Consider the following 58,830-nt stretch of genomic DNA (forward strand, 5'->3'; position numbering starts at 1 on the left):
TCCTAGGACAGGACTAGCATGTCAAATCAACAAATTTCATTGGGTGTACTCTGAGAAAAAGTTAGCTGGGCAGTTTTGTATACATACTTTATTTTTCCTGCTTATAATGAACTGAAACGGGGCTGCATTTCCGCATGGGGAAGCTTTCAAGGGCTGGCACACCAGGCATGAGGCAGAGCAACTGCACAGAGGAGGGAGGGTGGGTCAAGAAAAATTAATGCCCCTGCCGCAACCTGACCCCCACCCAATTGACTAATTCATTCAGATTGCGTGGATACAACACGGACTAACGGATTCAAGTAACAAGAAAAGGGATTCTGACTGGACATCAGAAAGAACTTTCTGACAGTAAGAGCTGTTTGACAGTGGAACAGACTCCCACAAGATGTGGTGGACTCTCCTTCCTTGGACATTTTAAAGCAGAGGTTGGGTGGTCATCTGTCATGTATGATCTAGTTGAGATTCCTGCATTGCAGGGGGTTGGACTAGAATGATTCTGTGGATGTACACCTGTTCACCCACCCAGAGACTCATCTTGTCTAGCACCTTGTTCCATCTGGGTGGCCACTGGGAGAAGCCCCGCAAGCAGGACCTCACCCCAACCAGCAAATCTTCCCACCTGTGGTTCTCAGCCACTGGTATTCAGAAGCATTTACTGCCTCTGGCAGTGGAGGTGGAACGCAGCCACCAGCCATTGATATCCTCCATGAATTCATTCAATCTTCTAGAAAACCCACAAGAAGGGGTTGGAGACAACAGTCTGCTGTAAGCTTTTAGGGAAGATGATTTTATCCATTCTCCCCAACCCCAAAGAGAATATATATTCAGTGCAGTTCGGAATAATTGAATAAAAAGTTGGGTGTGGGGAACCTTTGGTTCTTCCAGGTTGCTGAGTTACAACTCCCATCAGCCCTGGCCAGCAAGGATGATGGGATTTTCAGTTCTGTGACACCCAGAGGGGTATATATTATACTTGAAAGTGACTGGTGGGCCACTGAGCTTGCTCAGTCCTCGCCGAGCCATTTCTGTACGCTTTTGAGTCTTCCACCCCCAATTTTTTTTTTTTACTTTTGCAAACTAATGTCTCCTTGTTTCCCAGCCAGCCCTGTTTTGACTATATCCAGTCCAGCTGAGTTTGCTATTAGATGGGAGTGATGATGAAAATAACCCTGAACATGGGAGGATTCCATTTAGCCATTACAAATACTATGGTGTGATAAAATGTTCCCTCCAGATGTTCTAGGATTCCAGATCCCATCTCAGCCAGCAAGGCCAATGGTCAGGGATGATGGGAACTGTATTCCAGCAACACCCACTGGTTCCCCATCTCTGCTCAAGATGTTGGGACTACAATGGCCAGACCAGAGATGACCTGGAGTTCCTAGTCTAGGCCAGCAATATCTGGAGGGCCACAGGGTCTCCATATCAGCTTAAAGCTAATTTTATTAACCATCAGGTCTAGAGACTTGATTTTTGTTTTTTTTTTAAAAGCAAACCCAATACACTTACTGTGTGAAATCATACTAGGCACCAATTTCTATGTTTGTGAAGCCTCTTCTGAGATTACAAAATACAATTCTTCCAAACATCCCATCCAATGATTTTTGCTTCATTGGGGTGGGGGTAATAGATGAACGACCCAAGGTATGTTATGTAAATTAAATAGTGATTTTAATTTAGTTTTGTCGTTTTTAATTTCTGAACCTCGTCTCTTTTAAGTTAAAAAAAGGTAATAATTAACTATTAACATTTAAACAACACCTTTCAGAAAGCATGAATCCCCTAAGGAAGAAAATAAAGAAAAAGAGAGCAGAAAATAAACTTTTTAAAAGAGAGCGCGTTATCAAGCAAAATGATCCATGATTTTTCCAACTCTCCAGTCCTGTCCGACTGTTTGAAACGGCTCTTAGCGAAGAAACTGGCCTGTGGAAGTTTTAACAGTTTTTTGTTTGTCTGTCTGAGTGCATTTTTAATTCAAGTCTTGGTCGGCTACTTAACTCGGTCTTCTAACAGATACACTATTAACTCGTAGGTAGACAGGACAATAGCCGTGTTTGGGATCTGCCGCATGAGCTGGGCAAAGAGTCCTCTGTAGAAGGCCAAGTAGCCCTCTTCCCGAAACACCAGCCGCGCCGTCTGGACAAACGTCTTGTACTTGGTGCCTTCCTCCCGTAGTCTTGTCCGTATAACCTCTAGGGTAGGAAAGAGAGACAAATTAAAGGTGTTGGAATAATAGAATTGTAGAGTTGGAAGGGACCTCTAGGGTCATCTAGCCCAAACCCCTGCAATGCCCATTTTAATTTTTCCTCAGTGAGTTAGCTGCCAGCATAGTGTGGCGGCAAACTCTTTTGCTTGCAAGAAATTTAGAATATGAACTTTCTGTATTTGCATAGGTTTTCTGTATTTTGCAGAATTTTGGTTTGCAAGAGGGGGACAAGGACACCCCTGCCGAACAACCAGGTATCACCCATCCTCTTTTCAAGCATACCTTCCAGCAGGGGTTGGGAACCATTTTAGCACCATTTTAGCTAGATCCTTATCAAAACTGGCAATTCCACAATGACATCAGGTGCAAGGTGCTTTCAAGTCCTGAACACGGGTCTTCAAAGCACCTTTCATGGCAATGCTAAAACCAAGTTGGCCCCCATTGCTTTTAGGAGGGGGTTCCACGCAAACCACTTCCCAAATCAGGAAGGTGTTTGCAAGAAATTCAGCTGAACCAAAAAGGATTTAACGCCCCACATCAGTGAATATGTGTGTATGCGTGCGCGTGCCGGGGTGTGTGTGTTAAATCCCACTAAGTTCTGCGATTTAAATCCTGCTTAAATCCTAGGGTGAAATCCTGCTCAGTTTGGATGCCAGCCCACCCACTCTCTGCTGAGAACAGATGTTCACAGCAAATGCAGGATTCAACCCTGCCATTCCACCCACCAGATGCCACAAGCAACATCAGCTGGCAGGCAGATGGGCATGGTTTGGGGGAAATGGCCATGCAGTCAGATTTGGACCCCCTGGCAGGCACCAGGCCTGGACCAGATTCCTCATCCCTGTTGTGAAACCAACCATAAGGGCTAGCAACTTGATTATGAATGAATGAATGAATGAGAATAAATAAATAGCTAAGGGAATCTTAGGAAGATGAACTGAAGGAGGTCAGTGCCTGGATGGAAGCCAGTCGATCAAAGGGTACAGCTCACGTACCATGTGGGTAAGCAATGCACGACGCACAGCCTTTAGAAATGGCAGCGGCGACCATCAATCCGAAGAAACTTGTGGAGTTCCGCTCTGTCCCGCCAGCGGGAGAAGGGGCCAACTGGACCTTGCTCACGTGCTTCTTCAGGCTCTCATAAATAGCAAAGCAGATGACAGTCTCAGAGATCCCAGCGTAGGAGGCAGTCAGGCCCCGATAGAAGCCGCGGACTCCTTCTGTCTGGTAGACATAGCGAGCGCATTGCAGCGTGTTCATCTGCTTCGAACCCCTGACTCTGGATTGCAAAAAAGGTGGGTGGGGATGGAGAGAGACAGCAATCAGTACCTTACTTGAATCAACATACGTGACTGGTGGTCTATAGCTGCTCTAGTCCTACTCCAGGAGTAGACCTACCAAAGCCAGTCAAGAATTTACTCTTGTAGAACTAGCATTAGCTGCAACCCAGAATTTCTCCCACCACCCTCCATCCTGAAAAATGAATAACCATCCATTTATTCCAATTTGTTAAGGCACGGTATGTATGTATGTATGTATGTATAGATAGGATTTGCACCCTACTCTTTGGTCAAAACGGTTCCCAGGGTGGCTGATGCACTGTCGAAACAAGACAGTCCCCTTACTTGCAGGGTTAAAATTTAAAAAACCCAACAAACACACACAGCACACAAGGGAGAGTGGACAGGAAGGGAAGAGGAAAACCAAAATCAAAACTCAAGACACCAGTTTCTAAACAGTTGTTCCCATAAAGACCAGCTGACACTGTTCAAAGGCAAGGAGGTGATGAAAGAAGCCTTCTCCTGCCTATCTCTCCTGCTGAGGCAGCTTGGTGGAGTGGCTGCCCCTAGGTGACACAGCTGAAGAAGACAGCGGCCCAGAATGAGATGCAGCCCCCAAGCGGAAAAGCCCCCCCCCAGCTATGCCTGTCTTTCAGAGCATCCTTTGCAAATACACCTTCCTTTCCCTTAGGTCTTGTTTCACCAGCTCAGCCCCTGGGATTACCTCCTTTCCAGTTGCATCCTGGTTTTCACCATCCATATGGGGTTCATCAGCGAGTTTGTGATAAAGGCTGCAAAACAGATGAGGGAGAAGGAAATTGGTTAACTTGTCAAAGCACTGAGAAAAAGGAAAGGACATCCGGGAAAAGGCAGCCTGGTGACAGGGCACATTTGGGCGCTTGCAGAAGGTCCTGGGCACATTGTCAGTTAAAGCAGATTGTTTAGCAATGAGTGGAAAGGGGCCACAGGGGCCACATCCTAGCTCTATGTACTTTGGACTACAACTCCCATTAGGTCAATGGTCCAGGATGATGGGAGTTGTAGTCCTGAAACATCCAGCGGGCCACAGCTTCCCCATCCCTCCTAGGCTCCTAGGACCACTATCCAGGAAGCACAAGCATCTGCTCTGGCTTTTTATTTAGACTATTTAGAACAGGGAAGGGGAACCTGTGGCCCACCAGACGTTGCCGGACTCCCAACTCCCATCAGCTCCAGTCAGTGTAGCTTGGTACTCAAGAGATGATGGGGGCTGTACTCCCATCACCTGGAGGGCACAGCATTGACCAACCTGGGACTACATGCACCGATGGTACCAACCTGGTTGTATATGACAACTTACAATGTTCCTAAGCAGATTTCTTCGCGCAAACAAAACTATTAAATATTAAATAAAAAGGGTTGTCATTGACTGCACTCATTGCCAATTAGTTTCTGGGCCCAATTCAAAGTGCTGGTTTTGACCGATAGAGCCTTCTTATTTTTATTATGCATTTTGTGTGTTTTATCTACAAATAAAGGAAGGTATACAAATCTTCACAACAACAACAACACTGTAGCCTGCAAGAAGTTTGTATATGGATAAGAAGCATCAAGTAAAAGAGATAGTTGTTTTGGTTTTTAAGATGTGTGCATCCCCCTTTCAGGAGGTACCACCTCACGTGTTTCATGTATGTATTAAATATGTATACTGCCCTTCATCCAAAGACCTCAGGGTGGTTCACAGCATAAAAATACAAGATAAAACACAAAATACATAGTAAGAATAAAACAAGCCAATAACTGCAAAGATTTAGAAAGGTTTTTATTCCGCTTAACCACAAAGCGCACGTAATAAAATTGTATACAATATACAGCTATAACTTGAGAAGAAGCATCTCTTGCACATCCAAGGAACATCACTTACAAGTAGCTCAGTGGCAGAGCCTCTGCTTTGCTTGCAAAAAGATCCCAGGTAGGGCTCAGAAAGACTCCCTGCCTGAAACCCTGGAGAGGTGCTGCAAGCCAGTGCGGACAGCACTGAGCTAGATGGAGCAACAGCCTGACAGCAGCTTCCATTTTTCAAAGACAAAGAACCTCCTGCAGTCCTTGTATGGAAAAAAGTTTATTTAATGTTGTTTCTTTCATCTCTGCTGGAGACAGTTTGACTGAAAAGCATTTTTGAAAACCAGTCTAAAAGTAGTTATCCAAATGTCTTTGTGCGTGTGTGCTCAGCACTAAACACAAATCTAAATCCACCCTTCCACTTTTTTAAAGAGCCCATTGGCATTTCCTGTAGGTTTCAGTTGTGTCCAGGACAGGTGGAACATCTCAAGCTGCCCTTACAAATTCAGAGAATGTCTATGCATGAAAGTGTGTGTACCACCTATGCAGGAGCTCTAGGTGGCAATGTTGAGTCATCTGTCCACTTCTGGATGTGATCAACAGAGGTGGCTTTGGGGCAGAGGAAAAGGGGTGGGCAATACTACCTTAGATCACCTGTCCATTGGCCCACCTGGTAAAACATTATCAACTCTGACTTTAGTGTTTTTCTACAGTCTCAGTCCTGACAGTAAGAGCTGTTTGACAGTGGAATTTGCTGCCAAGGAGTGTGGTGGAGTCTCCTGATTTGGAGGTCTTTACATCTGTCAGGAATGCTTTGATGGTGTTTCCTGCTTGGCAGGGGGTTGGACTGGATGGCCCTTGTGGTCTCTTCCAACTCTATGATTCTATGATTCTAAGTGATCTTTCCCATCACCTGTTACCTGATCTTTTTTTGGGGGGTGGGACAGATCCCAGGGATTGACAGGAAGGTGCCTTACACCAAATCAGGCCCTTAAGTCCACCTAGCTCAGTACTATTTACATGGGCTGGCAGTGGCTCTGTGGACTTGTACCCCAGCCTTCATCTGGAGATGCTGGGGGTTGGACCTGGGACCTTCTGCATGCGATGCAGGTGTTCCACCACGGAGCCAAAGGCCCTCCTGCTAAAAAATAAAGTAAGATTCTAGTCCTCATGGTTCTGCATAAAGGATTAATTAAAATGGGACTCAAGACCACTGGGCCCCTAAAGTTCAGTGTTGTCTATACTGACTGGCAGTGGCTCTTCAGGGTCGCAGGTTAAAAAGTCCTTTCTGACCTGGAGATGCCAGGGATTGAACCTGGGACCTTCTGCATGCAAAACAAGTGCTTTCCCTCTGAGCAGCAGCACTCAGCTGTTAACAGGAAGGCAGGCAATTATTTGCATCAGCCACTGCAAATTTGCATACACACGGTAGAACATTTAAAAACCAACTGAGCAGGTAAAATGGCCAGATCAAATTAATGGGAGATGCATATCCACGTTTCCCAGTAGCTTTCTGCAGAAAGGCACATGTCTCCAAAGTTATGTAAGCGGCCCATGTAACACTTAGTTTATTTCAAGCTCTGCTCTGGCTTGAGCTGGATAGCAGCTTGTGTAACTGGAGAGTGGCTCCAATACACACACAGATGCTCTGTGCCTGGAGATCGGCACTTCTGTTCCAATGCAAAATAAAAAGACAGACAGACAGAAAGAAAGGAAATGCACACAGGTGATCTGGTCTCAAAAGGGAGGCAGCTCCCTTATTTGAGAGACAGAAGGAAACTGTTGTTTTCGCAAAGAGGAAGTCAGTAACTGGGAATCACATGTGGGGAGAACCCTGCTGTTGCACTCAGTTCCTGCTTCCTGGCTTCCCAGACATCTAGTTGGGAACAGGATGCTGGAATCGATGGGCGACTGGACTGATCATGCAACGTTCAAATGCCTATATAGTTCAAACAAGACCTCACTTGTTACATATAACATTCAAACAAGACTTCACTTCTCTCAAGTCACTCTCACACCAGGCAAAATTAGGCAAAGCCAAACTTGGTGCAATATTTAACGTACACTGCTTAGAGCAGGGATCCTCAAACTAAGGCCCGGGGGCCGGATGCGGCCCAATCGCCTTCTAAATCCGGCCTGCGGAGAGTCCGGGAATCAGTGTGTTTTTACATGAGTAGAATGTGTCCTTTTATTTAAAATGCATCTCTGGGTTATTTGTGGGGCCTGCCTGGTGTTTTTACATGAGTAGAATGTGTCCTTTTATTTAAGATGCATCTTTGGGTTATTTGTGGGGCATAGGAATTCGTTCATTTCCCCCCAAAAAATATAGTCTGGCCCCCCACAAGGTCTGAGGGACAGTGGACCGGCCCCCTGCTGAAAAAGTTTGCTGACCCCTGGCTTAGAGGTTTATTTTTTAAGCAGTTTATTTAAAACCCTTAAATAAATAAACCTGGAAGTGATAACTGGAGAAATTAACCTCATTCGTTTAAGCACGCCTTTCCTGTTTTGAAAGGCTGATCCAGACACATGACTTGGTTACATCTGTTCATATATCTGTTTCAAAAGTGTTAACATTTTTTTTTTAAATACACTTTTATTTTTAGTTGCATTTTTTCATTACACAAGCGTCTACCTCCCTTGGCTCCTTTGGGAGGACGGGCGGGTTATAAATTTAAGAAATGAAATACACAGCCCCTCAACGCCAAGCATGATCTCATGGCTCCGTGGCAGAGCGTGAGACTCGTGTTGATCTCAGGGTCGTGGGTTCGAGCCCCATGTTAGGCAAAAGATTCCTGCATTGTAGTGGGATAGACTAAATGACCATTGTGGTCCCTTCCAACTCTACAATTGTATCTAGAATTTGGCCTTGTATTTATTCACTCCTGGTTTAAAGGTGTGCCTGTCTTCACTGCTGTATAGTGTCCAGCGAATGCTGAAGATGCACCTCTTTACACTGGCTTCTGATGCCTGAGACACGAGTTTTCAGAGCCCACCTAGTACCTGTGATTTGTTGTCTATTTTAACTGTTTTAAATTGTTAAATCAGTGTAACCTGCCCTGGGACCTGCTGGTGAAGAGTGAGTAATAAATTTAATGATAACGATGGACTTGCAGCCAGGCTGCTTGCCAGTCAAGTCTACCTGCCTCGGCTAGCATTCTGACGTCAGATGATTGCAAGGTGGATGGTCCCACCCACCTGTTAAAGTTAGCCTGTTGCAGGGAGGGGGAGGAGATAAAGATCCAGCCTGTTGGGCCAAAAAAGTTCTTCCCATCCACACCCTGAGACTGCCAGGCTGCCAACCCTTTAGCCTGGTTGGCCCCAATAGAGGCACAGTTGCTTTTGCGCAATGTATCGTGATAAAAAGCACTGGCTGGTAAACTACATCCCCTTCGATTAGGGTTACAAACCTGCAGAACCTGCAGAGCAGACATGGACGATGTTGCTGTTCGGCACAAAGATGTTATTGAACTGCTGCTTGGCCTTGGAGTAGCAGGCAAAATAGACGGCCCTGTGGGAGAGGTAAGAGGAGGGGTGGGGGAAAGGGCTCTGAGTTCTAATCATGAATTGAAGAGGCAAAGTCAGGTTGACTGAGAGTGGGTGTCCTTGTAAAGCGATGGCCTCTGACCTTTTTAAACCCCATTAAAAACAAAAACTTCGTTCAGCCTGTCTTAATAATAATAATAAGGCAAACAAAAATAGGCAGAATATTAGAATCATCATTTTTATTCAAACACTTTCCACTTGTCTGATCTTCTGAGCACAGACTTTGCTTTGTGGTTTGGGAGTACAACTCCCAACAGCCCCACAGGATGCATTTTCCACAACAGCTCAGAAAAATAAAAGGAGTCAGCTGTAGCTTCGAGAAACGCTGTACGTTGTGGGGGAAAGAGGTTTTGCACCCACAGCCAGAGATGTTCTGGACTTGCCAGATGCGGAAGATGGCTTGCACTGCTCTGATTACTTGCTGTGCCCTTCTTAGCCAAAAAAAGTGGCAATATATGCCCCCCACTTTTTTCTTATACAGCACACACATGAATAATCCAAACTAAGCTAATACTTTATGTATTTTATTCACATCTCATTTTTCCTCCAAGGAGCTCTAGGGCAGCGTACATAGTTCTTAGCCTCCAATCCCATTTTGTGCTCACAACAACCCTGCAAGGTAGGCAGGGGTGGCATATCCCATTTCACCACTTAGGGCGAAACAGGAAGTTCCGCCTTACCCTGCCGCCCGTTCCGCTGGTGGTGGAGAAGTGGCATCTGAATTGGTGCCGATTTCCAGCAAGATGTTGCAGAAATCTTGTGAGATCCCGCATGGTTCTCAAGATCTTGTGAGATTTCAGTGTTGGCACTGGAGGCAGCAGGGAGTCTGTGGGTACACCTTGGCCTTGAGGACTTCTGCCACCTGAGGCAATGGCGTCACCCCACCTCATGAGTGGGCTGGGCCTGCAGGTAGTTTAGGCCTAGATAAATAGTGACTGGATATCAATAGTGCCTTAGGGCCTGGCAAGCAAACAGAAGGAGGTCAGCGTTTTACAGCGGTACCCCGGGTTACGTACTTAATCCGTTCCAGGTTACAGTACGTAACCCGAACAATTTGTTCTGCGCATGCACAGACCGAAAAAACCCGCGAAAAACGCTCTGCGCATGTGCAAATTGCGCACGTGTCGGGTTGCGCTTCCGGGTTAGCGGAGTTCGTAACCCAAAAAGTACGAACCCAGAGCGTACGTAACCCGAGGTACAACTGTCTTTCTGTGGAGGGACAGCCACCTCTCCTATCCTTTCTCCCCAGTCCTGGCCCCAAAGAAGGATCCCAGAGCCAGAGCCATTAGCAAAGTGTTCCAGCTTTAGAACAAGGCTCCTATTCTCGTCAGAAAGGCTTTTTTTTAAAAAAAAACGAAACAAAACCTACAAATGTATCTTTCAGCTGGGATCTCAGTATTGTTGTCAAGGAGAAAGGCTCCTTTGGCCAGGGCTAAGCTGCCAGCCTTTGCAGAAGGGGAGAAATTCCCTTTCCTAATTAAATCATTACCCCAGACTGGAGAATAAAAGAGTGTGCAAGCTTGTCCAGCAAGATGGAAGACGGCAAGATGTTGCCAGAGTGGGGCATGTACAAGGAGGAGAAAAATGAGAAACTGGGAAGTCATTTTTAAGACAATGAGAACCCACTGCAAAATGCACACCTGTTGTGCAAAATCTTGCCTGCTTCAGGAGCTATGCAGGATTCTAAAGCAGTACCCCAGCCAACCCTGACTGCTGTTAATCCTGTTCAGGACTCCCTTCTGGCTGAGATGTTCACCACACATTCCATGTGCACTTTCAAGCCTATCTTGGCAACCTTGAGGACTAGAAACCTTGCTTTAACTTTTTTTTTTAAAAGGAAGAGAGCCGAGACTATGTAAATACTGAATTTCATATCTAGGATCAACACGATCTGGAGACATGTGTTAATCACTGGTCTGGGTCTGGTTTGTGCCTGGGAACCCCATGAATGGCGGGGTTCCATGATGGAATAAAGGCAGGATATACATCTAACAAAATAAATATAAAACCCTGGGAAAGGGCATGGACTCAGGTTTTTCCAAATTTATGCCTTCAATAAGCACAGAACCTCTCCAAGATTCCCTCTGTTTTGCACTTTAGAGGTTGTGCCCGACATTAACCCTACTCACAGTAGACCCCTTAAAATTTACAGACCTAACTTTGTCATTTTCCTTAATTTCAATGGGTCTTTTGGTTGGTTAATGTTGGTTATATCTTGAACCAACGGTTCTTGAATACGGTTTCCAACACACACACACACACACACACCCCGCAAAGACTGAGCAGAATACACATCTCTATCAAGCAAGTGAAATAATCCACTGCATATTTTTAAAGGCCCTGGTTTTGGCTCCCGGCAACCTTGGGCAGGTGCCCTCTGTGCCCTGCCAGGGTCTGCCAACACAAACACCTGTCCCAGAATCCTCAGCAGTAGATTTACCTGCTAGCAGGACTGTTGAGAAGTTGACTTCTCCCACAATGCTCCTGGGCCAATGATGCTCTGAAGGACTGTGGGAAATTGAAGCAGTTGCCTCTTGCTACTACCAGGTAAGTCTCTGGTGAGTTATATAACCAGAGTTCTAAGCCAAGTACTTTAAAGGCTTCTAAAAGATTAAAAAAGCAAGATGAGAACCAGTATGGTGCTGTGGCTTGAGTGCCAGACTAGGACCTGGGAGAGCAGGGTTCAAATCCCTACTTAGCCAGGAAGCTCCCTTGGGCCAGTCACTCACTCTCAGCCTAACCTACCTCACAGGGTTGTTGTTGTGAGGATAAAAAAGGAGAAGAATGTGTGACACTTTGAGCTCCTTGTAGGAAAGATGGCAGGATAGGAATGCAATAAATAGATTCGTACCTTGATGGCGCAACTCCAACCAGGTTGGGCCCCAGCCCACGGAATAGTGACCGTGGTCCCTCCTTTTCCAAAATGGATCTGCAGTTTGGGGGGGGGGGGTGAGAGAAGGGAGAGAAGATGAAGCAAAACATATCTGGACAGTCCGGGGTTAAGAACAGAGAGCAAGGACACAGTGAAAGGAGTGGGACCCCGTTTAGTACTGTGTAGAGCTGCTTAACATTTCTAGCTGGCCAAGCCCATTATACTCACTTCAGGACCCGGATGAGGCCCGGGGAGACGGACGTCTGACGGACCATTCCTTCGCCACTGATCGTGCCCAGCTGGACTTGCGGGTAGTAGACTGTGCGGAAGGCCAGTTTCGAAGACTGGAGCCTCGTCTTGATGACTTCCAGCGGACAGGTGAAGATGGCGCCCACTGTCCCACCACACCTGGAAAAAAACAACATAGAATACATCAGATGAAAGGGAAGAAACCACACAGACCTCAGTCCTGAGCATGTGATCCACCATACTGGCATGCTTACATGTGCCGCATTAACGGTCAGTCTTTCCGCGTGGCAGCAACTACTCTCTGGAACTACCCTGTTAGGTAGGCACTTTCACTGTACACTTTTTTGCACCTCCGAAGAACCGTTTTTGTTTAGCATTTTTCCATCTCTGCCGTATCAAGCAGTTGGTCCCTTACCTTTCTCACCCTGATCTGGCCACAGTGATCCATGCGACGGTCACCTCTACGCTTGATTATTGTAACTCCCTCTACGCGGGGCTGCCCTTGAAGCTGACCCAGTACTGGCCACGACTTGGTGGAACGTTCTGTCACAAGAGACCAGGGCCCTGCAGGATTTGACATCTTTCCGCAGGGCATGCAAGACGGAACTGTTCCACCTGGCCTTTGGTTTGGACTTCAGTCTGACCCTTATGTTTCCCTCCCCTTATGGTTTTGATTTATGGGCTACTACTAAAATGAGGCTGCATTTTAAATTTTATTTTAACCCGTATTTTAATTAACTGTTTTTTTTTTCTATTACGTTTTATTGTAATTTTATTGGTGTTAGCCGCCCTGAGCCTGGTTCTGGCCAGGGAGGGCGGGGTATAAATAAAAAGATTTATTATTATTATTACTCCAGACACCTAAAGTTTAATACACAGTTTTATTTTCTAAATGCGTATTACCAACTGTCAATTCTATTTTATATACTGCTTTTTTTGTAGGCCAGCTTATTTTTAACTTCTGACTCCCATTAAATAATTACAATGCCAATTTTCAAATTTTATGGAAACCAGTTAGAAGTTTTTACGATTAAGTGGTATACAGATTCAGTTAAATAAATAATAATGTGCCTCCAGAATCATTGGCAATGCAGAAGAGGTTCCACAACATATTTGAGGATGCGCTCTTGGTGAGGGGTGGGGAAGAAAGGTCCCCTGAACTTTTGAAAACCCAGATTTTAGAAAACCACACACATATAATAAGCCTTTGATACTTACACTATCAAACAAAAGCTGCTTATCCATGGCCTTGACACAGAAAAAAAGAAACTGTCCCTTCTAAACTAACTCTTTAAAAGATAGGAGCAAGAATTTATTTAGTTGCACTTTAAACAGCTGAATACAAATCACAGCCACTTGCCCTAGGAAGCTGCCTTGTATACCAACCCAGACCATTGGTCCATCCAGCTCAGTGCTGTCTATGCCACAAGTGGGGACCCTGTGGCCCTCCAGATGTTGATGGACTGCAGCTCCCATCATCCCTGATCATTGACTGTGTTGGCTGGGGCTGCTGGGAGCTGGAGTTCAACAGGTTCCCCATTCCCAAACTAGAGCATCACTTGTTTTTCTTGCCCCTGTGACTCTGTTCTAAGCTGACTGCCAGTCTGTAGGCCATGGCACCCAACCACCACTGGCAAAGCAGCTTCAGAAATCACTCCACAATCAAAGGGCCACTTCCCAGATAAACAAGACAGGAGCCATACAGGTCAGGTCACCACCTGTGCCCTGGACAAAGACAGGAGAGGGGCAGAACGTTTTGCCCTTTGTACTCCAAAAGGAACTTATTGCATATTCCCCGGAGCCAAGGCACAACTTAAGCCCCATTTTGCACAAATCAACAACCTGATCTGGTTACCTCCAAAAAGCATGGAGAGGGCAAGGCCTGCATCTAAAGCAGGTTTGGGAAATCCTTGGCCTTGCCTACAACTCCCACCATACATGGCCATTGGTCATGCTTGCTGGGGCTGATGGGAGTTGTAGTTCAGCAAAGGTAGGCTCCAGCGTCCATCAGTCACAGACAGCATGGCCAATGGTGAAGGATAATGGGACTCATAGTGAAACATCTGGAGAGCTGAAGGCTCCCAATTCCTGGCTGCTGTGTCACACCTGTAACCTGGGCACCAGGTCTGTGTGTGAGGGAGAGGGAGAGAGCAGAGTCCATAGTCCATGGAATGACAGACACCAGGGGCCTTTGAAAACCAGCTGTTATCTGAGCTTCTCTGTGCTCTGTGTACAGAACCAGAGGTTTGACATTGGCTTTCAAGCTTTGCAAATACAGCCACAGCCAACGCAATCAGGTTGCATTCCTCCCTCTCATGGTACACAAGCCCGGTGCTGTTCACAAGTCCGTGGAGCCTAAAAGAGGATCAGCACGGGGAGATGAGGAGAGAGAGAGAGAGAGACAGATCACTGCAACCAACCTGAATGTGTTCTGAGAGTCTCAAGATTTTAAAAACGGAGCACCTCTAAAACACAAACAAAGGTTTACAGCAAGCAACTGATGGGCACATATCTGGCTGAAGAAAGGAGGGACTAGGTGCAACAAACAAACACCCACAGAAAACATGCCCACCTAGGAATGAACGCTGGTTACTGAAATAACAACTATGCATGGCTTGCGTATTCTTAAGCATCTCTGCGCAACAAAGAAACTAGAACCTTGGCTAAGCTGCAGCAAAAAAATCCAATTCTTGGGCTGCCAAGGACAATTACAACCTTGTGTGCATGACAGGAGTGGCCTGATCCCCTGGCCACTCAATTTAATCCAGTGATCACTGCGTGCTGGCATCCAATGGATGTCAAGCCATGGTATGGGGTCCTGGGTGGGCACAGGAGCACCTTCAAAAAAGCAGGTAACATGAAGGCAGTGTATAAAATGGGCTCCTCCCTTCAATGGTATCGTCACTGTGCCCCAGTTATACAATTTTAGAAAGGGAACAAAGATGCTTTCGGTGGCTAAGCTTTTTCTCCGCTGGCTTTTTATAGAGCTTCTTAGCAGCCAAGCCTGCTGCCAAAGGAGGCCAAGAGGGGGTCATGTGAAAATTATACGGAAAAGCCAAGAGGGAGAGCAGGGGACTGAGAGCCAGATGAAACACCCCCCCCCCAAGTCACTGGCTGGCAGGTGAAGGTTTTGAGACCCCTCTTTGGTCTTGTTCCTGGCTGCTCCCCCCCCCCCCCCGGCCAATCATTTATTGTAGGTCTAGGAAACATTTGGTTCTCTATATGTTGCTGAATTTTAACTATGGAGAGGGGTGATAGGAGCTGTAGTTCAGCAACAGTTTAATAATTGGTGCACGTTTGATATCCCCACTATTCCCTCCCTGTCCTTTTTCCCTTGTGTGTCATGGTTGGTTTTTTTTGTTTTGTTTTGTTTTTTAAATAAATTGTAAGCCTGTGGACAGAGACTGTTTTGATGGTGTGTAAGCCCTCTAGGAGTCTTTTTGGCTGAAGAGCAGGGTGCAAAAGGTCTAGATCAGCCTTTCTCAACCTTGGGTCACCAGATGCTATTGGACGACAGCCAGAGGCGTACCAAGCCGCTTGGCTGCCAGGGGCGGCAAGCCAAGTGGCACCCCCCGGGGATGGGGCCTCGCTCCGTAGCGTATGCGTCATGACGCAGGTGCTGTGGAGCGCAGCCCTGGCAGACTGAGCATGTCCACAGCAGCCTGGGCAGACTGCGCATGTCCGCACATGTGCAGTCCACCCGGACTCCCAAGCCGCCACCCAGCACCCCTTCCGTGCGGCACGGAAGAGCTGCCAGGCGGTGGCTTGGGAGTCGCACTTGCGGTGTGTGTGTGTGGCCGGGCGGTGGCTTGGGAGTCAGTCTGCCCGGACTCCCAAGCCGCCGCCTGGCCACTCCCCCCCTTGCAAGGGTGACTCCCAAGCTACCAAACAAGCAGCCACCACATGGAAGGGACAGAAAAGGGGTGCTGGGCGGCAGCTTGGGAGTCCGGGTGGACTGCGCATGTCCGCAGCAGCCTGGCCGGACTGCGCATGTCCACACATGCACAGTCTGTGCAGGCTGCTGCAGACATGCACAGTCCGCCCAGACTCCCAAGCCGCCGCCCAGCACCCCTTCCGTGCGGCAGCTGCTCACGTGAAAGGGCAGCCAGGCGGCGGCTTGGGAGTCACACTCGTGGGGGGGGTGGCATAGAGTGTCACCCTCCCCAGGCTGGAACCCGGGGCGGAACGCCCCAAGCCCCCTTGTAGGAATGGATTCCATAGTTTTAAATGGATGCTTTGCATAATTGCTATAACTTTTGTCTGTCCTGTGCCTTCCCTTCCATTACAGTATTTATTAATGCAGTACAGTGGTACCTCGAGTTACAAACGCCTCAGGGTTACAAATGCTTCAGGTTACAAACTCCGCTAACCTGGAAGAGTTACCTCGAGTTGAGAACTTTGCCCCAGGATGAGAACGGAAATCATGTGCCGGCGGAGCAGCGACAGCAAGAGGCCCCATTAGCGAAAGCACGCCTCTAGTTAAGAACGGACCTCCAGAATGAATTAAGCCCACAAGACAGGGCATGAAAGCAACAGGTGTCTCCCAGTTATTTATCCTAAGCACCCTGAAAGATAGACTTCCTCTGTAAATGGAGGCTCCATGAAGCTAAGCTGTTCAAATAAGCTCCTGCTGCTAAGCTTCACACCCTCCGCAAACTAGCTGAACTGTATCTTAATAGTTGTTGTTTTTTAATCAGCATTCTGAAATTCCGCAATGTAGGATCTGTAATGGCTTGTTTTTTGTATATATGTATTATGTACTTATATACTTGAGTATAAGCCTAGTTTTTCGGCACATTTTTTGTGCTGAAAAAGCTGCCCTCGGCTTATACTTGAGTGAGGCGGGCGGTGGGGGCGGCGAGAAAGAAGCCCTTTCTCTCCGCTCGTGCCGCCGCCACCCGCTCACCCCAGTCCACCATTCCTTAAGCATACAAGAATGGTGGTTCTTTACTCTCCCCAGGCAGCTTGTTCCATTCCTGAACTGCTCACATAAATGCAAACCTTAGACCCCAGAAGGCAGAAAGCCTATCAGTTAAGGAAGTATTAAAACCCCACAGGTGCTCACTTTCCCTGGCTCCTGCTTAAACAGGACAGGATCCCTGCCTTCTCTGTATAACACAAGGGAACATTGCGCTGTGGGTTAAACCACAGAGCCCTAGGGCTTGCTGATCAGAAGAATGGTGGTTCAAATCCCCACGACGGGGTGAGCTCCACAGCGGCAAAGGAGGAAGAGGAAGGAGCAGCCCAAAGGGCTGCTTTCGGGCTGCTCGTTCCTCCTCCTCCTCCTCCTCCTCCTCCACCACCACCACAGCGGCAAAGGTGAACCGGCTTATACTCGAGTCAATAAGCTTTCCCAGGTTTTTGTAGGAAAATTAGGTTCCTCGGCTTGTATTCGGGTCGGCTTATACTCGAGTATATACGGCACATAGAAACATAAGACAGGACACAAGCATATCAGATAACACTTAAAACAAAACAAACTGAAAACACCCACTGATTATTGTACAATTCAAGTCATCTACTGTAAACACCCACACTAATATTTTCAGGTATTGCATTACTCGTTTTCCTTCCTCTTTCCGCAGGAACATTGTCAATCGAAAGCACGGCACTGAGATATGGTAAATCCCAGGGCAGATGAGTTTAGGCATATTAAACAAAAAGGAAGCGAGGGCTACCTTTGGCAAATGAAGCAACAGCAAATGACGAGTTCCATAACTGAACATGACCAGGGGAGGAGTACAATTGTGGCCTTATATTTGTATGCACCATACTAGGGGCTGTGCCCCAACTCGCTCCACTCGCCAACCCCACTGCCATTCCCCAACCTTCACTCCCTAGAATGTCCCCTTCCCACCACATGCAACCACTAAGCTTTCTTTTCTTGACCTCTTGGATTGTTCTTCATGCAAATCCCGGTTTGTGATACGGCTCTGCAAATCCTCCAGTGGGGGCTGCGTGACGACAGCCTTACATTTTTATGTATAGAGGAAGAAAGTCAAACCCTTCCCCAGCAAAAATCAGCAACGGCTCATTCACACACACTCACACAGAGACGATATCATGGTGCGTCTAAGTTGGCCTTCTGTGGGCTTCCTTCTAAAAGTAAGGCGCAAGGTTACCAGGCGTGTTGGCATGCTCCTCCAGCCGCCCCGTTTAGTGCGAAGAATGTTTTGATTGCACGCACACCCACACGCCCTCCGACGAGCCCCCCGTGAGTGATATCACATGTTTTGCAAAACATTCCGACTTCTCTCCAAGACTTGGCAGGCATCCTCAGAGCACCAGCTGTTTACCTCTTCTGCCAGGCTCGAACTCTTTTTAACCTTCTCCAGAGAGACTACTCCCCATGCCTACCTTATATATCGAAAGGGAGCACTGCAGATGGATGTCCCCATAGTTCAAAGGAAAAGCTGTACATTCAGAAGGTGCCAGGTTTGATCCCTGGCATCTACAAGTAGAGGTGATAAAAGTGGTATGATTTGGGAGAGACTGAGCCCCCAAGCATCTTTGAGGTCTGCTTGCATCCTGGACAAAATTGGTCGCAGAATCATAGAACTGTAGGCTTGGAAGGGGTTCTAAGGGTAATCCAATCCCCTGTACGTAAGTTCCAAGAAGCATGGGTATAGTTCAATAAACCATGCATACCTTTTCGTGCACTCAAATCTGTTTCCATACAGTGGGAGGTGGGGAGAAGGGTTGTGGCTCACTGTGGCTTTGGACAAGCTGCTGGCTTTCAGTCTGTAAAATGGGGCAAGTGGACCTCAGAAACCACACAAAAGCTTTTCAAGTGCTTTGCGAAAGAGAAGTATAAACTACAAGACCAATTCAAAGCAGTCCTTGACAACCTGGTGCCCTCCAGATGTTTTGAACGAAGCCTCCCGTAGCCACAGCTCAGTGACAGAATGTCAGCTCTGCACACCAAAGTTTCCAGCCTCAATCCCAAAATGCATCTCCAGGCAGTGTTGGGAATACAGAGTTAGATGGACCCAATAAAGCACCTTACTTTGCTTCTAGATTTAGATTAAGCCAACAGTTACGCAATAGGACCATTAAAAAAATAAAATAAACAAATTTGGCAACCAAGACTCACACCGTTCACTCAGCCAAGAAGTAGCCAATGTATTAAAGAGCTTTCCTGGGCGTGCAAGCCATTCCCTCTGCTGTACACCTGCAACCCCATGCACCGCCGCATTAATAGCTGCACCGTCAGCATGAACGGTTCACAGATGTCACTGTGGATTTCAACAAAGCACACTGAGCAACTCTGGAGGCCTGCAACAGCCGGTGCAAACCGGCTCTGCGGAATAATTATCCTTTGCGGCAACCAATTCTGCAGGCACTGGGGGTGGGTTTGTTCTTTTTCCCACATTCTTGCCCCCAAACAAGGAAAGCTACTGAAAAGCAGCCTGCTGTGGATCCAAGGGAAACATTTTGCATCATTCCAAAGAAGAGCCAAACATCTCAGATGTGCCGAGGAACAAAGGAGGACTTCAGAAAAGCAAAAAGAGGGTTTTTGCAGCAGGTACGGGAGACATCCATGACAAGCTGACATCTCGTGTCACTGACAATCACTGTAAGCACTACATGGACCAATGGCCTAATCAGTATAAGGCAGCTTCCTTTGTTCATATATTTTAAGGGAACAGCTGTAGCTCAATGATAGAGCACCTGCTTTGCACAAAGAACCTCCCAGGTTCCATTCCTAGGTACGGCTGGGAATTGTCCCCTGCCTGAAACCCTGGAAAGCTGATGCCAACCGGTAGGCATCTAGGCTGAGCTAGATGGACCAATGGTCCAACTTGCTGTAAGGCAGCTTTTTATGTTCCTATTTGTCCCAGATATAGTTGGAGGGGATGGATGCAGCCTGTGGGCCTCAGCCTCCTTTCAAAAGCCATCTACAAGTGATCAGTTCTGACCTCTTGGTTTCGAGATCATCAAGGAAACCAAGCCTTATGAGGGATGGTTTGAGGGAGTTGGGTATGTTTAGCCTGGGAAAGAGGAGGCAGAGATAAGATATGACAGCCATCTTGAAATATCTAAAGGGCTGTCAAATGGAGGATGGAGCAAGCTTGTTTTCTTCTGCTCCAGAGGGTAGGAACGGAACCAGTGGATTCAAGTCACAAGAAAGGGGATTCTGACTTAACATCAAGAACAGCTTTCTGAAAGCAAGAGCTGTTTGACAGTGGAACAGTCTCCTAGGAGATGTGGTGGATTCTCCTTCATTGGAGGCTTTTGAGCAGAAGTTGGATAGACATCTGTCATGGATACTTTAGTGGAGATTCCTACATTGCAGGGAGATGGGACTAGATGACCCTCACTGTGCCTTCCAGCTCTACAATTCTATGATTCTACTAGTGGTTTCAGCCCGTTAAAATAACGGGCGCTAGAACAGAAGCTGCCTCCCTCCCTCTCACTCCTCCTCCCTCCCTCCCTCCCTGTGGCCGGCCGGACTCCGTCTCCTCTCCCCCGGCCTCTATCATGTCTTCTTCCCCTTCTCCGGAGACGGGGCCGGGGTTCGAGCGCACCCTGGCCCGGCGGGACGGCTCGGCGGGACTCCGCCTCGGGCAGCGCTCGGCGGGCGGGACGGGCTGCGTGGTGTGGGACGCGGCGCTGGTGCTGGCGCGCTTCCTCGACAAGAGGGCCGAGGACTTGGAGGCGGCGGGCCCGGCGGGGCTCCCTCTCCGCCGCAAGGCCGTGCTCGAGCTGGGCGCAGGCACCGGCCTTGTGGGCCTCATGGCCGCCAGCCTCGGGTACGTCGCCGCCGCGGCCGGGCCTCGCCTCAGAATCGCCGTGGGGGCTGCCGTCTCGCTCAGTGTGGCCTACATGGACTGGCAGCAGCGGCACCCTGGAGCCTTTAAGAATGACAATAATACTCCTCCTCCCTTCTCCTCCCCTCCCGCGGCAGTGGCAGTTGAAGCGGAACGCCGGCGCTCCGCGGGGGCGGGCTGCTCTGGGCAGCTCCCGGGCTGCTAGGCCTCGGGGCTCTTGTTGTAGCGGCGGCAGCGGCAGCGTGGCCTTCCTCCTTGGCCTCCCCTCTCTTCTGGAGCGCCGGCGTTCCATTTCAACTGCCCCGCTTCAACTGCCGCCGCTGCTCCCGGCCCGATGTCTCTCCATCCAATCCCTGTGCCCCTGGGGCGCATGCTCAGTAGCGCAAACCCAGAGACACAGAGACTGGACAAAGAGACACTTGCGTTTTATATATATAGATGATCTCCTGAGCCCCTAGTGGCTTGCTGCATGGGATGGGAGACAGAAAAAGGAAGTGGGGTGAGCCAGAGAGAAAGAAAAGGGGGTGACCCAGAGAGAGGAGGGAGGAAAATTAAGGACGGCAGGACAGGGGGTAACCCAAGGAAATGAAAAAGGGGGCCACTGATTCTAGCCCCATCCATCACTTTTATTTACACCCACTCATGCAGGAATGTGGCTCTCAAGAAGATAAAAGAGGCTGCTCCCCCTCCCCCATTTTAAACATTCAATAAAACAATAAAGAGTAAAATAAAACAAACTCTTTGTCACTCAGGTTTATTAATGTTTATTAATGAGGCCCAGACAGGTCTCCCTCTTGCCCCACCAGCTCAACTTGAAGGGGGAGGGGGGAATCTGTCTTTTTTCCTGCCACTTTGTTTGCTGCCAGATATATATTAAAGCAAAGGGAAACTGCTAACGCCAGCTCCCTCCAGCACTACATAATGCAGGCAACACCAGGAATTTAGCAAAGACAATGGCCTGCAGCCAACGTTACTCCTACTCAGAGTAGTCCAACTGAATTAGTGAGCCTAAGTTCACCTATGTGGGACTAACATGGGAGGCAACCCGTTCATTTCAGTGGGTCACCTCTGAGCAGAACCTAGCGGGACACAAGCCAATGCTTTTTGCACAAATAATGCACAAGCAGCTCATGGAACGTATTGCAAATGACTGCTGGCTTTTGACAGCATTTTGAGAGGGGAGAGGTCCCATAACAACCAGCAGTCATGTTAACTGAATGGATCATCCTGGCTCAGAGGCAGTCTACCTTTAAATGCTAGGGACCAAGGACAAATGGCAGGGAAGAAGCATTTGCCTTCGTGCCCTGCCACACGGACTTCCCAGAAGCAACGGGAGAACCACTGCTGGGCAACAGGGTGGTGGGCTGGAGAAAAAAGAAAGCCTGGCTCAGTCCAAGGGTCACGCCCAAATGATGGTCAGGGGTGGGGGATAAAGATTGGCGGAACAACAATACCCTAATAGACCCTCTCTTTAAGGCAGTGTCAAAAATTAGCCAGGTGCGTTTTGTGACAGGTGCGGGTCCAATTGCAACCACACAGAGGTTTCTGGGTGCCAGGTAGGTAACTGACATCTCCATATGGCTGGCCTCTCCAGTTTTCGTAAGCAGAACAGTTTATTTATTGCATTTATATACCATCTTTTCCTCCAAGGAGTACATGGTTCACCCCCCTTCCTCAGTTAATCCCTACAACAACCCTGTGAGGTAGGTTAAGGGGCTGTGACTGGCCCAAGGTCACCCAGTGAGCTTCATGACTGAGTGGGGATTTGAACCCTGATCTCCCAGGTCCTAGTCTGACACTCTAACCACTACACCACACTGGTTTCCTAGAGTCCTTTTGCTATGGGGCAGCTATATAGGTTTAAGGTGCCATTTGGTGATTAGCTAATATATCTGAGTTCCTAACACTAATTAAGGAACTTTACCCAAGGATCTTTTCTGCTTAAGTGAAGGAGAAACCATTTAGCTTGGAACAGCAATTATTGACTGTACTGCAGAGCTAGAAAATCCCATGTGCCTGGTTGCCTGGACATCTTAAAATAATGTTGGTACCTAAAGAACTATTTTTTTTTATTCCCTCAACAGATTCCCATGGCTAAGGAAAGGAAGGAATCACTTCAGGGAAGGGGGCACACTTTCCAGCATTTATTTCCAGCATTAAGAGACTGCCTTTCAATATGAAAGCATTATTATGATGGTCTGATTTTTTAAAAAACACTGCATGAAGGCCACACAAAATAACTGAACAAACACAAAAGAGATAAAGATGGTGAGGATTTGCAAATGCTTTGAGGGAACGGAACAGTTTTCACCCAGGAATGAGAGGTGATGCAGGAAAGATGCAGACCTCTGAGAGGAGGAGCCACCACAACAAAAGGCCCTGCACTGAGGCAATTACGACCAAACCTATCCCAAAGGACAAAAAGCTGGTGGCCATCATTGGCTCGTCCTGCAGGAGTGAGTTCCATAGTTTAACTATGTGCTGCATGAACAAAGACTTTCTCTTACCTGTCCTGAATCGTTCAACATTCAGCTTCATGGGTTGTCCACGGGTCCCAGCGTTATGAGAGGGGGAGAAAACCTTTTCCTCTATCCACTTTCTCCAGACCATGTATCACTTTAGACACCTGTCACCTCTTGCCTTGCCTTTTCTCTAGACTAAAAAGCCCCAAATGCTGCAACCTTTCCCCTCGCAAGGGAGTTTCTCCATCCCTCGATCATTCTGTTTGCCCTTTTTCAAACCTTTCAAAATCTGCAGCACCCTTGCAGAGGTAGGGTGATTTGCTTCCAAAATAAATTTTGGCAACTCACGCCAGCCAGTGAGCCAAGCTGCATATTCAGGAGCGAAGTGCTTAATTTGTGGGGCAGGGTTGAGGCCCAATACTATTCCCTCAAATGCTGGCTCTGAAGATACATACTGAACACACACAGATATATAAATATATGCAAGCAGAATTCTGCAAAATAGCAAATACAGTAGGTGGTGTGGGGGGACGGGACTAATTGTTTTAACAACCACAAACTATTGGTTTCCACGTGCAGGTCCAAGTCTCAAGACCACACCAGGGAGAAAGTGCTGCTATACTGGCATTCCGCCTTGCAGGGACAGCTTTATATAAAGGAAGGCAAGAAGCCCTTTAGCTAATAAACTCCCTTTCATCCTGGATTCCATCATCTTGCGGTGGAGAGAATCTAAGCCCTAAGTAATTATTTATACAGATTTAGAAAGGAGGGAGTGGGAAAATAAAAGCTTGCAAAGGAATGCAGATATTGAGAAAACTGCCTCCTGTATTTCAAAATCCTAAGCACACTTCCCAGGAAGTAAGGTCTATTGAACTCACAGAACTGTAGAGCTGGAACGGACCTGAGGGTCCTTGCAATGCAGGAATCTCAACTCAATGGACCTTCCTTGGATGAAATGATGCCTTGGATTAAGTGTACATGCACACGAAAGCTCATACCAAGAACAAACTCAGTTGGTCTCTAAGGTGCTACTGGAAAGAATTTCCTATTTTGTTTAAAATAAAAGAGTCTTTGTAACAAAGGCTTCATCCCTGTGGGTCCCCTGAAACCAAACCCAAACCTCTGGGGGTTGCATCCAATGTCCGTCCTACACTGAGTAGACACACTGAAATTAAAGAACATGGCTAACACAAGTCCATCAATTCAGTGGGTCTACTCTGAGTAACAGTATATTTTATTACATTTATATCCCACTTCAAGGTGAAGTACATAGTTCTCCTCTTTTATTTTATCCTCACAACAATCCTGTGAGGTAGGATAGGCTGAGAGGCAGTGACTGGCAGAAGGTTACACCTAAGGCCAAGTGGGGATTTGAACCCTGGTCTCCCCCAGGGTTTATAACACTCTCCGGGGTTTCTCAAAGTTGGGTTTCCAAGTTGTTGGACTACAGCTCCCATCATCCATAGCTAGCAGTGGCAAGGGAAGATGAAGTTTGAGAAACTAAACACTATGTCGCACTGGCTCCACATTTTATAAAGCATCACACACAGTATATGAAAGAATAACATGAATAAGGAATCACTTAGCTGTGATTCCTGCATTGCAAGGGGTTGGACTAGATGACCCTTGAGGTCCTATACAAATCTATGATTCTATGAATTTCAGAAGGGTTCGCCGATGTCACAGCTCTGAATGCATGGTATGGATGTGACTGTGTACACCTGGTCAGGTGGGAAGAGCATAAAAAGCAAAGTCAGAGGGAGATGAAACACAGGAAGTTACAGAAAGTGCTAATTACTGTATGTACTGAACGCTGGCAATTCACAAAACAGTTTCTGATGACACAGACAGATAACCTATCATTAGAAAACCAGTTAACGCATACAATGCAGGAAATAATCCTCTGTCTTGGTTCAGTCTGCAAGTAACAGCACTGAAACTCTTGAGGCACTGATGTAGTAACAAAGGAAGAGTTACCATTTTAAGAAAACAGTCATTGCACATAAGAGAAAACACAGCATTTATACAAACAAACACACACACACCCAGAGAGAGAGAGAGAGAGAGAGAGAGAGTGGTCAGGGATTACACGTCATTCTGCAATTCCCGCCCCATACAGAGGGCACATTTTCTAAAAACACAACACAGATCCATCCCCAAATGATATTGAGGCTGGCATGGCATCCTATGTGCATCTATATGGCAGTGTTTTTCAACCTTTTTTGGGCAAAGGCACACTTGTTTCATGAAAAAAAATCACGAGGCACACCACCATTAGAAAATGTTAAAAAAATTAACTTTGTGCCTATATTGTCTATATATAAAGTAATTCTCTTGAATTTTTCAATTTTTCCCACGGCACACCAGGCAGCATCTCGCGGCACACTAGTGTGCCACGGAACAGTGGTTGAAAAACACTGCTATATGGGAGAAAGCACTAATGACCCCAGAGTAGACTTCCTTCTGTGTAGACACAGGAAAGTTCCCTCTCAGAGTCAGACCATTGCCCCATCTAACGCAGTACCACCTACACTGACAGACAGCCGCTCTCCAGGGTTTCAGGCAGGGTATCTCCAAGCCCTACCTGGGGATTGAACCAGGGACCTTCTGAGCTACGTCCCTTCCTCATAAACATGCATGGGAATGTGCTCTGCTTACTTAGAAGTCAGTTCTATTTTTAAAAGCTGAGTTTACTTCCCATGTAAGAAGAGACCTAGATCTGAGATCCTGGGTCCTTCCTCCGTCACCATGGATCAAAACACCACACACACAGCATGCTGTACAAAAAGATACCTAGACAGCACTCTTGCTTACAAAACACAAAGCTGCCTCAGTTCTACTCGGGCCTGGTATGATGCAACACTTGGACAGATATATCTGTATAACATCCCTCTTTGCCCAAGAACCAGCGCAGAGCAGACAAGGCAGCGTGAGACCTGCAGCCAGGAAGCAACAATTTATAATGCAGTATTTGCCTAAAAAGCATGACAAATGAAAAGAAAAGGGGGAGCCGAAAGCCAAGTGTAAGCTAGCTAGCTAGCTGGGGTTTTTTTGGGTAGTGGTGGAGGGGAGAACAGGATTTCCCTACACTTTGCTAACCACAAATAAGCAGATGCATGAAGCAGACTTTGGAGGGAGGGAGGGACGGATCACACACAATTTAGTGTCTGCACTCCCAGATTAGTTGTCTATAAAAAGCAAGCTGGGGAAACCCACATCCCCAGAACGTGGAAGTCCTTTCTGAATAGAACCAGGACTTAAAATAATAATAGAAATGCTTTTATTTTCACTCTCAAGACAATTAAAAAAGACAGGCTATGGTACTTCCAAACCAACCAACCAACCACAGACACATTTTAAAATCTCCCCAGATTCCTGCCTAGGATCTGGTCATGCCTGTTCAGGTATCCATTAGGCCCAGGATGGCAAGAGGAATGAGTCTGCCCCAACCTTGCAACGCATGCAATAAACCTGCATTGGAAAATAATAGAAGCAGACTCTGCCAACCTGGTGCCCCCCAAAAGTCTTAGACTACAACTACATTGGGAGCTGTAGTCCATAGGAAGCTGCCTTATACAGAGTAATACGACTGTCCCATTTGGCTCTGAATTGTCTGCAATGACTGGTAGCAGCTCTCCAGGGTTTCAGGCACAAATTCTCTCCCAGTCCTACCTCCACTGGGGATTGAACCAGGAGGCTTCTGCATGCAAAGCAGACACCCCGCCAGCTGTGGCTGCAAGTGTAGCCCAAAACATCTGGAGGGCACTAGGTTGCCAAAAACAACTTTAGACCTTTGCTCTTGTAATGTACACTTTTCATTTGTAAAGCACTTGAAAAGCTCTACTGTTCACTGGTATATGTTGGTCCCATTTTACAGACGGGGAGGGTGGTGGCTGAGAGAGCCAGCAGCTTGCTCAAAGCCCACAATGAGTTGACGACTGAGTATGGGGCTCCACTGGGAAAGTAAATGAAAAAAAAATTAAAAGGGCCTTGCTGGATCAGAGATCCATCTAGCCCAGTGTCCAATCACAACCTTCTGGAAAGCTCACAAAAAGGACACAGTCCTGCCCTGGTATAGTGCATTTATACATGGATGCTCATGACAAACAGCAATGAAATGGCACACCCTGCATAATTTTTTCCAACCTTCTGAAATGCCATTTAAGGCACTAGCCATGGGGGAATAAGTAAATTGGCCTACTTCACAGGGCTGCTGTAGGTGCATTATTTTATTACATTTGCAGCCTGTCTTTCCTTCAAGGAGCTTAACGCAGTGCTGATTGTCATTGACACATGTGCATATTTTACCCTGAGAGTTAGATCAAGCTGATGGGAGGGCAAACTGGCTCAAGGGCACCTGGTGAGGTTCATGGTCCAATTGGGGGATTTGAACCCAGATCTTCCTGCTTCCAGTCTGACAATCAAACCCAAGAAAGGGGAACCCGCAGGCTTCCAGATGACCCTCGACTATTGGACGTGCTGGATGATGGGAGATGGAACCCAAAAGCACCTGGAGGGCTGCAGGTTCCTGCACCTCTGGCCCAACCACTAAGCCACATGTGTACAAACACAACGGACATTCTAAAGCACTATATACTATATGAATGCCACAAGCTATCACCAGCAAGGGGTTATGAAGTGTGTGTGGATCACATGTGTATGTTTGTGTTTCCTGATAAATAAACAAGGCCTACTAAGTCAGATCGAAGGTCCATTTATCCAAGCATTTTGCTTCCAATAGAATGTGCACTGCTGGGCACTCCTTAGGAGGCATTCTCAGGACCTCAGAGGTAGGCTGCACCTGTATATGGATGTACCATTTTGAAGTCACGGAAAAGAAAAGCAAAGAAGAGGGAAGGTAGGAAGAAAGAAGAGGAGAATGTGGAAAGGGGTGAATGGAGGAAAACATAAAAGCCTTGCTGAATTAGGCCAGTGGCCCATCTAGTCCATCATCCTGTTTTCACAGTGGTCAATGAGGTGCCCATTATGGGAAGCCTGCAAGCAGGAACAGAGCACAAGAGCCCTCTACCCTTCTGTGGTTTCTTGCAAGTGGTATTCAGAAGCGTTAGCTTTTTACTGCCTTCTGACCATGGAAGCACAGCATAGCCATCGTGGGCAGTAGCCACTGACAGCGCTATTTTATCCCCTCCCCACCACCCTTGAAAGAGGAGGATGAGAAAATCCTGGTAGGTAGGAAGAGGATAGTGACATAAAAGACAGCAGGGTAATATATAAAGAGAGACAGAAGGAAGATTTGCAACGACAAATAAATGGAAATTCAGAGAGGAAGAGGAAGGGTAGTGGTCAAAAGGGAGGGTAAGAAATCAAGAAAGAAGAGATGAATGGAGAGAAGGGGTGCATGTAAGAGAAAAATAAATAGAGGGAATAATTTATTTGTTATTTATTTCATAAAAATTAAAACACCGTTTGATCGTAAAAACAAGTAAATTCAAAGAGGTTTACAAAAGATTGATGAATGTAGGAAGAAGGGGATGGATGGGGGAGATTGATGAATAAAGTATGGGAGGGGGAATAATGAATGAGGGTGGGGGAGAAGGATGGATGGGGAGAAAAAAACCTAACGCTTTAAGGATGAGTCCAGAAGGATGAATGAAATGAGGGAGAAGGACTCACCCTCCAGCGAAGAGGTGAAGCAGCGTGCTCTTCTCCTGCGTGGGTCCGGCCATGCCTGCCTGCCTAACTGCCGGGCCGGCCCCGTCTGGTCGCCACAATCCCCGCAGTTCCTACTGCTGCTTCCAATGCCGAGGACGGCCAGGCAGAACTGGGCCTGCGCCAACACAGCCAGCCAGGTCACGCGACGCCGGCAGCCAGCTCCACGTGCATAACGAACCAACCGCGAGGCAGCCTGGCCGGCTGCGAGGTTAAAACTAAAAAAAAAAAAAAAAAAAGTAGGCGTGGCGCCGGCTCTGACGTCGTCCCGTTCCGGAGGCGGCGATAGGCTCCCCGCGACGCAGGCAAGGGGGCGCGGCGGCTGGCGCAATAGAGTTCAGCCCACGATGACTTAAGAAAGGGAGGTGGGGCCAGCGCACAGTTTGCTTCAATGTTAATTTTATGAATGGAGCGCGAAGGGAGGGGGCGCAGGGGATTGGCGCATTCTGAGAGGGGTGGGTGGGGCGATGACGGGGTATGTAAGAGGTTTGAAGGTTGTGGTCCTAGGCGCGTTTACTTGCGAGTAAGAAGCACCCTCCATCTCTTTAGCACAGGATCTGTCTGCGACTCTGCAGAGTCCGATGCAGTAAAAACACAACAAAGGGTTGTATCCAACTAAGTTTTACTCAAATGCAGGCCCACTGCGTGATATCCAATAATGGCCAATTACTAATTCGATTTAGAGTAGACCCACTGCAGTTAATGGTCATAACTCATTTAGGGTTCATTCTCTTCAATGGATGTACTCTTAGCAGGACTTGGCGGGGCATTGCCGATTTTTTCAAATATTATTTATTTATTTATTTTCCACCCTTCTCCAAAGGCACCTCACAACATAAATTAAAAACTGATACAGCTAAAAAGTACAACAATCAGTTATAAACATATTTATAAAACACATGAATAAGTTACCATATTGAAAAACAACACTGAATCAAAACAATGTGATTTAAGAGCACAAGAAGAGAATAAAATATACACCACTATGGCACTCGCTCCCACATGATGCAGCGCTGGCTACCAACCTGGATGGCTTTAAGAGAGGACTAGACAAAAAGAGGCAGTGATGAATTTGAATGTACATCTAGGGAGGGTTAAGGACATTGCAGTTGTTTTCTTTCATTTTATTGTTGTTTGTTAGCCACTTTGAGTCTCTTAGGAAAAATGGGTGAGATAGAATTCTATAAAACAAACAGCAGCAACAATTGGGGCAGAGATTGCTTTGGATGCTATTTTGGGCCTCCTCCAAGCCTGTGGTGGAGCCAGTCTCCTTGTCATAGCGGTCGACTTTTCCCTTTTCTTTAAAGGGAAATTCCCTTATTCCGAATAGGATTCCTCGCAAGAAAAGGGAAAAGTTGACAGCTATGCTCCTTGTTCAGTTCATGGCCCTAGCCAAGTCTGTTAAGCATCTCTCTGCATGACTAAAGAGTTCGTCTTTAGTACAGGTGCGTTGCCATAGAAATGCCCCCCTCCACAGACTGGGGGTGAGGATTCGTGGGTATAGGAGAGCAATAGCCCAGGGATCAGTTTTATCTTGGCTCATGGTCAACTGGAATGAGCTTTACTTGGGGGAAGTGCCATAGCTCAGTAGTAGAGCACCTCTTTCACATGCAGAAGCCCCCAGTTTCAATCTCTGGCATCTCCAGGTAGAGCTTGGAAAAGATCCTGCCTATAAAGCAGAGAGCTGCTGCCAGCCAGTATTGACAAGACTGAGCCAAGACTTAGGATATGGTAGCTTCCTATGTTTCTGTGATACAACTCCCCCCCCCCCAAAAAAAAATCTAATGGGAGAGCAAGATCTGCAGGAGTGTTAATGCTCTGACTGGAAGCGTTTCCCCACCCCTGCGCTGAACAAAGCCCTACTTTTTAAATTGTTGCTGCTGTCTGGGAAACTCTCCTTCAAAACCTTCCTCTGTGTATTTCCAGAAAGCGACAAGCGCATGGACTCTGATTCCAGAGGGCGGCCTTCTGAAGCTGGATCTGTTTTGTGAGAGGCTGAGCAAACACGCCCCACTCCTTGCACCCTTCTCATAGGAGCCTTGCCAAAGAGGCAGCTGTCAGTCACAGGACACACTGGGATAATTTGAAAGGGGTTACATTTGAAAAGCGAGAGGCTGAGGGAAAAGGCTGTGGTCTGAGGGATTAGATGCATTAGATGCTTTGCATGCAGAAGGTCCTAGGTTCAATCCCCAGTGGACTGTCCGGGGAGGGCTTGGAGAGACAACCCCTGCTTGAGACCCTGGAGAGCTGCTGCCAGCCAGTGTAGACAATACTGAGCTAGATTGGCCCGCACTGACTGGCAGCAGCTCTACAGGATTTCAGGCTGCGGTTTCTTTCCAAACCTACCGGTACCTGGAGATGCAATTGGGGATTGAACCTGAGACCTGCATGCAAAGCAGTTGCTCTACAAGTGAGCTGTGCTCTTCCCGTAATTCCTTGGCATATCTGGGAGAGAGAGAGAGAGAAACCCCTTTCTGAAACCCTGGAGAGCTGCTGCTGGTCAGTGTAGATAGTATTGACCTAGATAGACCAATGGCCTGACTCTGTTATAAGCAGTGCTGTCAAGTATCCCGTTTTCCCCGGGAATCTCCCTTATTTCAAGCAGTTTCCCGCTGCTATCCCTTATTTTTTAATATCCCTTTAATTTCCCGTTTTTTCTAAGGAAGCAGCTCCTCTCCCTCCCCCTGCTGGCCAGGGACTGGGAAGACCTCACCTCCTTGAAGCCTCAAAGCAAGCGGGAGCTATTTCCCGCGCTTACAGGCGTCGTAGCCCACGGGCAGCATTTCCAAAATACAGTAAGCCTACTGCGCGCGTTCACACTAGTGCTGCTCACTTTTGCTTCTGGTTCCGCCCACCACTGCCATGTGACTGTCCCCGGGATAGGTGAGGCTGCTGATCCCTTATTTTCAAGTCCGAAACTTGACAGCTATGGTTATAAGGCAGTGTTGTAAGAATTTCAAGGTCTTTCATATATATACATGTGTGTGTGTGTGTTGTTGTTGTTGTTGTTGTTCAGTCATGTCGGACTCTTCGTGACCCCATGGACCAGAGCACGCCAGGCACCCCTATCCTCCACTGCCTCCCGCAGTTTGGCCAAACTCATGCCAGTCGCTTCAAGAACACTGTCCAACCATCTCATCCTCTGTCGTCCCCTTCTCCTTGTGCCCTCCATCTTTCCCAACATCAGGGTCTTTTCCAGGGAGTCTTCTCTTCTCTTCTCTTCTCTTCTCTTCTCTTCTCTTCTCTTCTCTCTCTCTCTCTCTCTCTCTCTCTCTCTATATATATGTTATTAATTTACCAAACAAATAAGGCCACATGTCTGAAAACAGCACAGAAAGACAGGCCTCACTCCATTTTGACTCCTAGCTGGCCAAGTGTTTTCATCTGCAGGGAGGAGGTGAAAAGTCTCTGCCTGAGGATGGGCCATTTCCCTCACAAAGGACAGCCATTAGCCCTACCTGCCAGGGAGGAAACCTTTTGTTTTGCAGAAATGTGTGTCTGGGAGGGGTCAAGGAGAGATGGCACAGGTGTGGAAAATTCCCAAGTTACCTCCTCTGACCCTCCCCAATTTGTGATGTAGCTCTGATGTATCTGGGGGGGGGGTCTTGGGTTACACCTCTTCTGTGATTAGATGCTGTTTCTGGGGGTGGGCTAGACTCCAGGAGGGATTTTGAAATCCTTTATAAGAGCATGCCTGCTTTGTTCTGGGTCTTTTCCCTGAAAAACACCGTTGTTGCAACGGCTTCAATAAAGATCAAGCTTACTAGCTGCTTTGCTTCTCAATCTTCTCTGGTTGGCCTCTGTTTTTTACTCCTACCAATGGAGAACCTGCAAAGGACTTTGCAAGGGCTCTTGTGTACCCTATAAGGGAATAAGGGCACATTTTTCCTTATTACAGCAGCTTCCTATATTCCTATGCAACAGTGGTATTGGGGGGGGGGGGAAATCAATAGAAATGATTGATTCAAAGAAGAATGAGATGCTTTTTCAAGCCCAGGGGAGGCAGTGAGAACTGTCTGAATCTAACCCCACCCCATAACACCCATCATTATATACACAGCCTTCTTCTCCTGCCTGCAGGAGGGGGGAATGACCCCTGCATGTCGTGTGACTTTCCTGATTTGCTTTGTTTTATTTCATTTTCTGCATCCCTCCAGTCTTCTGCTCAACTTTACCCTCAAAGCAGCAGATGGAAAGAGACAGATCATAGACAAACAAGACCTGCAACCTTTTGCAATCCAAAGAAAAAGCCGTGAGGTGGTGCACGAGGAAATTGGTCGATAAGAAAACAGCAGCAGCCAGAAGCCTGCTTATAAAAAAACAACAGGCGTCTCTCAAGAACTGGGACGAGGCTGCATTATTGATCCATGTAGCTGTTGTCAATGGCCAAGTGGTAGCAGCTCTCCAAGAAAGAGCAGAGTCTGGCATGCAGAGGGTCCCTGATTCAGTCCCTGGTGGCATCTCCAGGTAGGGCTGAGAAAGACTCCCTGTCTCTGAAACCTTGGAGAGTTATTGCTAGTCAGTGTAGGGAATACTGAGTGAGATGGGTCAGTAGTCTGAGTTGGTAGAAAGCAGTTTGCTGTATATATGGCTTAAAACAATAGCTTCTATTAATTGTTCTGTGTGTGTGTGTGTGTGTGTGTGTAAACTGGTTGCTTCATGCAATTTCAGTATTGACCTTTTGCTCCTGGGAAGTTCATCAGAGTTTACACTTGATAAGACATTCCCCGTCTTGTTTGCAGACATAGTGGTCCAACAACCATGTGATTTATATGGGTTTTGAGGGCCCAGCAGCAGGTAAACAATCCTCAGTCCTGGTGATTAACCTTTACCGTTCTCCCTGTTGCAACATCTTTTCTTTACCATTTTCTTTACTAAATTTGTATACCACTGCCCTTCATCCAAAGATCACAGAACAGTTCACAACACAAAAATACAAAATGAGAACACAAAAATGCACAAAACACAAAAACAAGTCAATAACCCTGTTCCCACAAGCACATTTTCCCCAAACCTTGAGTTTAAAACTGTAACAATACCAGGCCTTTGTGCTCTACCCTCAAGGCAATACATGCCCAACATTTTTTGCATTGCAAAATTGCAAATTTAGAACTTTCCCTGGACAGTGAGTTCTTGTTGTGTCTAGGGCAGGTAAGAGGGATGGGACCTGGTTCGTTTAGGTCAGGGCCGAGGCACCTGTGACCCTCCAGATGTCACTTGACCACAACTGCCATCATCCCTGACCATTGGGCATGCTGGCTGGAGCTGATGGGTGTCCAACAAAAGGTTCTATTTTCCCTGATCTAGAAATACCGCTCACGTGCTATGATGTCACTTTGCTTGCTAAGCTTTACGCACCCACGTAAGAAGCAGCCCAATGAAGTGGAATGGGGGAACTCAATGATATTACAGGCTGCATTTTGTAATACTTGTTTAACTGTATAAAGTAAAACTGTACAGAACATTGTATGAAACTGTAATGTTCTTCATCGCAAGACATTCTGAGTGGTGTTTTTATGCTAGAATAGTAGGATATAAGTACGGTAAGTTAAAAAGATCAGATCGTGGGATCAATAGAGTGGGAAATTATCCAATACTGAACTGAAGGCAAAAAAACTAAAACTAAAAGCACCAACAGGTCTGTGAAGTAACAGTCAACAACTCCAACTGTGGAACTTGATTTGTACAATTGGATGGCATTATACTCCAGCAACAATCCTTCTGAATTATTGAATTGCCACAGATCTCTGTCTTGGAGCAAATTAAAAAGCCCAGAATTCCACGACCTAAGAATCCCCATTGAAAACAAAACTAAACAAATTTCTAGTCCTTACGACTAAAAAAGATTTCTTGAAAGCAGATTGGTAGTGCCTGCTGGAATTTCAGAAGCCAGAGAGACTTAATTTGGAGAGGGAGGGGGAACAATGGCATTATCAATAAACAAAACATTTTAATTTTTATTTATTTATTTATTTATTTATTTATTTATTTATTTATTTATTTATTTATACCCCGCCCATCTGGCTGGGTCTCCCCGGCCACTCTGGGCGGCCTCCAACAAATACTAAAATACAATACAAAGTCACAAATTTAAAATTTCCCTAAACAGGGCTGCCTTCAGGTATTTTCTAAATGACAGGTAGTTGTTTATCTCTCTGACCCCTGATGGGAGGGCGTTCCACAGGGCAGGCGCCACTACCGAGAAGGCCCTCTGTCTGGTTCCCTGTAGCTTTGCTTCTCGCAGTGAGGGAACCGCCAGAAGGCCCTCGGTGCTGGATCTCAGTGTCTGGGCTGAACGATGGGGGTAATGACGCTCCTTCAGGTATACAGGACCAAGGCCGTTTAGGGCTTTAAAGGTCAACACCAACACTTTGAATTGTGCTCGGAAACGTACTGGGAGCCAATGCAGATCTCTCAGGACCGGTGTTATGTGGTCCCGGCGGCCACTCCCAGTCACCAGTCTAGCTTCCGCATTCTGGATTAATTGCAGTTTCCAGGTCACCTTCAAAGGTAGCCCCACGTAGAGCGCATTGCAGTAGTCCAAGCAGGAGATAACCAGAGCTTGCACCACTCTGGCAAGACAGTCTGCGGGCAGGTAGGGTCTCAGCCTGCGTACCAGATGGAGCTGGTAGACAGCCGCCCTGGACACAGAATTAACCTGCGCTTCCATGGACAGCTGTGAGTCCAAAATGACTCCCAGGCTACGCACCTGGTCCTTCAGGGGCACAGTTACCCCATTCAGGACCAGGGAGTCCCCCACACCCGCCGCCTCCTGTCCCCCAAAAACAGTACTTCTGTCTTGTCAGGATTCAACCTCAATCTGTTAGCCGCCATCCATCCTCCAACAGCCTCCAGGCACTCACACAGGACCTTCACCGCCTTCACTGGTTCTGATTTAAAAGAGAGGTAGAACTGGGTGTCATCTACATATTGATGAACACCCAGCCCAAACCCCCTGATGATCTCTCCCAGCGGCTTCATATAGATATTAAAGAGCATGGGGGAGAGGACGGAACCCTGAGTCACCCCACAAGTGGGAGCCCAGGGGTCTGAACACTCATCCCAGGCGTCTGAACACTCATTAATCATTCCAAAAACAATTAAAATCGACAATAAGCTAAAAACCATATTGCAACACATGCCATGTTAACAGTCATGGCTTCCCCCAGAGACTTCTGGGAACTGTAGTTCATTTAAGGTGCTGAAAGTTGCTAGGAGACCCCCCTCACAGGGCTATAATTCCCAGCACCCTTGATGAAATAGAGTTTCCAGGATTCCTCAGGGGTAGAGTGGTACAAAGTGGTTCAAGAGTGCTTTCTGTGTCTCCCTCCTTTCACCTACAGGCCTCCCACATCAGCTCAGGGGATGGGGACGTCTTATCAGGAGCAAATGCTAAGCCTTAAGCAACTGGCACGTCACATTGCCAAAGGATTATTTATAGCCGACATGCAGCTCTGGGGACAGAACTGGTTTGCTCAGCCCGCAGGCCTGCCAAATAACCTTTTAACAAGTTGGAGAAGGGAAATTGGATCTGCTGCAGCTCAGTCTGAGAAGGTGACTTGGTGGAGGAAGCCAAGTGGGGGGCCTGTAAGATGCCCCAGGGAACATCATATTGATGGGCGGTCTCAGAATTCACAAAAGGCATGTAATGGAGAAAAGGGGATGTGGGCATGGGGGGGAAGGAAGGAACCCCAGGAGGATAATTCTGCATGTTTGCGCATTGTCAGGAATTGATTAGGAACGCAGGAAGTGTCTTACACTGAGTCAAAAGATCCTCCTAGCTCAGCATTGTCAATACTGACTGGCAGCAGCTGTCCAGGATCTCAGACAGGAAGCCTTTTCCCTGTCCCTTCCAGGAGATGTTGAGGATGGAACCTGGGAACTTCTGCATATACTCTTAAGGCACAGGAATATAGGAGGGTGCTGCATATTGAGTCAGACCATTGACGCATGATCTAGCACATGACAGGGGTGGACTTCTGTAATCTTTCACAATATGACACCCTGTGCGAGGCCAATTATTTAGAATCCCCCAAATGGATCTCCTTGGCCCACTTTAAAGCCTGCTTCTGATTTGGTATTGCAGTCACGATGGTCTGAATGTGAGAATCTTCTTGACATGGTCTGGCGCACAGTAACCAGGCAACACTCATCCTACAGTGTAGGCAAGCAGCCAGCGGACCAAAGAAGAATGAGGACAAATGGATGATGACCCATCTCAGGCTCCTGGAGGGGAGGGGAAAACGAGAGCCAGGGCAGGCAGCAAGAAACCAGATCGCCTCCAGTTGCATCTGCAGCCAATGCACCCTGTTCAATGCATTATATATAACGGAAACAGATTGCTGCCTTATACTGAGTCAGACTGTTGGCCCCTCTAGCTCAGTATTGTTTACACGGACTGGCAGGTGCCCTCCAGGCTTTCAAGCAAGATACATTCCCAACCCTTCCTGGATGCCACTGTGGGTCAAACCTGGCTTCTTCTACCTGCAAAGCAGATGCCCTACCACTGAGCTACGACTCTTCCTGTAAAGAAGAGGGAAAGCCCTGAGGTGCATTTAGTCATTCCGCTTCCTCTTTCGGAGGCTGCATTGCAAGGGACAGCTAAAGTGTGTGCATGTTGTGGGACTGAGCCTTGGACCTTCGCATGCAAAGCAGATGCCCTGGCACTGACCTGCAGCTACAGGAGGTCCAGTCCAAAACACCCGGAGGACCATGGCACTTCCAAAATGTATGCAAGGAATGATTCCACTTGACTAAATTTGTAGAGTTTTGGGATCTAGAGAAAATGATCCAACAGCCAGGTTCATCTTCATTTTATCGGTGTTGTTTTAATTTGTGTAAGCCACATTGAATTATAGAATTGTAGAGTTAGAAGAGACCCTCAAGGGTCATCTAGTTCAACCCCCTGCAATCCTGACCCATTTGTGCCACAGAGAGCATCTATCTAGCCCTGGTCTGGGGGACAGGAAGGATATAAATCAGTAGAATAACATTATTATTATTATTATTATTATTATTATTATTATTATTATTATTATTATTATTATATTTATATACCACTTACATGCCCAAATGGCTTCTAAGAGGTCACAGCTATAAAATCAATTACAAAAACCATACATAATTAAAAAGCGCAATAAAACAGTTTCATCTCTTATCAGGACTAGCCGCCTCTGATATTCTCCAAGAATCTAACTAATCCCTTTTTAAAGATATCTGTGTTGGTGACCATCTTGTGGCAGTGAGTTCCACATGTTAACCACAACAGACCTGTGCAGGTGTGGGAGCAGCTGGGTACACCTGGCCTGGGCATCTCAGAGAGCTAAGCTAATCACAGGGTATGGGCTGCCAGGGACTGACTGGCTGCTTTATTGTTTGAGTTTATAACTTTATTCTAACAAGACTTTATTCTATCCTGCCCCAAGCGTCAGACAAGCTCCGGCACAGGCCTGACTGGTTATAACAGCTGCAGGACTCCTACAAACCAAGGAATGGGGAAGATTCTCCCTTCACATGAGCAGACCAGCTTCAGATTGGGAACAATTTATAGCAGCTGCCTGGAAAGCACATATGTTTGGAGAATGCAGGCTGGATTTATATGCAGCAAATGTGCGTGTTTTGCTGTTCAGCGTAACAAGAGCAGCAGTTGGTCAGGAACAGGTAGGTAACCGTGTTGGTCTGCCGTAGTCGAAACAAAACAAAACAAAACAAAACAAAACAAAACAAAACAAAACAAAATTCCTTCCAGTAGCACCTTAGAGACCAACTAAGTTTGTTCTTGGTATGCACACGAAAGCTCATACCAAGAACAAACTTAGTTGGTCTCTAAGGTGCTATTGGAAGGATTTTTTTTTATTCTGAGTAGGTCAGGAAGTAGAGGTTGAAAGGTTGGCAAAAAAATTGCTCATACTTCAGCAGCCACCAGGGGGCAGCCAAAGCCTACAGTTTGCTGCCCGATTTCACATCCTTGGAGAGATAGTACAGAATCTACTGGTGCTGTCCACAACACAAACTTTTCAGGGCCAAGTGTGGGGCTTGGTGGTCAAGGGGGGGGAGGAGGCAGGCATTTGGGAAGCTCGTCCTGCTGGTCCCACCCTTGCATGCACACCCATCAGTGGGGCTGATGCGTTTTTTCCCCTTGGCAACATGGTGTGATGTAGAGTCACTCCATGAGCCAGCGATATGGCACTCATTCAGGAATGTGCTGCTCTGGATGAAGTATTTTGCAAAGGGGGAGCTAAAAAGGGAGGGGATCGGGGTGTGCATGTCAAGGGGCCAGGAGGGCTGGAGTACACCCTTCTGGGGCAGCAGGACTGTTGAGCTGGCCCAGATTGGGAGGGACAGTTTTCTGAAATCCATTTTAACAGCAACAAACTCCAGTATTTTGCAGATAGACTGTGGGGATATTCAGAGATCTGCAGCTATTACTCTCACTGCCTGCCCCACGGAGCAAAAAAACAGTACCTAGCTCTTACTTTTCCACCTCCTGTATATGGCGCCCTGGACTAGTGTCAGCAATCAAAACTGTTTGGGCAGTTATTGGGATTAGCCTGCCTGCTTCTGCAAAAAAATTTTTTAAATGCACCACACACAGGACACAGATTTGCATAAAATTGGCATATGCTAATTTATATGCATAGGTGCAGATTCAGAAATAATTACTATCCAGTCTTCATTGAACATTCATCTTGATTTGCTTGCAGGGCTGTCATATATTTGGAGGCTAGCTGATGCAGAAATACACTGAAAAGTGTGGGGTGAATGAATGGGAATATGTACAGGTATAAACACCTCACAAGCAAACCAGGGTGAATGCTCATACAGTGGTACCTTGGTTGGCAACCGTTTTGGATTACAACCACATCAAACCTGGAAGTGTGTGTCCCCTTTTTTGGATTACAACCCATTTTGGGGGGAAGGCCCCATTGGCAAAAGCGCACCTTGTGTTACAACCTGTTTTGGTTTACAACCAGACCTCAGGAATGGATTTTGGTTGAAAACCAAGGTACCACTGTAGTTGCATAACTACCCCATAAAATATTCTGATTAAGAATCGATAAAGATGAGGCATAGTCGAATGCCCACGTCAGCTTTGTGCAAGCAAATCAGGATGAACGCTCAACAAACAGGGTGTCTGGGGTGGCAGCTAGGTAGCAAGATGATGAGGGAAAGCCTCCGCCCCAGACCATCAGGAGCACCTGCCAGTCAGAGTAGGCAATACTGGATGAGATGGAGAAGGGGATGAGGTTCAATGTAAGGCAGCATCACACATTCAGAGTTTGAGCCTGCTTATTACAGAATTCAGGCCGATGCAGACAGATGGCGGTTGATAGAGGTGACAGAGGAGGCTCCTTCCAGACATAGCTTGGCCCCCTCCTTGACTGATTGTTTGAAGCCAGCCTATATTTACAAAACCTTGCATTCTGAAACAGTTTCCGCAGCCACAAGGCAGGGCCAGCACCAGACTTTAGTGTGCCCTCAACACACATGCCCAATGGCCAGGGCCATCTTACCCATAGGCGTTAGGGGTGCGCGGCACCCGGGCGTCGGGCTCTCAGGGGCGCCAGGCCGAGAGTCTGGGGCCTGAGAGTCCAAGGAAGAGCCCACCTGTAGGTCGGAGCACCGTGACGGGCTCTTCTGCATTGGGCGGCTCTACACCGTCAGTTTGGGGGTGACTGAGCCAGCGAGACGCTGAGGCAGCCGGCTGGCTCCACCCTCCTGTGTGCCTGGGACTGGGCAACCTGGGGGGGGGGCGCTGGACGGATCTTTGCACCCCAGTGCCGCATATGCTTAAGACAGCCCTGCCAATGGCCAGGACCTTACAGCATTTCCCCCCTTTTTCTGCTGCCACAATAGCTCGGTAGTCTCTACACTGACTGGCAGCAGCTGAAGGCCCAAGGTTTCGGGCATAGTTTAAAGGCTGGCCCCTGGATAGATTGAAGGGATAAAAGATGCTTTAAACCCAGGACTTTGAGGCTTGATGGGCAACTGTCGACCATCACTCCCCCCTGCTTTCAGTGAAAAGTTATCCCACCATTTATGCTATGCAGGGATTGTTTGGCTGTTGCCCAGGCAACCACTCAAACACACCTTGCCTCCTGGGCCTCATGAAGGCTTCACGCGACTGCTGGGACCAGGCCGGGGAGGCCCAAGCGCTGAGGAAACAGATTCCTGTCAGCTTGCTGCTAACACCCCAAGATGCCTGAGCAGGGGCCATGGAAGGGGCTGTGGGCTGCAGGGAAGCAGGGTGGCATGTTTAACTCATGGCCTGCAAAAAAGGGAGAGTTGTGTTTGGGGCCTTAGGCTTGGCGCGAGGCATCAGAGGGTTTGAAGTGCACAAAGGAGCCATGGGCCACCCTGCTACCGTGCCACAGCCCCACCAGCCTTGGCCAGCCTCCGCTTGCCTGCCTTCTTATTTACAAGCAGCCTAGGGGGTGCCACAGCCTGTCAGCTTCCTCCTTCCTCAGTCTCAGTGTTGCGCCTTGTAGAAGTCAACTGGGAGGTGGAAGATGTGGATGAAACCAGAACCAGTTGCTGCCACCTACTGGTGATCTCCCTGCCTTCTACCCTACCAGTCCCAATTGGCACCTGCCACCTCTAGGGTGTATGGAGGAGACTCCAGGGCTGAGTTGCCATCAGCTGCCTATGATGTTAGGGACTGGCAAGACTCCAAAGGGGGCGGGCAGAGGAAGCAAGGGAGCAGGAGGATGCTAGGGGAAGGGGGCCATGATTCATGGGACTTTGTGCCACCCATGAGAGAGGGGGAAGAGCAATAGTCTGGGCAGTCAGAGGTGGGGGAAGAGGTTCAGGAAGGCGCAGAGGCGGAAGAGACAGTCCTAGAGAGAGAGTCTGGCCCTCCTCCACTGTCTCCAAGGACAAAGAACGGCTTAAAGTGACAGGAGCAGCTGGAGATGCAGTGCAGGAGAAGTTGCCAGTTGCTTGTGAGCACCATGTTGCAAGAGGTGGATCAAATGTGCCCGAGGAGGTTTGGCACACTGTTGTGCTCTCCTCCACCAAGGGTATTTAGAAGCAGAGAATGGGCAGTCATCTGTCGGGGCAGAGGCAGATATAGGGCAGCGGATATGGGGGCACAGGGCGCCTTCCCAAAGCCTGGAAATGCTTATCCTGTGCCTACTTCCCAAAGCTTGGCACCTAGTTTACCCAGCTTAAGCCGGCATCACAAGGGGCTGGAAAGAGGGCATCAAATGTTGGCCTCGCACAGGGCGGCATATTACCAAGGTCAACCCTTGGTCAGGGGTGCCATAACTGCAGGTCCCTGCAACGAGCAGGGGTTGACTAGATGATCATCAAGGTCCCTTCTCAACTTAAAACACTTTGTCTGAGCCAGGGCCTCCCCCCATCACTGTGTGGCTTCCCCCAGTAAATCCTGGAAACTGTAGGTTACCCCTCCCAGAGCAACAATTTCTAACACGCTTAACAAACTACAGTTCCCTGAATTCTTTAGGGAAAGCTATGGCTTTAAATGAATGGTGTGCATGCAGCCTTTCTCTGTCTTGGATTTCTTATGAGATGGAGTAGGGTTGTTGTTGCTTTGTGTACCCCCCCCCAAAAAACATAAATATTTTCCTAGAAACTCAAATGTTCTGTACACAAGGAGCCTTATCCTGGCAGCGAGAAAATGCATGGGGCAGGTCGTCCCGCATTCTCAGCATAGTTACAACCTCCCAAGTCAATGTGCCATTTTACAAAAGGTGGGGGTCATAGTTACCGACAGCCTTGCAACAGCTCTATTTATCAACCTGACTCCCTTTGCAAGGATGTCCAAAATTGCAAAATGAAAGCCTTTTGTAGGGGAAATAAAGGGGGTGGTTTTGTTTTGCTTTTTCATCAGGCTATGACTAATACTCCTGAGTCCAAGAGAATGTCAACAGGAGATAGGGAGTAGGGGTAGACTGCTCAGTGGCCGAGTTGGTTATGAGTCTGGCTTTGAACAACTGGAGCAAATGGTGGATTCTTTTTTTTTTATTTTATTTTTTTTATAAGATTTTTATTATTTTCCAATAAAACAAGAGAAAAACATAACATAACATAAACACCAACATTAACACAATAAAAACACATTACATAAACACAATCGACAAAGAGAACAATTAAAACAAAACCAAAACCAATACATACCTAAACTGGAACACCAATCTATCTCTTACTACTTAACGAAATCTAGTTTCTGATCTTCTAAAGGGACCTCCCCCGCTTTCCCTCCTCTGCCTTCAATACTAATATACTTTGGTAACATCCATTTTTAACATTGCAATTCATTATCCAACCTTTTATACTATCATAAAACTTAACATCTTATAGTATCATGAAATAATTCTTAAATCAATCTTATACTTCTTTTCACTTAAGCTGCTGCTATTAGTCAGTTACATATCTCTTCACTAATTCAAAATTCCCAAAATCGTAACATCAAAATCTTAAAACTTAACATCAAAATCCTAAAGTCTTAACACACTATCTTCAGGGTACCATAAATCCATCCTAATTCAATTTTTATCATTTTCACCCTATTCCCCTTCTTACCATTTTTCTACTCTCTCCCATGCCCCCCCACCATTCATCTTTACATTCCCCTCTGTTGTCCTTGTTCAGTGTCATCTTATAGTTTATAAATCTCCTCCTTGGGCGCCTCAAGAGGCACCAACTCTCCTCTCCCAGCAACTCCATTTCGCAATTTTGATTTTCTTCCACTTGTGTCTTCGAAAATCTTCTCACCTTCATCTCTGGACTCCCACTCCAGAGACTGGATCTTGTAGCTCCAGTCAAAACATCAGCCCTGTGTCTCTCACTGCACCAGGGCCGTCCATTTACCTGGGGTTGCTGAATCAATTCGTCCCATTTCTCCAGCACCTCCCCCAGTTCCCTGGAGAAGTCTGCTTCCAAGTTATCAAAATTCTCCCAAATCTGGCTGGTCTCTCCTGCTCCACAACAAATTTCATTGAAATTACGCCCTAACCAGTCCATTTTCCGATTCACAAACTCCAATTGCAGAAGGATTGTTCTTTGTTCCTGGGTGATACCCGGATCTAGAATCAGTTTAAAAGCGAAAGCAAGCATGGTTGGAGAAGACAAAGGGTGTCAAATGTCAGTAATTTTCCATCTTGCGTACTAGTTTTCCAGCGCCATTTTCCCTGAGACAGGGTGCCAAAAACAATTCCAAAAGCCACAGAAGAGATATTTCCAAAATCTTCAATCCCCTCACTGGGATTTAATCCATCTTCTCTGTCAAAGTGCTTCGTAGCAACATTGTATCTAGTGATGCAGCTGCAGCCACTTGAAACTTAATTACCTCCTCTGCACAACAAAGGAGAGGGACGGGCTTCCTTTTAACATCCCTCCCGGTTGCCAATTATTCAAATGTAAATCCAATTAGTCCCGTACTTACAGCAGCCGGGGTTCTTCTTTTTTCTTTGAAGTTAGCAGGAAAAGCTTGGTGCTCAGGTCTGGCAGAATCGCTGCTTTGATCTCCTGGGGGGGTGCATCCGCCTCTCCAGTCCCGTGTCGGAGCTCCGCTCGCTTGATTTCCCCCCCTTACGAGGGTCAATCAAGAGCAGAGACGGCACGTCTGGGACCCACGAGGCCGCGGTCCACGGGACGCTCTTCCCGTGGCTTTAAGGGGCCCTTGGCGCAGACAAGGAGACCCCTAAAACCCCCCGGGAGCGGGAGCTCTTTAGCTCCGCTCCGCCATTATCCGGCACCAAACCGGAAGCTCCAAATGGTGGATTCTTAAAACTCCTTGTGAGCTTGCATTGGCTTAAAAAAACCAGAGGAATACACAAAAGACTCACCGGTGGGGCACAGCTTACATCACACAGTGAGAACTGGTGTGGTGCAGAGGCCTGGGACTAGGGTTCAAATCCCCAATCAGCCATAAAGCTCTCTAGATGACTTTGGGCCAGCCACTGGTAATACTAACCCAAACCATGCTGGCTTAGCGTGAGAGCAAAGGTACATGCTCCCAGAGAGGAGATTGAGGCGACTTTGTTCTTTCTCAGTCATTTAGCTGAGCCTTGGGACTCAGCTATACAGCTGCAGATAGAACATTTTAAGTGTGTTATAAAGTGCAATATACAAATGTGTCACTAGATGGCGATGGTGAGCTATGGCAAATTACATATATTTTTCAAAATGTTTTATATGTGTGTAGAGTCCACCTTGGTTTGGCATAGCATGCTGTCCAATCCTGTGCTATAGAAATGTTCAGCTCTCTCCTGAAAAGCCATGAGCTGTAACCAATGCTTGTCCTACGTTTGAAAATAATCAAGCAAAGGTTGGATGCATCTGAACGTAAGACCATAATGAGAGCCTCCTCTCATTATCAAGCTGTTGGCCCCTCTACTCCAGCATCCTCTTCTCACGGTGGCCAAGCAGATGCCTGTGGGAAGTCCACAAGCAGGACCCGAGCACAAGAGCCCTCTCCTCTCCTGTGGTTTCCAGCTACCAGTATTCATAAGCATTGCTGCCTCCAACTGCAGAGGCAGAGAATAGTCATCACACTAATGGCTAATAGCCCTCTCTTCCATGAATGTGAGTAATCCTCTTTTAACCCTCTGTCCTTTGAAGGGGTCCCTGCTAGCAGTTTAAACCTTTGCAAGGTGACTTCCATTTCTAAATAAAAAGTTTTCAGGTTGCATTGCAGTTGCCTCGAGACCTTTTGTAAAAAAGCTCTGCATGTTTCTATAAGCTGAACCATTGCAGCGGGAAGTATGAGCAGCAAGTTTGATAGAGCTTACTGCCAGGAAGCTATGTATAGGATTGCCATTATAAATTGGGTTTTATGGGTATGTCTATGGACTAAGACCTGGGAGGTCTTACTCTACTCAGCCATGAATCTCACTGGGTGATATAGAGGCCAGTCACTGCCTCTCAGGCTAAGCTACCTCACAGGGTTGTTGTAAGGACTGAGGAGGGGGAGAACCATGTATGCCACCTTGAGCAAATTGCAGAAAAAGGTGGGATAGAAATGGAATAAATAAAGTTTGTCCTAGATGTAATTTGAATCCACTTTCAAAGGCAGCCCCATGGATATTGCCCCACAGTCACCCAACTGGGAGGCCATTAGACAACATGGATAACTGCTAGCCAGACTTCCCCTAGATGTGTACGTTCTGCACTAAGGCAACCTCTGTTTTTGTGATAACAGGCCATTCCTGGACAACAGCAGACTCCTTTCACTTCCCGCTGGCTCCCAAGATTCCCAGTGGAGTCAGCAGACTCTGAGCGAGACCCTTTAAGTTCACCACCCCAAGGCTAAAAAAAGCTCCTTTTCTGAATGCTGGCCATTCACCTCCCGTATCACACCCCCTCCTTGCACCAAGGTTATAAATACACTGAATGTGTCTAGACTGCATCTAAACTTGGCCATGGTCACACCTTTTGATACTAGGAAGCTAAAAAAAGGGGGGTCTTTATGAACACATGTGAGATCGAGAGAGAGAATTGACCTAGCCCCTGTTCTGCCCCCTCCATGTCTCTTTTTCCTTTTTTTCCAGAGACTGGCATCCTTTGCTAAGGGGACCCTGGAGATCCTCTGCCCCTCAAAAGGCAGCCAGGCGCCTTGCCCAGGAGGAAATGCCTTACCCCAAATCCCTTCCTGTAGTGTGTTCAATGCTCCATTGAAGGAGAGACCCTGCACACCACCGCAGTGTTCATGCTAGCTCCTCTGGTTAGTGCTCTCCAGTTTTGCTTTGCACATCAGAGGATCCTTACCACCAGCTGCTTTGTGATCTCCAGGGCGAGCTTTCTTTTGAGATGCACGATGGCTTTGCACAGGTACATAGGAACACGACTTATACTGAATAAGACTACTGGTCCATCTGGCTCAGTGTTGTCTACACTGACTGGTGGAAGCTCTCCAGTGCTTCAGAGACAAGAAGACTACCTAATGCCGGGACTGAACTTGGAACCTTCTGCATGAAAAGCTGGTGCTCTGCAACTGAGCTACCTACAGCCCCCCTCTATCCCTGATCCAGGTCAAGCAGATATGGCAGGGGATGCTGAAGCAAGCACCATGAGCATCAGCCCAAAGCCACAAAATCTGAATCCTAAAAGGTCTCTCTCTCTCTCTCAGTCCCACAACTCCAGCCCTCCTTCAACCCGTTACAAGGAAGTGTTGCAGCTCAGTGGTAAAGCACATGTTTCAAATGTAGATTTCGGGTGGGAAACCTGTGCACGCCCCCAGGTGGTGTTGTAATAACAACTCCCATATTCCCTTACCACTGGCCATGTTGGGTGGGGTTGATGAGAGTCCAACATCACCAGAAAGGGCACATTCCCCATCTAAGACAACTGTGGCCCTCCAGATACAGCTGAACTACAACTCCCATTGTGCCAGATCATTCACAATGCTGGCTGGGGCTGATGGGAGCCTTAGAGTCAAGAGAGATGCTGCTGAGAAGAGGAGATAATGCTGAGTCGGCTCAGAAGGACCAATGGCCTGACTCGGCATATGACAGCTTTGGATGTGCACACTATTGCCCTCTGTTGGCAGCTACTATAACAGCACTCTGATCAATGACTTACGGAAAACTTCTCATGAGATAAGAGTTTACAATGTGCTTCACAAATTTTGGGTTTTTACAATGTGCCGATAAGCAACCTTTTAGGCAAGGGAGGCTGGTCCAGTTAGGGCAAAAGGCCACTGCCCCACCAACCTCACTTGGTGCCCTCAGCCAGCCCTCCAGCTGCCCTGCCATCTCATTGATAACCAATCCAGAGAGTGGCCATATCAGATTCCTCCTCCTCTTTAGTCTCAATGTTACTGCACTAAAGAACTCAGCAGGGAGGAGGATGGGGAGAAAAGTATAATTAGTTGCCTCTGGCTCAGCCACTCATTGGCTTTGGCTCCACCTACCATTGGGCTCTCTGCCTTCTGCCCTAACAGTCTCAATGGGCACCAGTCACCACTGCTTTTAGGTGCTTGGTAGAGATCAGACACAGGAAGCAACTCTCGGTGTGTGTTTTTTTAATGATGGGAACAAGCCTCATGGGAGGGAAATTGAGCACCAGGTTTCATGGGTCTGCTGCCCATTTGGGGTTTGTTCCAGAACACTTCCACTCTCACCCATATATCAGGTTGTATATATGTGTAAATCAATGGCTACTGGGCGCCACAATCGCTCAGTGGAGTCTGCATGTGCAAAAGCAGTCTAGCTTCAAAACACAGATGCTGGAAAACAGCAAGACTGGAAACATCCCCAGGGGATTGTGGCCCAACTTTGCCACTCTTAATAGAACCCCACATCTGCCACTTCACTTTGCTTTGACAGACTGTTAAATACAAAACATGAGACTAGGTTGCATCCAGCATTGGTCGTAATCAGAGTAGACCAACTGAAATGAATGGACATGATTATCTTAGATCCGTTCATTTCAAGGGCTGTTGTTATGTACTGATCACACTGGACTCCGAGTATCTTTCAGCTGTCCTCCAAGCAGGGTTTAGTTGAATGCAACTTACTGTGTCCAGCACCTAATACTAACATTCAATAAATGTTAACGTTCAGAGAGGCATAGGAAGTCGCCTTATAGCAAGTCAGACCATTGGCCATCTAGCTCAGTACTGTCTACAATGACTGCCAGCAGCTCTCCAGAGTTTAAAAAAGGAATCTCTCACAGTCCTACCTGGAGATGCTGAGGATGGAACCTGGGGCCTTCTGCATGCCAACCAGGTGCTTTACCACTGAGTTACAGCCTTTCCTTTAAGACAGAGGTCTCCAAACTAAGGTCCGCGGGCTGGATACGGCCTGAGGGACTCCTTTATCTGGCCCACGGCTACCCCTGCCACCTGCTGCTGCTGCTGCCTGCTCTTACCAGCGCAGTGCGGCTGCCCACTTCTGGTCCGGAGGAGCACTGGAAATAGCTTGTGTGCATGTGCAAGTGTTATTTCCGGTGCACATCCGGGTCGGAGGAGGCCCGTACACATGCGTACAAGCTAGTTCCAGTGCTCCTCTGACCCGGAAGTGTGCCAGAAATAGCGTGTGCGCACGCGTATGGGCACGCGCTCTCTGGCCCTCCATGTGATCGGCGCTGGAGACACCGGCCCAAGGTGCGGTAAGTTTGCTGACCCCTGCTTTAAGACATAGACCATGAGTTATACCATTGGTCCATCTAGCTCAGTATTGTCTACACTAACGAGCAACAGTTCTCCAGAGTTTCAGAAAGTGGTCTCTCCCAGCCCCGCTTGGAGATTCTGCAACCTTCTGCATGCAAAGCAGATGTTCTGCCGCTGAGGTAGGACCCTTCCCTCATATTCATGGGCCTGGGACGAGAGAGAAGATACTGCAACATTCCCAGGCACCCTCCTCTGTCTTTCTTTTTTCTTTTTACTGCCTTCTTCACACAGCTGTAGGAGTTTATTAGTGAGAGGAGAAGCCGTCAGTTCCAGACACAAGAAGCGTTATTTAGTCTAGAGACTCTCAAAGGAAGTATCCGTTTGCACGTGAAAAATCTCTGGAATTTCTCCCTTGCTCGCCTGTGTCTTCGACACAGAAGTGCTGCTTTCTGTTCAGTCTCCCTTTGCACCCTGGATTGGGCTGGTATCTCCGCAAATCGTCCCACTTGATCCTGGTCAGTGTGAACATAAGAAGAGCCTGCTGGATCAGGCCAATGTCCCATCTTATCCAGCATCCTGTTCTCACAGGGGCCAACCAGTAAAAGGAGCAGTGGGCAGGGAGAGCTAGGGATGCAGGCGAAATTTGATTCAGTTCGCATTGAAAGGCGAACCTCCCCTAATTTTTACCTTTTTTAAAAATACACAAAGTGAAACACAGCCATCATTTGAAACACACACCTCTCTTAATTTTGCATTTTTGGTTCTCCAACCAAGAGATGTGTATAAAAATGAATTATATTAAGGTGTGCATAAATCTGAATAACTTGTGAAAATACCTTACAAAAATGCATTATTATTAGGGGAATATACTGCATACAGAAATGAGTATATTTGGAGAAATTTGCACTAAAATGCTGATGAGGATGTTTTAATTTTAAAAACAAAAACAAAACACCTGATGTGATAATGTGAAGAACTGAACTTAAAGTTGGACAAATGACTAATATTGACAGATTCACCATTCCCTGGCATTGTCCTATATTACTTGATCTTGCTTTCACTGATTCCCATATACATGACAAGTCAAAGAAAGAACGGAAAGCAAATACCTTTGCCTCCCCCCACCCACAAATAAAAAGTCTATTTGTTTCTTTTCTTGATGAATTCCTAGGAATTCTTGATGCTTCCTAGGAAGCATCTCCAAGCAATTTAACAATAGAAATGTCAATGATACAACCATGCATAAAACAAAGTCTGTTTGATGCAGTGGTTAGAGTCAGGGCCGTCTCGTCCATAGGGGCTGGTGGCGCGTTGCGCCAGGGCGCTGGACCCCCTAGGGGTGCCCCCTTGAGCCTGCCGGCATACCGGGCACCCCCTCCCCAACCCGCCCCCGCCCCCATGGGCGGGCGGGCTGAAAGCCAGCCGCCCTCACCTCCCGGAGCCCCAGCTGGAGTGCTGGAAGGGCGCGCAAAGCCCCACGCCGCTCCAGAGCCACGCCCCTCATCCCCCGCTCACCCACCACCCCTCCCGAGGGGCGGCCAGTGCGGGAGGGAGGCGGGCGGAGAGGCGGCACGCCAGGGGCGCAGAGGGATCGCTGCGCCACGGCGGCCGATCCCTCTAAGACGGCCCTGGTTAGAGTGTTGACTAAGATCTGGGAGACCAGGGTTCAAATCCCCATTCAGCCAAGAGAAGCTTATTGGGTGACCTTGGGCCAGTTGCTCACTCTCAGCTGAACCTGCCCTCACAGGGTTGCTGGGAGGATACAATGGGAAGGAAGAAGAAACGTGTTCAACACTTGAAGAAACATGTTCAACACCAGCAACTTGGTGGGAAGATGGGATATAAATGTAATGAATTAATAACATTTTAGGTAGGCCTGTTTGAAGAGGGGTACACACCCATTTCCTTCAGGCACACCTGGTTTTGACACAATACTTTTCCCTGCCCACTCCACCCAAATTCTGTGTGTGTGCTCTCCCTTCCTCCTCCTTGGTTGAATATATAAGGGAGAGTTTTCCAAACTTTTCATGTTGGTGACACGCTTTTTTAGACACGTATCATTTTGCAGCACAGTAATTCAGTTTTACTAGCAAACCAGAGGTTAAACTAACCCGTTTCCAGCCCCGGGAGGAGAGCACGGAGTCCTACGCACTGCACCCGACACACTAACATGTGGCGGCGCACACTTTGGGAAGCTCTGACATAAGGGATGAAGTGATCTTTTAGATATCGTTAAACATCTAAAGTTAATTAAATAGGAACACTGAATATAGCAACTTCCTATACAGTGGTACATTGGTTTTTATGAACTTAATCTGTTCCGGAAATCCGTTCTTAAACCGAAACCGTTCTTAAACCGAGGCGCACTTTCCCTAATGAGGCCTCCCGCCACTGGTGCTCTTCCACTGTTTGGATTCTGTTCTTAGACCGAGGTAAAGTTCTCAAACCGGAACACTATTTCCGGTTTTGCGGAGTTTGTAAACCGAGTCGTTCTTAAACCGGATTGTTCTTAAACCGAGGAACCACTGTACTCTTAATCAGACAATTGTTCTGCCTAGTTCAGTACTCTATCCACTGACTGGCAGCTGCTCTCATGTGAACATACAAAGAGCCTGCTGGATCAGGCCAATGGCCCCTCTGATCCACCATCCTGTTCTCACAGTAGCTAACCAGATGCCTGAGAGAAAACCGTAAGCAGGACCCAAGCACAAGAGCACTCCCCCCTCCTGTGGCTTAAAGAAACTGGTTTTCAGATGCACTACTGCCTCTGACTGTGGACACAGAGCACAGTCATCATGGCTGGTAGCCATTGATAGCTTTATCCTCCATGAATTCATCCAATCCTCTTTGAAAGCCATCCGAGTTGGTGTCCATCACTGCCCTCCTTCTATTGTGGCATAGCCTGAACTTTGTATTATAGGAGGCAGACATCTGAAGGAAGGGGTTGGCCTGCACAGGGTTAAGGAATGCAGACAGAAGAGGATGGGAAAAGCTGAACTAGCCAAACTCCAGGTGCTGATTATTCAAAAATTTCCATCCAGACAGTTGGCTCCAGTCTATCCTCTTTCCCCTATGACTTGGGCATCCAAGTCCACAAGCTTTTCTCCGGAAACCCTGAGTAACAGACACCTGCTTGGATGCTTAGTTTTCCACCCTTAGTCAACCTGGTGCCCTCCAGATGTTTTGGACCACAATTCCCACCAGTCCCAGCCAGCATAGTTAGGGGAAGCGCTGATGGGAGCTGTAGTCCAAAACAACTGGAGGGCCCCAGGTTGGTGAAGGCTGCTCAGTTGCCACTCTCTGACATCCTTGCCAGCTGAGCAGGTCCTCAGGAAGGGATTGGGCATTGTAGAAAATCTGACTTTCTGGATTAACTTCCTAAGCATGAGGACATAGGAAGAGTCTGCTGGACCAGACCAATGGCCAACCCAGTCCAGCAGCCTGTTCTCACAGTGGCCAACCAGATCTCCCAATGGAGAATCAGCAAGCAGGATCTGAGCACAAGAGCACTTTCCTCTCTTGAAGCTTCTAGCAACTGGTATTCAGGAGAATGCCGCCTCTGGCACCACAATCAGAGTTAGCAGCTATTGACAGCCTTAGCCTCCAAGAATTTGTCTAATCCTCTTTTAAAGCCACCCCTGTTGGTGGCCATCACTACCTCTTGTGGAAGTTAATTTCACAGTTCAGCTAGGCAGCTGTGTGAAAAACTCCTTCCTTTTGTCTGCCCTGAAACTCCCAACATGGAGGGTCATTCCTCAGTCCCCAAGTTTTAGTGTTACAGTATATGAGAGAGGGAGTGGGGGGGGGGACTTTTATCTTTCCACTTTCTCTAGGCCTTGCATAATTTTATGCACCTCTTGTCATGTTGCCTGTAACTCACTTTGCAAGTCACCATGACCTGCCAATTGTCAGGGTTTCATGCACAGTGCTGTGTTGTTGTTCTTAAAGGGTGGCATTGTGAAATCAGGTGAGTGATCGAGAGTCTACTACCATTTCCTTCATTACTGGGACCAGGGTGCAGAATAGTAAAACTCTGCAGAATAACGAATGCCTACCACCTCAGTTCAATTTCGCAAAAATGTATACAGGTTGCAGAATTTTGATTGCCTGGGTGCAGAATTAATTTACTTGTTCTGAGGCATAACCTTCCCAATGGATGTCTGAGTCTATCTCCAACACCAACCTAGATCAATCCCAGCCTAAATGGCAAGCCGGAGAACAACGGCACAACACCTGCTTTACAAATGGGGCACTGCTAGTGCCTCTTTGCATGTACAAAGGACATTTCCCCCTATTACCAACTCTCTTCTAATAGTTCCTGTACACTGTGGGAGAAATAGGAATGAGAGATGATCCTTTGACAGCATCTCAGTATGTCTCATTTGGAGAAAAACCCAAGGTCTGTTATTTTACAAATGAAGACCTTGTGTCTCTGGTCATGTGCAAAAAACATTTCCCATATCACCAAGGTATCTGTGAGCTGCTCTTGTCATTGGGGGGACAGAAGTAAGAGATGACCTTTCAAGGGCATCCTAGCGTGTCTTGCTTGGACAGCAATTCAACCCCTCTCATTCTACAAAGGTGCCACTGGTACCTCTGAGCATGTGCAAAGAACATTTCGTGTTTCACCAAGCTTTTGCCCATTGAGGGGTGGGAATAAGAGACAAGGGTGATCTTTCAAGGGCATTGGCATGTCCCATTTTACAAATCAGGTGCTCTTCACCCACTGAGGGCCACCCCCACTCTAATAAGGATCCTAGCCAAATGGCCTTGCCTTAAGCAAACAAAGGACAGCTTCTTGGAGGGCCTTCTTTTCCTGTCTGCTCCAGCGACACTGACCATAGCCTTGCTCACTAGGCGATTAAACAGGGGGATCATTTGCCGGCAAGCTATAAATAGGCCACCCAGCCGGTGTCACTGAGTCTGTGTGTGTTACTCACAGCTGGTGTGTCAGCCAAAGTTCTCCAGTCAGGAAACGGAAGTCCCTCCCGGCTCTCGTCAATTCCGCGGCCCTCTTCCCCTTCCCTCCCCCTTCCTCAGCAACCCTTTTCCTCTGTACCTTGAGTCCAGAAATGCAAACATCTGCCAGGTGATGGCCTAGGCAGACCCCTTCTTCTCTTGCAGTGGGCTGGCAGGATTCCACACAGGAGGAGACTAGCTGGTGCTTGTGACTGAAGGGACAACCCTGAGAAGAACGGGAGACAGAACATCATGAAGAGCCCTGAAGGATCAAGCCAAAGGTCTGTCTAATCAAGCATCCTGTTTCCCACAGTGGTCAGTCAGGTGTCCCACAGGCAGGGCATGAAGGCAACAGTTCTCCCTTACTGCTACAAAGGAAACGGCATTGGTCCATCTAGCTTAATATTGTCTACACTGGCTGGCAGCAGCTCCCTGGGTAATCAGACAGGGGCCACAGCCAGCCCAACCTGGAGATGCCGGAAATGGAACCTGGGACCTTCTACATATAAAGCAGGGGGAGGAGGTAGCGACATTGCTCAGTGATGCTCATTGTTGTGCCACACCAAAACCACTGGTATGAATGAAATTTAGGGTGACATGCCAGCATATCAGTCAAAAAGCCACAGTTCCATAACTCCACAGTGAAAGGAACAGAATGGCTAGCATTTGTTAATCCTTTGATCCAATCAACACGATCAGCGCAAACTGTGGCAAACCCTGGCCAATTCATTGGATTGCAGTCAAGGTTCAATTTTGCTGAGGTTCACTGGCCAAGATTTGCCATGGTGTGCACTGATGTTAATTGAACCAACAGCACTACAATCAGGAAAACTGATGCTATATTCCCCATATTTGAATACACCCTCAGTTGCCTCTGCCTGTCAGTGGCTTTGCCTGTCATTGGGCTCTCTGGCTTCCGCCCTACCATTCCCAACAAGCACCAACCACTACTGCATGAGGGGAGTTGTAGCCCAAAACATCTGGAGCGCACCAGGTTATGGGAGAGAGGCTGAGATAGATCTCTGGTAATCTGACCCAAGATCATGTGCTTGTAATGTCATCAGTCAGTCTATAGGATGACATTGTCAGAGGCAGATTGACGGTTGTGTTGACCTTGGCAGCCAGCCATCTTCCTCATCACTTTGTGGGCAGGCGGCTTCCAGCCCCATCTGCCTGCACCATTCTGCTGAAACCACACGCACACACATGCAAAAAAAGCCAGGAGAAAACACACACAACCACTCCAAAGAAAACCAAGGGCAGATGTTCCTTCTTCCCTTTCAGAGCCTGCCACACAGCTGCTGCAGCTTGTGGTTGGGGTGGGTTAGTCAGTCTGTCTGTCTCGGAGTCAACGTGTGAGACGCTGAGGTTGCATTTACTGGAAATGATGGCCAATTTGTGGCTGATTGACTCGGCTGATACTTACCGGTAAGTGTTTTGCAGGAAGGATTCACAACTCAATGGCAGAGAATACCCTTTGTGTACAGGAAGTGTCCTAGGTTTGTTCCCCAGCATTTCCAGGGTCTGGGTTTTTTTAAAAAGAACTTCGGGGTGCATCCTGGTTGGCATCCATCTGTCTCGGGAGACAATGGAGGAGTAGGCCTTGAGGGGGTGAAGTCAAACCGTTGGAGAGTTACAGCCCTGCTGTGGCTGTAAGACACTGATACAGGGGAGATACGTTTTGTTGCAGGTGGGGCAGATGAAGTTGTCCGGTTGTGCTGATGCAGGTGAACTATGGTGTTTATTATTTCTGTGGCCTTTCCTCCTCTGATCACTGTTATGGTTACATGACCTGTCAGTCTGTCTCCAGGCACTGTGGTCATCTGCAAGGGATTCCCACACAGCAGGGGTTAATGTTGTCAGCTTTCATGTCACATTTGTGGACATCTTTGTATTGCAGAGTTGGTCTGCCAATGGGCCTGGTACCTGAAGCCAGCTCCCCAAAGAGCAGGGTGCATCCATACTGCAACTATTTTGTGGGATGGTTTAAAGCACATACTGAAAATTAAAGTTTGCACAGTTAAAAGGCTGCACCTGGTATTCAGAAGCATTACTGCCACCAGTTGTAGAGGCAGAGCACACACACATGCCCTACAGTCATGACCACACACTATTTTCTTTTCTTTTCCTGTTGCCACAATTGTTCAGTACTGTCTGCACTGACTAGCAGCAGCTCTCCAGAGATTCAGACAGGGGACTCTCCCAGTAGTGCCTGTAGATGCTGGGCATTGAAGCTGAGACCTTCAGCAGGCAAAGAAGATGCCCTTGCAATGAGATGCAGCCCTTCCCTTCAGACAGACAAATGTAGGAAACTGCCCTATACCAACCCAGGCTCTTGGCCCATCTAGTTCAGTATTGTCTACACCGACTGGCAGTGGCTCATCAGACTTTCAGAGATAGCGAGTGTTTCCCAGCTCTGCCTGGAGATGCCACAGATTGATCCTGCAACCTTCAAACCAGAGACTGAACTGAAACACAGCCATCCTTAGAAATGCATGCTTCTCTGAATTCTGCAGCGCAGTTCTGCAGCCAAGTAATGTGCACAAAAATGTACATACTATGGTACAGTGTGCATAAAAATGCACATTATCCATGAAAACGAACAATTGCAAACTGATATGGAAATGTGAGGAACGGAACTTAAGCATGAAAAAGTGGACCAATTTGCTCATCCCTACATTCCACCAAATATTTTTTTTTTATAGGACAGCTTAGATTAGAATCATTAGACAGATATATAGCACCCTGCCCAAGGTCTTACAGTGAGCCAGTGGCAGAGTTCAAAGGAAGGGGGATGAAAACACTGAGACACTTCAGGCTCCAGAAAATTCCTTCCTTCTCTGAAGCGCTCCCTCCTTGTCCTACAAACCAGGCCGTGAGATCAGCCACGGGGAAAGCGCCAGACCAGTAGGCTGCAATGAGTACAGTGTGATCACTATCAGTGCCTGTAGCAATTAACAAGTCCCTTCGCCCTTGTCGGGAAGCAGCAAATCCAGAGACGCCTGAGGGAAGTGCCAGGAATGGACACCAGCCCCTCAGCCCCAGCACTGAGCCTGCTCCCCACCCCACTTCATGCCAGGATTGTACAAGCTCTTTGCAAAGGTGTCATAAATCTGGCACACGACTCTGGCTGGCTCGGGCAGCTCCCATTCCCATGCACGGAGAGCCCTGCTTCAACAACACAGGTCAGGGCCTTGTCCCGTGCCAAGAAGCCAGAGCACATGGGGGTTGCATAGCAACTCCTAGGCACATTGGGCCTAGCAGCTTCTAAGTCAGATGGGAAGAGACCGGCAGCAATTTTAGAGGGATGGAAGGAAGGGAGGCAAAGTGGAACATTATATGAGATGGGGAACATTTTTTCCTCTTGAGAAATTGTGTGTGTGTGTGTTAGTGTGGGGGAATAGAAGGGAAGTGAGGAAAAGCTTTCCCTCCTTAGGAACATATGCAGTTGTCTTATACTGTATTGAGTGAGTGAGTGAGTCAGTCAGTCAGTCAGTTAGTCAGTCAGTCAGTTTGTCCACCTAGGCCAGTATTGTCCACTCCAGGAATGGGGAATATCAAGTCCGAGGGCCAGATGTAGTACGCCTCTCTATGTGGCTTTCAATACTCTCCTCAAGTCACACCCTCTCCATTAGCCAAACCCCTCACCGCCATCCTTTGCAGCTCCCTTAAGCGTTTTTGCCAGACTCCTCCCGGGGTTCCGGATCATCATACTTTAGCCGGCTAGGACCTTCCCCTTGTCAGACTCCTCCAGCTCCCATGTTTCTTCCAACTCCTCTTCCAAACACGCTCTCCAAGATGTCTCCGCAGGACTTGTGACAGACATGAGCCTGACAAAGCTTCCTCTGGTTTTCATCTACCTGCAGTGTGGTCCTGATTAACTGCGGCCAGCTGTGCCGTCTCCACAAAACCATCTGGGCAACACTGCCGGAAAAGCCACCGTCAGCCTCAGTTTGTGACAATGGGCCACAAAGACGTCTGTCCGTGCCTCTGACAGGAAGCCTGGAAAACTTGCTCCGAGGTGTCGCCTCCATGGTCTCTCAACACAGGGAGGAGGAGGAAGTTGGGTAGGTTGGAGTAAGGAAAGAAGAGGCCAGGAAAGCAGAGAAGGTGGAGGCAGGAAGTAGGGGAGGCAGAAAACCTCTCTCTCTGCTAGGGACCGTTGGGTGATAGGATTATATGGCCACCAACTTAGATGGCTTGGACAAACTCATGAAGGATAAGACTATAAATGATGGCTCTGCTCTACTTCCGTGCTTCTGAATACCAGTTGCTGGAAGCCACAGGACGAGAGAGTGCTCTTGTGCTTGGGTCCTGCTTGCGGGTCTGCCACAGGCATCTGTGAGGAAAAGGATGCTGGTCTAGTTGGGCCATTGGCCTGATCCTGCAAGCTCTGCTTATTTTTCTTAAGTTCTTATATGGGGACCAGAAGGAGTACGGAAGCTCCTGCCCTCCTGAAATACTTCTCCCATCATCAGTGACCATCCACCATGATCGGCAGAGATTATGACGACTTGTAGATCACTGACATCTGGAGAGCCAAATGCTTCCCACCCTTGCTTCAGAATGGTCCAGTGGAGAGTGCAAACCCTCCAAGTGTCCCGAGTTTCCAGGGATTTGATTTTTCTGATTTCTGATTTGATCCTGGAATGTTCCACTTTTCCTTAGGATGTCCCTATTCCCGTTGGAAAAATGTTGGAGGGTATGGAGTTATCTGACCCCCCGAGCCATCTGAAAGCAATCCTGTATAGGGAAGTTTTTTTAAAAAAAATGTTTTATGTTTTCTTATGTTTTTATATGGGACGTGGGTGGCGCTGTGGTCTAAACCACTGAGCCTAGGGCTTGCCGATTGGAAGGTCGGCGGTTTGAATCACTGCGACGGGGTGAGCTCCCGTTGCTCGGTCCCAGCTCCTGCCAACCTAG

General features: G+C 47.6%; 1 protein-coding gene across 2 annotated transcripts; it reads right to left on the reverse strand.

The window, feature by feature from the left end:
- Positions 1–1,647: 1,647 nt before the first annotated feature.
- Positions 1,648–54,045, reverse strand: SLC25A33 (solute carrier family 25 member 33). Of its 2 annotated transcripts, none has more exons than XM_033156245.1 (7): positions 54,008–54,045; positions 11,951–12,130; positions 11,702–11,779; positions 8,715–8,815; positions 4,211–4,277; positions 3,202–3,485; positions 1,648–2,192 (listed from the first exon to the last, which is right to left on the reverse strand). In XM_033156245.1, the coding sequence occupies exons 1-7, from the start codon at positions 54,028–54,030 to the stop codon at positions 1,990–1,992; spliced, it is 936 nt and encodes a 311-aa protein (XP_033012136.1). In that variant the 5' UTR covers positions 54,031–54,045; the 3' UTR covers positions 1,648–1,989. The 2 variants fall into 2 exon arrangements, with proteins under 2 accessions (XP_033012136.1, XP_033012135.1); XM_033156244.1 differs by lacking the exon at positions 54,008–54,045 and adding an exon at positions 28,839–29,075.
- Between the last annotated feature and the right edge of the window lie 4,785 nt (positions 54,046–58,830).

This window comes from Lacerta agilis, chromosome 8 (assembly GCF_009819535.1).
Source record: "Lacerta agilis isolate rLacAgi1 chromosome 8, rLacAgi1.pri, whole genome shotgun sequence".
In the NCBI taxonomy this organism is placed as follows: domain Eukaryota; kingdom Metazoa; phylum Chordata; class Lepidosauria; order Squamata; family Lacertidae; genus Lacerta; species Lacerta agilis.

Excerpts from the sequence above, each read along its gene's own strand:
- SLC25A33 (XM_033156244.1), bottom strand. The coding sequence starts at position 28,891 with ATGGCCGGACCCACGCAGGAGAAGAGCACGCTGCTTCACCTCTTCGCT. Across the intron at positions 11,780-11,950 it reads GGCCTCATCCGGGTCCTGAA|ATCCATTTTGGAAAAGGAGG; the intron begins GTGAGTATAATG and ends CCCAAACTGCAG. Across the intron at positions 4,278-8,714 it reads CTGCTCTGCAGGTTCTGCAG|CCTTTATCACAAACTCGCTG; the intron begins GTTTGTAACCCT and ends TCTGTTTTGCAG.